Source organism: Chenopodium quinoa, unplaced genomic scaffold (assembly GCF_001683475.1).
Source record: "Chenopodium quinoa cultivar QQ74 unplaced genomic scaffold, ASM168347v1, whole genome shotgun sequence".
NCBI lineage: Eukaryota > Viridiplantae > Streptophyta > Magnoliopsida > Caryophyllales > Amaranthaceae > Chenopodium > Chenopodium quinoa.
The window spans coordinates 12,103,546-12,166,974 of NW_018743292.1; the positions used below are offsets into that span (position 1 = coordinate 12,103,546).

General features: G+C 39.3%; 3 protein-coding genes across 3 annotated transcripts; all 3 read left to right on the forward strand.

The window, feature by feature from the left end:
* The first annotated feature begins 8,111 nt into the window (after positions 1-8,111).
* Positions 8,112-9,248, forward strand: LOC110735968 (zinc finger MYM-type protein 1-like). The gene has a single exon (XM_021916137.1). The coding sequence runs from the start codon at positions 8,112-8,114 to the stop codon at positions 9,246-9,248; it is 1,137 nt and encodes a 378-aa protein (XP_021771829.1).
* Positions 9,249-15,548: 6,300 nt separating this feature from the next.
* LOC110737076 (probable protein phosphatase 2C 15) lies at positions 15,549-16,674 on the forward strand. Its single transcript, XM_021917446.1, has 2 exons — positions 15,549-15,888; positions 16,510-16,674. Exons 1-2 carry the CDS (start codon positions 15,763-15,765, stop codon positions 16,657-16,659), a joined length of 276 nt encoding a protein of 91 aa, XP_021773138.1. The 5' UTR covers positions 15,549-15,762; the 3' UTR covers positions 16,660-16,674.
* A 6,417-nt stretch (positions 16,675-23,091) lies between these two features.
* Positions 23,092-24,984, forward strand: LOC110735969. The gene has a single exon (XM_021916138.1). It carries the CDS (start codon positions 23,092-23,094, stop codon positions 24,982-24,984), a length of 1,893 nt encoding a protein of 630 aa, XP_021771830.1.
* Positions 24,985-63,429: the final 38,445 nt, after the last annotated feature.

Genomic DNA, 63,429 nt, shown 5'->3' on the forward strand with positions numbered 1-63,429 from the left:
CCCTGATTGAATCCATCCAGGTTGAGCTTCTGTCTAGGATTCCAATAGGGTTTTCCTCGATGCTTCTCTTCTCCATCACTTCCCAAAAAACAGTTCGAGGAGTATCGGAGGAGGCGGATGATGCTAATTTTGACAGTGCATCTGCCTGGTTGTTTTCTGATCTCGGCACTTGGATTAGATGGAAATCCTCAAGGGAGCCGACTGCTTGTCGAACCGCCTGTAAATACTTGATCATGGCCGGATGGGTTGCTTCGTATTCGCCATTGTACTGACTCACTATCAATTGTGAATCAGAACAGGCGTCTATTTTTCTTGCCCCTGCCGCCTTGCACATGCGGATCCCGGCTAGTAAAGCTTCATATTCTGCCTCATTGTTTGAAGCCTGAAAACTGAAGCGTAGAGCATACTCGAACCTGTCGCCCTCTGGAGATTGACATACGACGCCTGCTCCACAACCATTTGAAGTAGAGCTTCCGTCCACATATACCTTCCAGACTTGGTCTGGAACTTGAGAGTCGGGAGGACGAGTCATTTCTACAATAAAGTCAGCAAAGGCTTGCCCCTTCACTGCTTTTCTAGGCTCGAAAGTAACTTCGAGGCTCTGTATTTCTATGGCCCATTTGATCATTCGTCCTGACGACTCCATGATGGTAAGGGGCCGCTTGATTGGTTGGTCGGTATACACGACGACTGCGTGTGCCAAAAAGTAGGGCTTCAATTTTTTAACAGCCATGAAGAGTGCAAGACCAAATTTCTCCACTAGGGGATACCTCAACTCGGCATTTTTCAGTACGTGACTGACAAAGTAGACCGGGAGCTGACAGCCGTCCCTTTCAGCAAGGAGAACAGCGCTTAACGCATGATCAGAGACGGCCAGGTACATGTAGAGATCTTCTTTGGGCAAAGGGCTGACCAGCCTCGGCAAGGAATGCAAGTGAACCTTTAATTTCTGGAAGGCGGCCTCAGCATCCGGCCCCCATTCGAACCTTGCCTTTTTCTTAATTGCCTGGAAAAAGTATAGGCATTTGTCGCCTGATCGGCTTAGGAATCTCCCCAAGGCCGCCAGACAACCTGTTAACTTCTGAACCTCTCGGACGGTACGAGGCGACTGCATGTCAATGACCGCCTGTACCTTCTCAGGGTTCGCCTCTATTCCTCTCTGGTTGATAAGGAATCCGAGAAATTTCCCAGACTCAACTCCAAACACACATTTCTTGGGATTGAGCATGACATGGTGCCGCCTGAGTGTGGCGAAAGTTTCTCGGAGGTCCGTCAGATGATCTTTCTGAAGTTTAGTCTTGACAATCATATCATCAATATATGCCTCGACGTTTCTCCCAATCTGATCAAAGAACACTGTGTTTATCATTCGTTGGAAGGTAGCCGGGGCATTCTTAAGACCAAACGGCATGACCGTGTAACAGTACAATCCCTGATCAGTGACGAAGGCCGTCTTCTCCTGATCTTTCTTCCATAAAGGAATTTGATGGAAACCAGAATAAGCGTCCATAAAACTCATCAAGGCATGGCCGGCTGTTGAGTCGACCAGGTTATCAATTTTAGGCAGAGGGTAACTGTCTTTGGGGCACGCCTTGTTCAAGTCTGTGTAGTCTACACACATTCGCCAGGTGCCATTCGACTTTTTAACAAGCACCACATTTGCAACCCAATCTGGGAAGTAACATTGCCGAATGAACCCTGCATCAAGTAATTTTTTGACTTCGGCGGCTGCCGCCTGACCTCTTTCTTCACCATGGTTCCGCTTCTTTTGCCGTACCGGCTTCTTTTTCGGATCCACAGCGAGTTTATGTACTGCCAGATCAGGACTAATGCCTGGCATTTCATGGACTTCAAATGCAAAGATGTCCTTGTATTCTTTCAACAGATTGTGAAAGTCGTCACCAAGGTTTCTCAGAGCAGTCATCCCAACTTTGACTGTTCGGTCAGGACGTGAGTCGTCTAATATCAGGTCCGCATGCTCACCAGCCGGCTGAGGGCGGAACTCATCCGGCCGCTCCTCTGCCAATGATTGCTATTTTCTTGCTTTTCTTGCGGACTCTGTCTGGGATGCCTTTCTCTTTTTGTCGCCTGTTTCTTGAACAGGCGCACTCTCCTTGACATTGTCAAGGTCTGTTTTTTCTCCACTTGACCCAGTGGCTATAACAGTGGGCTTGACATCCGAGAGATAGCACTCTCGGGCCATCCTCTGATCTCCCCTTAGGGAGCCGACTGTTCCATTATCCCTTTCAAACTTAAGCAGCATAAGTGACGGGATTATAACAGCCTTGGAATTATTCAGGGTTGGTCGACCCAGAATCATGTTGTAGGCCGAGAGTTCCTCTACTACTAGGAACCGGACTACCATGTGTCGTCCTTCCCCTTTTTCGCCCAGGCGAATGGGTAGATCTACTCGTCCCAGTGGGTGGACGACTCCTCCTCCAAACCCTATTAAAGGGTGGGAGGCCGGATGTATGCAGTCCGTCTGATATTTCAGTTTTGACAGACATTTGCTGCTGATGAGATCTGAGGAGCTCCCGGTATCTATGAGGATTCGGCCAACTCTCTGGTTGGCCACTTTACATTCAATAACGAGAGGGTCGTCATGCGGCCCCCTTATTCCTCCTAGATCCTCTTCAGTGATGACAATCTCAGGAAATGTATATTTGGACGGCCGTTCTTGGTGAACGGAATTTACATCTAACCGCCTTATATTATCTTTGTTGCCCCTAATAGTGGGGCCGCCTCCTGAGAAGCCGCCTGCAATGGTGTAGACGACTGCATCATCTGTATCGGAACTGTCGGCCTGTTGATTCTTTTTGGCCGACTGCTTTTTTGAGGAAGTGTTCCCCGTAGATTTCTTGACATAAGTGTCAAGATCACCTTGATCAGCCAAGCGGTCTAGGTACCGCATGAGACTGATGCAGTCATTGGTGTGATGACCAACGTCATCATGATAAGCACAGATTTTGTCTTGGTTCCGGTTGCTCGCAGAACCCTTCATGGGGAGCGACTTCTCAATTGAGAACCGTCCCTTTATTTCTTTTAGGATAAACTGGTTATCCTTGTTAAACACATACTTTGGGGAGTATGGTTTGAATTCTTTTTTCTTTTTCTGGGCCGGCTGTTTAGAGGAGTCAGCCGCCCAGACCTCTTTTCTTTTCTCATCTTTGTTGGACGATTGTTTCTGTCGTCCCTCTCTTTTGTCGAACCTCTTCCCGTCCGACTGTTTTATCGTACACAGATCAGTCGCCTGTATATAGGCTTCTGCTTCAATCAAGGCCTCTTGAAGAGTCGCCACCCTTTTTCGAACTAAATCAAATTTGAAGGTAGACCCGTCTTTGAGACCTCTAAAAAAGTCAGTATAAGCTACCTCATCCGGTAACCCTTGAATCTGTATTCTCATCAGGTTGAACCGCCTGATGTAAGAACGAAGCCCCTCCTTCTCGCCCTGCTGAATTGTTCCCAAATCAAGGGTCGTTTTCTTCGCAGGGATGTTCATAGCGAAGTTGGAGGCAAATAAGTAAGCAAGCGTCCTGAAGCTGTTTACACAACCAGTCGGCAGGTTGCCGAACCATTGCTGTGCAATTCCCTTGAGAGTCGCTGGGAAACACTTGCACCAAGTGGGATCATCCAACCCTTGAAGGTACATCAGGTTGGTGAATGCCATCAGATGGCCGGCTGAGCGGCTTCAGTAATTTCCTTGGAGAAGGCCGACGGCTGTTCACCAAGTCTAAGCAGCCGTAGCTGCCAGTCCATAGGTTGGACGTTTTTTGCTGCGGGTCCACCAAATGGAGGTGGCTGCATAAAATACTGTTGTTGCGGCACAAATGGTAAGTTTGGTACCGCCTGGGCACTATGAAAGCCGGACTGACGGGAGGTGCCGCCTGACTGACTCTCATGGTACGACTGAGTATGCCTCATCGAGGCATTTCGCAAACTCTCTTGAAAAATTGAAGTAGAAGCCGACTCTGATAATCGGTCACTCTTCTTCTGCTCTAGCAGGAGCCGAGCATCTGTGAACGTTTGCTTTGACCCGTCCGCCTGAATATGACGAACCGGTTTCCTATTTCCCGTAGGATAACGGAGTTTTGTGAAATCAAGAGCAGGTGGCTCCCGCTTCTTGGATTTAGGATGGGGAGTCGCCTCTCGCCCTTGAACTGGCTTCCTCTTCAGTGAAGTGGAAGGTTTCTTGGCCGACTGCTCTTTGACTGAAGCAGGCGGTTTTTTGTTGATCAACTCTTGGATCTCTCCCTTGAAGTCCCTCATGAAGGTCATGAGTTCGTTCCTTGTGATGGGAGCAGACCCATCAGTCGGCTGTTGCCGAGCAAGCGGTGCGCCTGCTGGCTCGCTTCCTGTTTGAAGATGCTCCCGTTCCCTCCTTTCGGTATGACGGGTACGTCGGGCCCTTAGGGTCCCGTCTGGAGCTGTATGAGTTTCAACTTCAAATTCACTTTCGGTATCATGGTCCGACTGAACTTGAGGGTCGTCTAGGGGACGCCTCTCTTCTGGAGTCGGTACAGACTTGGATGCCATCTCTGAAGTACTCTCCCCACAGACGGCGCCAAATGTTTCGGGGTTTTCTGATGTCCTGCGGGAGAGTTACAATTCCGAGACTGGAACCGGACGCCTGTACCTGCAAAATAACGGAGACTCCTGAGAGCTCCGCCTCCAACGGTCAAGTTAGTACCTGATTAAGGAGTAATTAATACAGAAATTAAAGTAATGAGATCTCTCTAGGTGAGAGTGCTTAGTGTTGGTAATCTGCGTCGTTAGCGAGATTAGCCGGTTGTTGATGTTCCGTAATAACTCTTCTCTTCTCTGCTTGATTACTTGATTCTTCGATTACCTAACTAATGAGGATTAATTAAGTATTTATAGCCTCGAGAAGCGTGCCACTCTCTAGGTTTAAGGTAAACCTAGGGCTGATCGGGCCTCTAGACTGGATTGGGCCTTGATGGCCGGTTTTCCCATTTGGCATGGGTGGACACGTGGCGTGTCTTAATTGGTCCGTAGAGGACGTATCTGTGATTGACACGTGGCAGGCTCCTGTTGGCCTTCGTGAAGGACACGTGGCGGAACCTGGTTGGTCCACTTGTCAGACGGTGATTGGTGGATAAAAATCCCCTAATCACGTACTATTCTCAGTTTAGCTTTGGCAAAAAAGTGGTCGATTCATCAATTAGATGTCAAAAATGCCTTTTTACATGGTGAATTGCAAAAAACTGTTTGTATGCATCAACCTCAATCGGAGAACACCCTCTTATGTTTGCTGTCTTCGTAAGACTCTCCATGGTTTGAAACAAGCTCCTCGAGCTTGGTACCAGTGCTTTGCGAATTTCTTAGTCAGATTGGGCTTTGTCATTGCTAAAATTGACAACTCTCTTTTTACTTTTCGGCAGGGTGATGATATGACATATTTGCTTCTATATGTTGATGATATTATATTAGCTATCTCATCTGACTGGTTGCGTGTAGGGATCATATCTTGGGGTGTTAAAAAAAACCCGACCCGAAAACCCGAAGACCCGCAAACTACCCGACGATAATTTTTTAATTTTTCCCATTTTTGCGGGTCGGGTACCTAACCCGTGAAAAATTCTAAATTTCAGGTCGGGCAATGGGCCGCACTTTGAACACCCGGGTACCTGTTAACTACCCGTTTTTTTTTTTTTTTTTTTTTTTTTTTTTTTTTTTTTTGGTTTTTCTGGAAACATGTTAGGGTAGAGGGTAGTGGGTTACTTTTTGCTTTAATCGCTCTTTACTCTCCTCTCTCTCTCTCTGCTCTCTCCATTCCTTGAGCAGTTGAGAGAACTTGAACTCACAAATACTTACCACTCCACCCGCAACCACGACTACATTACCACACCACTCCACCCGCAACCACGAGCACGACCACTCCACGTCTCCACCGCAGACCACACCGTGAGCTGGTGCTCCATGTGCGCGACCACAAGCTCGATCTCGACCACTCCACCGCAGATCTCACCGCCTGCCTCTATTTCACGGCCTACAAACTTGATCTCTATTGTACACACTTCTCTCCTACGATGATACGAATATTATCTCTTTGGTAAAGGTGAAAATGAGGCTTGCTTGGGTTTTTTGTTTTTGTTTTTTTTAAATTTTTTTTTTTTTATAATTATTAATTAGTTTAGTACTGTAATTACTTATGTGTTTTTCATTCCACTCAAATTAGGTTTTGACTTTAGTTTTTGAAATTAGTTTGATAGGGGTAAGAATCGTAAGATAAAAGTGAGAAATTAGTTTTGTTGTAATTTTGCTGGTCCCCCTTTGGAATTTGTAACTATGACTCTCTCTCTATCAAACATTTTTAGCTTAGACATCAATTCAATATGTGTAGTGTAATTCTATTGGATGATGTAATTATTTCTTGTAATGTTATTTGTTAAAAAAAAATCACATGGAATAATTCTAATGATACCATGTAATTATTTCTTGTAATGTTATTGTTTAAAAATAAATCACATGGAATAATTCTAATTGATACCATGTAAAGAGTGTCGTATAGTCAAGCCCTTTTTTTTTACCCTTATACCACAGTTGTTGAAGATCCTGACCGCGAGGAAATCTATGATTTATATGGGCTTGTACGACACTGTAACAGCTGTGTATATGCGCGACGCAGATGGCTTAACCCCAATCCTAAGAGCGGCAAACTCTGGACAAATTTGGCTAGTTACTATGATTGCTGAGCAGCATCCTAAATCAATAAGCATCATAGATATTAAAGGCAGAACAATATTGCACCACCTGTGTACTTCAGTCTTGGATGATATGAATGAGTTATATTGCAATTATTCAAAGAAGGTTTTGAAGGAAACACACCATTACATCTTGCAATAATCAATCAAAATTTCAAGGCAGCACACTATTTCATTAGACATTATATCAAGGTTGATATAAGCTCAAGGCTGCAGGAGTTGTTAGGGATCAAGAATAATGATGGACAGTGGCGGACCTGGGCTTGTGCCTGGTGGGTCAAGTGACTCACCAGGGCCCAATTTTTTTTTTTTTTTTTTAAGTTATTTAAAAAAAAAAAAAAAAAAAAACTAACATTAGCTTCTTCTCGAGTTACTGTCTTCCTCAAAGTTCAAACCCTAGTCTTCTTCTCTAGTTCTCTTCGCCTCTTCGCTTCATCTCCAGTTCTCCTGCCACCGTTCTCTGCCGACTGCCGATCTGGTTCACTGGTTGCTACGTCTCCGTCTAGTCGGCACTCGGCAGTCGCCTGCTCCGTCTCCGTGGACGGTGGACTCCGTCCTCTTCACCTCAGCGCCTCTAGTCTTCGCATTTCGAAATCACTAGTAAGTTGATTTCTAATTTTTATTTTTAATTTCTAATCTTCAATTTAATTCAGTCTAATTAGTTAATTTTATTAAACTTTGGTTTAAACTTTGGTTGATTTGTAGTTAACGCAATTTAACTCATGCCTCGTTGCCTACTCGCCTCAAGTGCTGCTGACTGCTGTGCCGCTTGTGCGGGCTGTGCTGCTAACTTGCTGAGTGCTGGCCGTGGCCCTGCTGTAGTGCTACTCCGCCTGATCCGCTGCTCGCCTCAATCAGCGCATGCCGCCTCCGCCTAGCAAGGTAGGTAATCATCAATTGATTCTTTTTTTTTTTTTTTTGTGAATTTTTGATCAAATTTGCATTACTTGTCTGTTGTCTCTTAAAATTAGTATATACGGTGAATGTTCATTGAATTTGCATTATTTGTGTAAATTGTGTTTTGACTGTTAAATTGAACTTATTAGTTTATCTGTTTATGTCATTATGTGAAATTGTGAATATGTGATGCCGGACATTGTATAAGACATCAATTAGATATTAGTGTAAGGAGGATTATAAATATATAATTAGAATACAGTGTGGACTAGTTAGTGCTTAGTGGTGCTAGTTGCATATTCGGCTGGAAGTTCCGTATATAGACTAGTGGAGATTTTAGTTTGTTGATTTTAGTCTTGTCAATTTTAAGCTTAGCTTGTTAATTATCAGTTAGTATTGTAATCTTGTCAATTTTTTATTTGGATGATCTTTGTAAATAATTTTTCTGGGGAATATTTCTTGATTTAGTTGAATATTTATTCAAATTTTAGAATGAAGAGAAAACGCACTCCAAATGAAATGCAAAACATTACTAGCTTCTTTGCTAAAAAGAATCCTACTCCAACTTCTCTTCCACATCCAACACAAAATGAACAAACTATATCTCCACCTCAAGAAAGTGAACAACTTTCATCTCCATCTCATTATTCAACTCAAAATTCCCCTCAAAATGAACAAGGCCAATGTTCTCCTAATGCCCCAATCTTTGGTGAAAGATTAAGTGAACATGAATTTGCTAATCTTCTACAAGATCCAGGAAAGAGGAGAAAAATGAGTCAATTTCATAAAGATGACAGAGATTTAGTGAGAAGAATTTACATTCAAAGAAAGCCTTGTCAGCCCAAAGACTTTACATTTCCTCAAACTTCTATTTTTGGCAAAAACCGTCGCTTTTGTGCTAAGTGGTTTGATACTTGGACTTGGCTTGAGTATAGTGTGGAAAAGGATGCTGCCTATTGTTTCCCTTGTTATCTATTCAAGGATGAAAATGCCTTTGGAGGTGATGCTTTTGTTAGTGATGGTTTCAAATCATGGAATCGATCGGATTTAATAAGAAAACATGTCGGTAAACACTTGAGTGCACATAATAATGCTGTGTTAGCTATGGATTTGTTCAAGAAACAAAATTCAAGCATCACACAAGCCTTGACAAAACAAACCGCTGAGAGTACAAATGCATATAGGAAGCGACTTGAAGCTTCAATTGAATCAATCCAATGGCTTTTACTCCAAGGGTTGCCTTTCCGTGGTCATGATGAAAAAGAAAGTTCCTTAAGAAGAGGTAACTTTCTTTCACTTTTATCCCTTATTTCCAAAGGTAATCCTGAATATTCTAAAGTTGTTTTGAAAAATGCTCCTAGTAATTGTCAACTTACTTCTCCTAAAGTCCAAAAAGATATCATTAATGCATGTGCAAAAGAGACCACTAAAGCAATGCTTGAAGATATTGATGGTGGTTTGTTTTCTATCCTTGCTGATGAGTCCGCTGATGTTTCTGACAAGGAACAATTGGCTCTTTGTTTGAGATATGTTAATAGAAAGGGAGAAGTGTGTGAGCGTTTACTTGGTATTGTGCATGTTGTAAACACTGCTTCTTTGACTCTCAAAACTGCTATTGAATCCTTATAAATGGAGCATTCTTTGTCTTTCTCTCAAGTACGGGGTCAGGGTTATGATGGGGCAAGTAATATGCAAGGTTCTATTAATGGCCTTAGGACTCTTATAGAGAATGAGTGTAAAGAAGCTTATTTTGTCCACTGCTTTGCTCACCAACTTCAATTGACTCAAGTTGCACTTGCTAAAAAGAATTCAGATTGTGCTTGGTTATTTGTTGATGTACTTGCACCTCTCTTGAATTTTGTGGGGGGTTCACCAAAAAGGAAAGAGTTTCTTCGTGAAAATCAAGCTCAAAGAGTGGTGGATGCTTTGTCTCTAGGTGAACTTGAAACGGGTTCAGGTTTAAATCAAGAACATGGATTAGGTAGACCTTGTGATACTCGTTGGGGATCTCACCTCAAGACAATCTTGAATGTACTTGATTTATTCCCTGTAATCCTTGGTTCTCTTGAGGATATTGCAAAAGTATCTGATACAATAGATTCTAATAGAGCTCAAACACTTACAAATCTTCTGATTTCCTTTGATTTTGTGTTCGTGGCACACTTGATGGTTAGTATATTTGCGATAACAAATGCTTTGAAAGTGGCCTTACAAAAGCACGATCAAGACATTATGAATGCAATGGCCATGGTTAATGTAACCAAGACTAATTTGAAAAAAATGAGAGATGAAGGATGGGATTCTCATATGGAACAGGTAATTTATTTTATTAGTGACTATGACATTGCAGTTCCAGATATGGAGGCTAAATATGTTGTTCCCGGGAGGAGGTTGTTTAGAGGTAAATGCCCACAAGTGTCTAATCTACATCATTTTCGAGTTGAAGTTTTGTTTGGTGTCATTGATCTTCAATTGTAAGAACTTGAAAATCGATTTCCCGAAATAACTAAAGAACTACTTGTGTGTATGTCTTGTTTGAGTCATGTGGATCGTTTTTCTAAGTTTGATAAGGAAAAATTGATTAAGCTTGCGAAATTCTATCCTAATGAATTTCCAAGTTCGGAATTGATAGTCTTTGGTCATACACTTGAGAGTTACATTTGTTCTGTTAGAGGATATGAACGGTTTTGGAATTTGAAGGGTCTTAGTGAAATTTCAACCAAATTGGTTGAAACGGGATTGTCTGAAACTCATGATAGGGTCTATTTACTTTTGAAGTTGGTGTTGCTTCTTCCTGTCGCAACGGCAAGTGTGGAAAGGGTATTTTCTAGCATGAAGCAAGTGAAAGACAAACTACGAAATAGCATGGGAGATCAAATGTTGAATGATTGTTTAATTACTTATTTGCAGAATGATTTGTTTTTGAATGTTAGCATGGAAGATATCATAAATCGATATCAAAACATGAAAACTCGTCGAGAACTATTGTAATAAGTTTGCATTACTATTTAATTGTCTTTTGTAGTATTATATGAACATTTGGTTGTATTTTGTTCTGTTTGAATATTTAGATGTATTTTTTAGTACTATTATTTGGTTGTTTGGTAAATTTTTTTTTTTTTACATATTTGATTATCGATTGTGACTCACCAGTCGGAAATTCCTGGGTCCGCCACTGCTCTCCACCGTTTCCCCACCAAAATCGAGCAAGAATAGAGTGTATCTCATCTAGGGATGACAGTGGATCTAGACCCGACCTGGATCCGTGGATCCATATCCGTTTTTCACGGATATGAGTCTTCAAATTTTGGATCCGTTGGATCCGGGTCGGATCTAGGGTCTTGTTGAAAATTCGGATATGGATCCGGGTCTGACCCCGGACCTGAATCCGTTTACCGTTTATAATTTCCAAAAAAAAGAAAACTAAAATGTCTAATACTAACACAATTCGGCCCAGCCAAAGAAAAAACAAAATACACCTCTTTTCTCTTTCACTCTGGTACAAACCCTAACTTTATCTCTTTGCCCCTACCCTTCTGTCAAGTCGGGGATACGACGACTGTACCTGCTTCAAATCGGTGATCGAACCAGCACCGAGGAGCTTCTTCAATCGCGAGCCAAGTAGCCAACCTACGTTCAATACATCAATAACTCACTTCTCTTTCTTCCGTACTTCAGTAAACACGTTTAATGAGCCTAGTAATTTAATTTCGCTTTTGATTTTTTTATACAAGTTTTGTTTGATTTGAAGAATGTCTGACATGTTTATATGTTCAACGAGCTGTGATTTTTTTCATTTATTTATTTTTAAATAATTTGCATTTTTACATTTGTAGCAAAAAAGAGGGACGTAATCGGTTTATCCAATTTTTCCCGAGGTTTAAATGATTTCAGTTTAAAATGTGTTGGGTTATTATCGAGTTTGGACGTAATCGGTTTGGGTTGTTCTCAGCTTTGGGTTATAACGATTTGGCTTGATAACGGGTTGGGTAACTAATAGTTTGTACAAATTCGTTTGGTTCAATTTTTGAGTTGGAAGGATTTGGGTCGGGTTAGTTTTCTTATTTCAAATATGGGATTTTAACGGTTCAATTCTCTTTTGGACCGTATAAATAAGTCGGGATTAACAGTTCGGGTTAGAAATTGACAGTTCTAATCATACATCTTTCGTACTAAATTAAGTAACATACTCGCTTTCCTTTTCTTATATTTACACTTTGATGACACATATTTTTAGGCAATGTTAAATTTTTTTGGCCAAGCTGGAAAAGCCAGGTTTGCGTGCCAAGTCTAATTTTGCGAGTTTTGGGCAAGCATTTTTGGTCCAAACCTGCCTTGCCCTAGTAATCACCTTTTTAATACCTAAATCTTGTAATTAAATTTTTGGTGTTAAAATTATTTTGTTAAAGTCGCTCGTTTAGCTACTCTAATCAACTTCTAAAATAATGTCCTTGAAGAATGTATGAGTTGCAAATAAAAGAATACAGCTGTCCGCTGGGCAATATATACTCACTTATTTTCTCACTTGTTCCCCACCTTAGCCTTATACACTCTTTTACTCGGCTTCTTAATTCTTACTCGTATTTATAGTGCTAATGCATAAGGATGACATATATTAAGTGTATTATTATAGATAATCGATAATAAACAGTTGGTTTATCTTTGCAGAAGAAACTGATCGAACAAGTTAGTGTACTTCCTACAAGTATTATGGATGACAGAATTTACAAAGCAGCTACAGATGGAAATATGAATATATTTTCGGAGGGTGAAACTCTTACTGCTTATAAGAAAAAGTTTAGCCAAGCATGTGATGGAAGTAATATCTTGCACATAGCCCTTCGCATGGTCATATATCCTTCATTAAAACGATTATTTTCATCTTATATATTGGAAGGACTCCAAAGGAGATACACCTTTACATCTTGCTGTTGGACTTCAAACTTCTTGGAATAAAAGTTGACTTAAAACCGGCCCCCTACCTTGGACTTTGAGAAATTCAAAAGGAAATACGTTCCTTTATGAAGCAGCAAGGTTTTGTTACTATGAAGTGATATCTCTACTATCAAAAGATAACAATAATATTAAGGATGTGAATGACCATGGTGAGACTGTTCTTCATGTGATAGCAGGATATGCAACTTCTGCTGGTTAGTTTTTATCCCTTTGTTAAATACTTCCTCTTTATGAAATCAAGTCGGATAGATTGATTTGGGTTTTGTGTTTGATTAGTGCAGTGTGGAAGATAGACAATATTTTTATTTATTTATTTATTTATTTTTGAAGGGATGGAAGATAGACCATATAATGTTATATAATACAGTAAAATATATAAAAATGAGAAATAAAAGTATCAGTCAACATTTCCTACTCCACGGGAGCACTCTTTTTTTCAAAAACTACCTTTTAAACTTTGACTTTTGCAAATAACTAACTATATGATTTGTTTGGCTTAGTGTAAAGAATTCAACACATTTCAATGAATATTACTAATCATTTAAGATTTAAATTTTTTAAACTAAAATATAATCGTGCAAAATGCACGAAATATATATATATATACAGAAAGATACGAAAAAATATAATTAAAAAAATATATTTGAAAAATGGGAAATGATTTTGATATTAGTAACAAACTTATATATGACTCGCTATACCGCGTGATAAGCTATTATGGGAGTTAATTTGCCAATTTTATAGAAATTACCCGCATTGCTATAAGGGTTATTTCGTCAGTGTTATAAGGATTAATCGTTCGGTGTTATAGGGGTTATTTCGTCAGTGTTATAAAAATTACTCTAGAGGTGATCAACATTGGCCCAACCCACTAGCTCGGCTCGATCCGGACCGAAAATAGGGTGGGTTTGGGCAAGGCTAAAAACGCAATTTTAGAACCCGAGCCTGGCCCAAAAAACTGACAAGCCCGTTACTTTTTTTTCAGGTTTGGGCATGAGATATATTGTTAAGGCCCGGTCCGGCCTGGTTTTTTGATCACCTCTAGATTACTCGTTTGATGTTAAGGGGTTATTTCGTCATTGTCATGGGGATACTTTAATCATTTGCAAGCAGCCACACTAATGGCTTGTGGCACAGAAAACTTAATGTGCTGCATATATATTTTTTGTGTATTGATGATTAGTGCATTAATAATAATGTAGTTATTGAATGATTTTCAAAAATATCCTTCAATGTTATATATAGGGGGTCAATGTGTTCATTTCCAAATAGCCACATCGTGTGGCTTGTTGCACAAAAACGTGTTGAATATATTTTTTGTTTTGATGATTATTGGATTAATAATAACATAGTTATTGATTTTTTTTTTTTTTTTTTTTTGAGGAAAACGTAGTTATTGAATGATTTTGAAAAATATTAAAAACAATTGTAATTTTTTTCTTAAAAACAAAAATAAAAAGGAACTACACATAATTTATGATTGCAATTATCAAGTATTATATTAAAAGGTAAGGAAAAAATTTGTGCATTTATAATATAGATTTCTTTTAATATTGGGGTTTGTAAAAAAAAAATATTGGATATTATAATAAAGTAGGTAGTTTAGTTTTTTTTTTTTTTTTTTTTTTTTTTTTTTTTTTTAATTATTATTTGTAATATTAATTAAAATGGATCGTATGTGTGTTATTAAGAAAAATAATAAGAATAGTGGAAATGGAAGATATTCGAAGGTATTTTATATAAAAAAAATAGTGAAGTGGAAGTTTATTAAGGATAGTCCTAAAAAAAAGGGAGTGCATATAATTAAAAGATTGAGGTTTTGAAGTGTTGTGATGAAATGTTTGAAATTTATTTTGTTAAATATCCTAGGTTCAAACATAACTAGTATGTAGTTCGTGCGATGCACGAGTTAATTTTTTGGCTATATATATATTTTTAAATATAATAATTGTACTATTATTTATTTAAATTGTTTTTAGATTTTTTTTTTTGAAATTCAAAACATTTGTAAAATATAAATTCTACGAAGTACAAAGTATTTTATTATTATTAGTAAATTAAATACTATGTAAATGTAATGCCATCTACTCTTATAAAAAAAATTATGTCATACCACATGTATCTATTTTCAGGCGTTGACTCCCATGTGCCTTACACGTAACCCTTACTTCTCCTAATTGCACCCCTTTTTCCTAAACCCCGACTTTTTTCAATTAATCCCCAATTTAGAAGGTCTTTAACTTGCTAACATTAATGGGGGGGATGGATTAATGTTTTTTCAGACATTAATGGTGTTGCAAGGGTGAGAGAGAGAATACAGGTCTAATTGAAAAGGGTGGGGTTTTAAATAAAAAAAAATTGGAGGGAAAAGGGGTGCAATTAGGAGAAATAAGGGTCACGTACAAGGCACATGGGAGTCAACGCCGGAAAAGGGTGAGTCAACGCTTGAAAGTGGAGCTTGGTCGTTTCTAAAAAAAAAAAAAATTATTAAGGTTTGACATTGCCAAAAAAAAATTTAAAAGGTTGTGACAAAAAATGTCTTTTACAACAATTTTTTATATACCGATCAATATGATAATAAAGGTTACTATGTTAAAATTATGGTCAATATATATGTTCAACATAATGCCGTAATTCAGGTTTACAATAATATTAAAGGTCACACAAGTCTTAATAAAAGATATTACCTTAAAAATAAATAAGGTTACTATGTTAAAGTTAAGGTCACTATGTTTATTAGGATATATTTTAGGAGATGATAATATTGTGAAAAGTATTTTAGAATATATTGTGATCAGTGGCGGACCCACGTGTAGTCATAGTGGGTCCGCGGACAACCTATTATTTTCTATATAAAAAAAAAAAACTAAGTATCAAGAGTTTTAGCTTGTAGTTTGGTGGTTTGTTCCCCATCCTACCACATATGAGATACGGGTTCAACTCCCATTACTCTCAAACTTTTTTTTTTTTTTTTTTGGGCTTTACAACCTCATTTTCACAATTTCACGATTTAAAATATCCCCAAATCCCCAATTCTCCCAAATTGAAACCCTAAGTCTCAAAGTCACCCAATTACCCAAGCCCCGTCGCCGTTCACCGTATCGCCGCCTCGCCGTTCACCGTATCGCCGCCTCGCCGGCAGCCCCGTCGCCGTGCATTAATTAGTAGAGAATTGAAGAGTGAGAAGATGGAAAAACCATCTGTTAGCTATGGATATGCTGAGAAAGCTAAGAAAGGGGAGGATTTTTACTTGGTTAAAACTGATTGTCAGAGAGTTCCTGGCAATTCTGCTTCAACATTTTCAGTTTTTGCTGTATGTGATCTAACTTTATTTTGATTTACATTTTTGTTTTGGATTTGAGTATAATTGTATAAACAGTTTTTTTTTTAGCAATTGGGTCCTTTGTTTTTTTAATTTTTTTGCTGTTTTTGGGTTTTTGTTGATATACAATTGTAATTTATTGTTGTTTTTGCTTCATTTTAATTGTTCAATATTCATGTATTAATGCTAGTGTTATGGCTGTTATTATTTTTAATTTATTGTTTTGATTCTTTTTGTTTATGGTTATATAATTCTCCGAATAATAATTGCTAATAATAGAGTGATGTAACCAAAAAAGATAATAATAAAAATAAATAAAATAGAATGATTCTGGATGGGCCTTTTAGATAGATGCTTAATTTGTTGGGGATTTTGATGTGTGTTGATCTAGTCTCAAGATTATATGTAATAGGGATTTGTAACAATCTGACTGATTCCAGATCTATATGTTCACTAGTTCCATTCTGAATTTAACTAGTTAGGAATAATTTTTCAATTTTGGCTGCATTTTTTTTAATCACAATCTGAATTTATGCTAGTATAGGGCATGTTCAGTCATTTTCTAAGAATTGTCAAATTTTTAATCTCTTTTTGCTCTTGGCTGATATACAGATTTTTGATGGGCATCATGGAAATGCTGCTGCTATATACGCTAGGGATAACTTACTGAATCATGTGTTAGCTGCGATGCCTCGAGAGCTTGGTCGTGATGAATGGCTTCATGCCTTACCTAGAGCACTAGGAGGGCAATGTTTACTTTAGCCCTGTACGATTACTTGAGACAAAATATCTTAATGTTTATTTTCTGGTTTAATTTAAGATGAACGCTCCAGAAATTTGAAGCTATTAAGAAATAGAGCATTGACAATGTAGTGCCCGCTGAGTTCCTAATTTTGAGAAACTCACTAGCATTGACTCATTTCTAGAGCATCCTTTATTACTTAGATTGGATTTTTTTTCTGAGTTTTTGATTGTAAGTTGACATGAACTATAGCTTGCTGAATTGAGCTTCCTAATTAAATTATGACCAGTCCTAGCATAAGATGTGTGTAAAGGGGTTATTTTTATAGCTTAATGGGTAGTTGATCAAGGATTGGTGACTGTTGATGATTGAATAGGGCCAATAGGGGTGAACTTTGTCTTGGTAGCATTGTTCAATGACTTATGCACAATTCTCCTGTGACTGTATGGGAGTGTCTTATAGAGTTCATTTAAATTACTTTAGTTCAAATGGTAATGCTTGCCATCCATAGAAAATGATGTTTATAGATATGAATGCTTCTGACTTTCTGAGCTTTGAGGTAGAATATATGCTGGTAACTTGGAGTTTTAAAGCACGAGATTTGTTTGAACAAACATTGACTAATTGTCATGAGACCATGTATACCGTACAAGGGAAGTAGATTTGCATTGACATAGACCCCGAAAAAGGTGTATTCAAGTTTGTGTTGATTGTTGAACACTTAGGTTGAGATCTTTCAGGGATTTGGTTTAGAGTTCAGGTTTTGTATAGTACAAGGTCGATGGACGATGATACAAGCTTTGACTATTTTTTGATATTATATGCGGTCGATGGACGATGATGGGACAACCTATTAATCAAATCCTGGATCCGCCACTGATTGTGATATTGTGACTTATCTTAGGTTATTTGGCCTTGCCCTCCAAGTATACCTAATTATAAATATTTTATGAGGCCGATGTTGATTAATGAGAATTACAGTGATAATTATTCAATTATATTTTAGCATGGTATCAAGAGCCTTAGAGAGATCCAATTTTTTTAATTTTTGTGCGTGATATTCATTGTTCACGTACAATTCGTGTGAGGGTGAGAGTTCACTACTTTGCAATTTTTTCCCCCCTTTGTGAGATAATTAATCATGACTGGTGGTGGCGATGGAGGCAAACCAAAGGTGGACTTGACGTTTCATCTTGGTTCCAGCGATGCTTCGGGGAATGTAATTATCCCTATTCAACTCCGTGGTGACAATTATGATGAATGGGCAAGAGCTTTCCGTACTTCCTTGAAGGCGAAGAGAAAATATGGTTTCATTGATGGATCCGTTGCTAAGCCGATGGACATTGAAAAATTGGAGGATTGGGTGGCTGTTCACTCGATGTTGGTGTCTTGGTTGTCAAATACTTTGGACTTGACAATTCGATCTACCCTTGGTGACTATGATGATGCGAAATTGCTTTGGGACAACCTTCAAAACCGCTTTTGTGTGGTGAGCAGGACCCGAGTTTGTCAATTGAAGACTACCTTGGCCGATTGCAAGCAAGGCAAATTTGAATTAATTTCTACTTATTTTGGCAGATGGTCGAAGATTTGGGACGAACTTACCACTTACATTTCGAGTCCCGAATGCAAGTGTGGCAAGTGCACATGTAATATTGTGCAGAAACTTGTTGAGAAATTTGAGGGATCGGAGGATGACTACGTTCATCACTTTTTAATTGGCTTGGAGTCTTCATATGCTGCTCTAAGGGCATAACTCCTTGCTCAAGATCCTTTACCAACGGTAGACAAGGCCTATCAACAGGCCATCCAAGCAGAACGATTGCTGGAGGGGAGGTTCCCACTCCCAATGAAGACCACACCAATGCCGTGGCTTTTAAATTGCATGGAAGCAAATCTCAGATTGAAAATAGCGACAAAATCTGTAATCATTACAACAGGGAAGGCCATTATGAATCTGGGTGTTTTCAAATTCATGGCTTCCCTGAGTGATGGGGGGATCGTCCTCAAGGGGGGCGTGGACCAGGTCGTGGCGGTGCGTCGGCTGGTCGAGGTGCATGTCGCACAGGTGGAAGGGGTAGCGGGAGCTGCCCCTCCTGCTCGCGCTAACAAAACAGGCAGACAGCCCGGTTCTTAGCCATCGCAAGGGGCTGCTGCTACTGCTTCTGACGGAGCAGCTCTTGCGGGGGTCACGAGTGCTCAAATTCAGCAATTACTTGATTATTTAAATTCTATCAAACCCAAGCTTCACGGTAAGAATGATTTGGGTTGGTATATTGACACCGGTGCCTCAAACCATGTGACTTGTGATCTTTCTCTTTTGACGAATGTGAATCATTATCCGGTGGGATTGCCGGATGGGAATTTTGCTAATGCTTCTAAAATTGGATCAGTGATATTGTAAGGAGGCTTAATTATTCATAATGTTATTTATGTGCCTCAATTGAATTGCAATTTGATTTCGACGACTCAATTATGTGACGAATCAAATTTTGTCATGCAGTTTACTAATAAACTTTGTATTATACAAGACCTAACGGACGAGGAAGGTGATTGGAGCGGTTGAACAAGTAGATGGGCATTATTATTTCTGGGGTGTTGCTACGGTGAAGGCTTTGAAGATAGATGGGGATCATTCAACAAAGTTGTGTCATCCTTTGGGAAAAGTTCTACAATAACTTCCGTTTGTGAGTCGTAGTAGTAGTAAATTTTCATTCATGTGATGTAATGCCCTCGGGTAAAATAACATAGGAGCAGTTTTCCTTTGAGTCAAAATAAAGCTAGTCGAATTTTTGAGCTAGTCCATTTAGATTTGTGGGGGTCTTAAAAGACCTCATCGTCTTGTGGTGCTCATTATTTTTTTAACTATCGTATAGTAGATGATTATTCTAGGGGTGTATGGACCTATTTGATAAGAAGTAAAACGGAAGTTGATTTTATGTTTTACAATTTTGTTGCTATTGTTAAGCGTCAATTCTCTCAAGAAATTAAAATAGTACGTAGTGATAATGGTATGGAATTTAATTCCTTAAAGATTATTTTTTTTAAAAATGGAATATATTTTTGAGATCTCGATCGTGTGTGGGCACGCCTCAACAAAATGGGCGTGTTGAAAGAAAGCATCATTATATCTTGAATGTTGCTAGGGCCTTGTGGTTGCAAGCAAATTTGCCTCTCAAATTTTGGGGGGAGTGTGTGGAAGCGACTTGTCATTTGATTAATAGAACTCCGTCTCAATTGCTTGATTATAAAACCCCTTTTGAAGCCTTATTTGAAAAACCATCTTCATATGAGTATATTCTGGTGTTTGGGTGTTTATGCTATGCTTATAATCTACGAAGCAAGGGTGATAAATTTGCGTGTAGGAGTCGCAAATGCGTGTTTTTGGGTTCCCCTTTTGGGAAGAAAGAAGAGTGGAGAGTATATGACTTGGAAACAAATGAGTTCTTTGTATCAAGGGACGTTCAATTCTTTGAGAGTGAGTTTCTGTTTTGGGTTACTCAGAATAAGCCTACTTCGATGGTGCCTCACTTTCCCACCTTGGAGGAGGCATATAGTGGTGATGAGTGGAGTGAAGAAAGGGTAATAGGCGTGGGAAAGCAGCCACAAATAGTAGAGTCCACGACCAGGCTGCGGGAGGAAGTGTTGAGCCGCGACCAGGCCGCGGACAACACTGCTTGTGCTGAGAAGTAGTAGCCAACAACAGGTTCCGCAACCAGGCCGCGGGGGGAAGAGATGGGTCGCGACCAGGCTGCGGACAGCACTGCAAGCCTTGGAGATTTGCGGGCTGGTGGTCTAATTTGAAGCACAACAACAACACATTCGATTGGGGAGTGAGCAGGACGTTACTATGGGTCATGGTGAGCTCACAGTTGACAGTGATGATGCAACAACATCAAGTGAAAATGTGAATGACTTGGGGAAAGGCAAGAGACAAAAGTTTCCTTTGACAAAACTCCGTGACTATGTGACACACACCATCCCAAATAAAAGTCCATCTACAATTCCAACTCAAAGTTCACCCGTGAAGTCACTTCCCTCAGGTACTGTTTACCCCATAACACATTTTGTTGATTCTCACTGTATTTCTGTGAAACATAGGAAATATATTGATGCTATTACAGGAGGAAATGAACCCAAAAGTTTCAAAAAGGCCATGAAACACGAGGGTTGGAGAAAGGCTATGGCAGATGAGAATCATGAGATGCAGGCACTAGAAGAACAGGGCACTTGGGTGCTAGAAAATATACCACCTGGTAAAAAGGCACTCGAGATTAAGTGGGTGTACAAAGAAAAATACGATGAGCATAGGAATTTGTAGATATTAAAAGCGAGACTAGTTATTTTCGGCCATCATCAGGTTGAAGGACTAGACTACAATGAGACGTTTGCTCCGGTAGCAAAAATGGTGACAGTTCCCCTTTCTTGCAGTTGCGGCAGTGAAAAATTGGGATGTCCATCAAATGGATGTTCATAATGCTTTTCTTCATGGAAATTTGGGGGAAGAGGTATACATGAAAATTCCCCCTGGCTTTGAAAATAATAATTCTGACAAAGTTTGCAGGATGAAAAAATCATTGTACAGTCTCAAATAAGCTCCCAGGTGTTGGTTTGCAAAGTTAGCTACAACTTTGAAATCTTATGGCTTTAAACATTACAGTCTTACTATGATTATTCTTTATTTACTCTGACAAAAGGAAAGATGCAGCTAAATGTATTAGTATATGTCGATGATTTAATTATTGCAGGCAACGATAAATCTGCTATGATTGATGATATGTCGTGTTTTGTGTATATTATTTGGCTTATTTTTAGTTAGTTTTGTCAGTTTAGTTGAGTATTTGAGTTCGTTTTGGCATATTTTGCTTTAGTTTGGATAATTCGATGCTTTTATGGGTAGTTGTGTTGTTTTTTATGAATTTCAGGAATAATGGAACTAATTTGGATGAGTTATGGATCCATGAAGTAAGCCGAGGCCCACGAGCCTTCACGAAGCGTGATGATTGAAGAAAGGACTATTTAGGGCTTTTTGGAGCTAGGCACGACCGTGCCTCCGAGTCAGTATACTCATCAAATTGCTTCAACATTAGGCACGTCCGTGCCTATAGCCGTATTCAAAGACCAGCGCAGGCACGTCCGTGCCCAGCACCAGGCACGTCCGTGCCTGGAAGTCAAAAGCTACCCAAGTTATGCACGCAGGTAGGCACGTCCGTGCCTATGAGGAGGCACGTACGTGCCTCCTGGGATTCTTGTGCGCCAAGCCTTTTGTCGATTTTCTTATCTTTTCTAGGCTTGTATTTATACTAAGTGGTGTTTTATTATTTGATTAAGTTTTTATTAGTCTAGTTTTACATTGTTAAAAACCTAGTTCTCTCCATTATTATTTTCCAAGTTTTTGTAATTCAAGATTCAAGATTCAAGCTTTCTACTTTCAATTTTATTCAAGATTTGGTATTTATTTTTCATCCTTTGTTATTTAATTATGTTTTCATTATTTATTATTGTTTTTGTTTCTTTAATCATGTGTGAGTAGATTCTTTAATTCAAGGTCTAGTGTAGCCCTATTATTATTGATGCATGAATTAAATCTTTAAATTCTTTAATAACTTTAACAATTGAATTGCTAAATGTATTGTGATTATGCCAATGCTAGATTAGACGTAACTATAGTATTGCGATTATTCCATTGTTTTTATCACAGCGGGAGTTGGGTATAAACGGATTTAAGTAAATTAATTTAGGGTTTGATTCATATCACGAGTAGTTATGTTTGATAATCGGGAAGTTAGAGTAATGTGTTTAATGTCTTTAATATGCATGATACCATGAGAATAGGATTGATTGTATGTTAGGGAAGCCATTGATACTCGAGATAGATCCCTGGTATTTATTAGGGTTTACTTTTCCCCGTTCGATTGAAATCGTTTGTTAAGGGTAAAATGACAATTGCATCGATAATAATTGTGGTGAAACTAGATCTTGGATGTTTTAAGTACTTGATTTAATCATCTCATTTAGTTTATTTTCGAATTCTTCTCATACTTAGTTCCTTAGATAACTGATTATAGTTGATTCTTGCTTAATAGAAATTCGAGTCTATTTAATTATTTCTGAACCTTAGTCTCTTGGGATCCGACCCTTACTTGCCAGTCTACATTAGTATTGGTCTGTTAGGTTATTTTTGATATGTACGCGACACGCCTACCAAATTTTGGCGCCGTTGCCGGGGACTAACGGTTTCATTAGATTATTTGTGATTCATTTTTGCTAGGCTTATTTCGTTGCTTCGACTATTTTCTCTTGTGTTTTTGATACTGTTTCTCTAGTTTTCTTGTTGCATGCCCACACGAAGCTCAGGTTCGGAAGATCTAGTACATTTTGATTCTGAAATCGAAGCAACCGCAAGAAGACGGGCAGGTAGAAGAAGAAGGAGAAATCAAACCAATAGAAACATGGTAGACCAACCAACGAAATCCCTCTTGGAGTACGGTATTCCTGATACGACTACCGGAGTCCTTTCAAGCATCATAAGACCACCAGTCACGGCTCAGCACTTCGAGCTCAAGCCACAGTTCATACAGTTCATCTCCAATGATTCATTCGCAGGGCTACCACATAATTGCCCCGTAAGTCATATAGATAGCTTTTTGGAGAAATGTGATACTATGAAGTTGAATGGTGTTATAGATGATGCAATCAGACTACGCTTTTTCCCCTTCTCACTTCGAGACAGGGCAAAGGAGTGGTTAAGAGATGAAGGCACTGGCTCGTTCGATACATGGGACAAGTTAGTGAAGGCCTTCCTAGTGAAGTTTTTAGGGAATGAGAAGACTGCAAGATTGAGGAATGACCTACAAACTTTTAGGCAGTCAGATGATGAGTCTCTCTATGAGGCTTGGAGGAGATTTAAAAGATTGCAGAGACAATGCCCTCACCATGGCATTCCAGATTGGATTTTGATGCAGACCTTTTACAATGGCATGACTCATGAGTTCTGTATTTACATAGATGCTGCGTCAGGAGGTTCTCTCTTGACAAAGAACCCCACTGAAGCTAGGGAGCTCATAGAGAAGATGGCGGCCAATGATAACTATCATCTTGGAGGCCGAAACACTGTGAAAAAGGGAGGTAAACTTGATGTTGATGCTTTAACTATGCTAACTAGTTCTGTGCAGGCACTAACAAGCAGGTTTGATAAGTTCCAAGCAGGAACTTCTAACACCCCACAGGAGTTGTGTCAGTTATGTAATGTGCAGGGTCATGTTGCTCCAGATTGCCCACATATTTCGCAGAATACGGAAGAGATGTCAATCAAGCAAGCCAATTCTTTCTACTCCTCTAACCCAAAGAGGCCTTATGACCCTTATTCCAACACCTACAATGAAGGATGGAAACACCATCCTAACTTCTCATACAAAAATTCCCAAGCACAACAAAACCCTCCACCACCACCTCCACCCAACACCTACAACCAACCACCACCTGGTTTCCAACAGAAAACACCCAATGCCCACCAACCAATGCAACAACAACCTCAGAAATCAAGCCTAGAGGTGACATTAGAGAGCTTTATGACCGCAACAAACAGTGCCATCCAACATCAAAATAGCTCTATCCAACAGTTGCAGGCTCAGGGTAAACTTATGGAGAATCAGATAAGCCAATTGGCCAACCAATTTAGCCAAGCCCTAAAGACTCCAGGAACCTTCTCGGGCCAGACTGAACAATCTCAAAAAGGCCAAATGAATGTCGTCACCCTGAGGAGTGGAAAGCAGTTGGAAGATCCTCCTACCAAGGAGCCATCAAGAGAGGTCATTGAAGAAGTGGGTGCAAGTGAGAAGGAAGTAGAGGATGCTAGGGTCGAGGAAGCATCAAAGGAAGCACCACCAAAGCCACTTGCTCCATATATGCCTAAGGTTCCTTTTCCTCAAAGATTAGCACAAGCTAAACTTGAGAAAAAGTTTAGTAAGTTCCTCGATGTTCTTAAAAAGTTTCATATTAATATTCCATTCCTAGATGCCATATTTGAGATGCCTTCTTATGCAAAATTTTTAAAAGATATGCTATCTAACAAGAGGAAATTAGAAGAGAATACTACAGTTGCTTTGAATGCAGAGTGCAGTGCTATTTTGCAGAACACTCTCCCTAAGAAATTAGGAGATCTAGGTAGATATTTAATTCCAGTGAAGCTTGGAGATATTGAGATCAACAGGGCACAATGTGATCTAGGTGCAAGTGTGAGCCTCATGCCACTGTCTATATGCAAGAAGCTGCAGATGGGTGAACTCAAACATATCTCTGCAACTTGCAGACAGGTCAGTGAAGTTTCCTTTGGGTGTACTTGAGGATGTACCCCTCCGAGTAGGTAAGTTTTTCATCCCATGTGATTTTGTTGTGATGGAGATGGATGTGGATGTGAATGTTCCTATCATACTAGGTAGACCTTTCTTAGCTATTGCAGGTGCAATTATAGACATTAAGAAAGGTAAGATTACTTTTGAAGTAGGTGATGAGAAATTGGAATACTCACTTTTGAATGTTATGGGTGCTCCTTCTATGGGAGACACTGTTTGTCAGGTTGATGTGCTCGATGAGCTGCAGAATGAGAAATTTCCCTTGAATCAGAATGATGATGCTCTTGAACAAGTGCTATTAGGGAAGGAAGATGATAATGGAGATTGGCAGTCTAAGGAGTATACCAGGTTACTTGATGAAGCAAAGGCCGATCCAAATCAGAACCCGATCAGAGAGACATTGGAAGTAATGAGTATTGGGCAGAGTTCTAAGCCTCCCGAGGTAGAGTTGAAACCCCTCCCCTCTAACTTAAAATATGCATATCTTGTTCCAAATAATTCATATCCTGTTATTGTCAATGCTGAACTCAAGGACACAGAATTGGAGCAATTGCTCAACGTTTTGAAAACATATAAAAGTGTCATTGGGTACACCATTGATGATATCAAGGGCATTAATCCTTCTTTCTGTATGCATAAGATCATTCTTTAAAACGATCATGCCTCTTCTGTAGAACCTCAGAGAAGACTTAATCCTAATATGACGGAGGTAGTTAAAAAAGAGGTTCTGAAATTGCTTGCTGCAGGTATAATCTACCCTATCTCTGATAGTAAGTGGGTTAGCCCTGTACAAGTAGTACCAAAGAATGGAGGTATGACTGTTGTCAAGAATGACAAGGGTGAGCCAGTCGCCACTAGAACTGTCACAGGATGGCGAATGTGTATAAATTATAGAAAGTTGAATAAGGCCACCCTGAAGGATCATTTCCCCTTACCTTTTATTGATCAGATGCTTGAAAGGTTGGCAAAGAATTCCTTTTTCTGTTACTTGGATGGATATTCAGGTTTTTTTCAAATTCTCATCCGTCCTTGTGACCAGGAAAAGACTACTTTCACATGTCCATATGGCACCTTTGCATATCGCAGGATGCCATTTGGATTATGTAATGCTCCTGCTGTTTTGGGGTTTTCTGATATCCTGCGGGAGAGTTACAATTCGGAGACTGGAACCGGACGCCTGTACCTGCAAAACAAACGGATGCTCCGGACGATTGGAGATCCGCCTCCGACGGTTAAGTTAGTACTTGATTAAGGAGTAATTAATGCGGAAATAAAAGTAATTGGGTCTCTCTAGGTGAGAGTGTTAAATGTGCGTACTCTCTCTTAATGAGGATTAATGGGCATATTTATATGCCTTGGGATGCGTGCCAGTACTGGGTTTAGGTTAAACCTAAGGCTGACTGGGCCTCCCACAATGATTGGGCCTTGTTGGTCGGTTTTCCCATTTGGCATGGGTGGACACGTGTCACATTGCAATTGGTCCAAGGAGGACGAATCTCTTGATGACACGTGGCAGGCTCCTAGTGGCCTACATGAAGGACACGTGGCGAAACCTGATTGGCCCACGTGTCGGATGCTGATTGGTGGATAAAAATCCCCTAATCATTTGCCCCTCACAGGTGGCACGTGACTGGTCACGTGTTACCTGTGACAGGTGTCGCACCGTGATAGGCGACGGCCTGCTACAGGTGTCACTCGGTGAAAGGCCGAGAGATTCTCCCGCCCAAATTTTGAATTTTGGAAGTGACCCTTCGCCTTCTCACTTTGCCTATATAAGGGTGTGTTGACTTCAGTCATTTTCACACTTGAGAACTTTTTAGAGAGAACATTCGGACCCCTGAACTTGCTCTGACATTCCTGACTCTTTCTGCCTACCGCCTGCTCTGACAAGCCGGCTACTCAGGATTTTCAAAACTCCGTCAACTTCACTCGTTCAGGTAACCGTTGGTTCTCTTACTCTTAATTTTCTCTTTATTTTATTCTTTTTGAAATGGCACCACGTAAGCACACGACACGACCTAGGTTAGTGATCAGCCGGTCACCGGGGACGGCCGAATCTAGGACTAGGAGTGCCGCCTGCCCTTTTCCGGACCCATCTTTGCCCTTTATACAAAGTCCGACTGTCTCTGTGTCTATGCAGAATATGATGGCCAGAACAAAAAGAACTGTTAGGATCTCGAACTCAGACGGCTCCTCCCACAGGGTGCCGATTAGTGAAACATCTGACCAGGCGCCAGATGTGGAAGTGAACCAAGGCGGCTTGACAACTGACAGTTCTGAGGGAGGGGTCAAGGTGACCCCTTCCCATTTTACAGTTATGTCTACATTCTCTCCTACTCCTTTTGAAGAAGAGAAGGCGGGCCCCTCTGGGAGAGGGGAGGAGTCGTCCTCTTCGGACTCGTCAGAGGACGAATCCGAGTCTAGTTCTTCTGGTCATGCTTCTCTGGACACGGAAGAGAAAAACAACCGCCTACAAGAGGCGAGGCTTTCTCACGCAGTTGAGAAGGGGGACAATTGGGCGGAGCCATCCGCCTCTTACCGAGAGCAAAATACCCCTTACTACTGCACTGTCCCACGGGGCCGGATCACGGCCATGCAAGAGAGAGTGGGGAGCTTTATTGCGAACCACACAATGGGCCCCGGCTTTTTAGTTTTCGTGTCGAATCCAGAAGACACAGTCGTCTGGCCGGCTGGTACTAGTTATGATAGCGCCTGCTTTGGCTGCTACGAGGCGGCCATCAGGGCTGGGCTGCGCTTCCCACTACATCCGGCTGTTCAGCGGATCTTGGATGGGTATGAGTTGGGGTTATGGCAGTTAGCCCCGAACTCCTGGGTCAACGTACTCGGCTATGTGGCCGGGTGCGAACTGCACGGGGTGGAGCCAAACTTCGAGGCTTTCGCCCACATGAACTACCTCAGCCGGACCCCTAAGGCAGGCGGTACCGGCTGGTATCAATTGACGAGCCACAGAGGCTACCTCATGACAAGAGGTAAAGCAAACAAGTGGAAGGATTGGCGAAGCACCTTCCTTGTCATTGAAAGTTCAGACACAGAGCTGAACAAGCGCTTCAACAGGTGGAATAGGAATCCGCCTCTTCTTGCAGGCGGCCGCAGCATGCCGCCTGTTCCCCCCAAAGCCATGAAAGAGATCCTGGATAAAGGAATCTTTAAATTAGAGTCGAGGGTCGACTCTACTACAGGGGTACGAGAGCAAGTACCCCTGCACTGCGTCCCGAGCTTCAAATGGCTCTATGACGAATACTTTCTGGCCGCCTTTGGCTTTAGCAGTCGGTGTTCAAGAGGTAGCCGGCTTGTCGAATACTCTTTTTATCCATGAGTTACTGTTTATCTTTTTATTAACTTGGTATCTTGTCTTTGTAGCGGATGCCATGAGCAAGATCACCGCTTCCAAGACTGCGGCGGACATGTTGCGAGCCTCTATTATGCAACAATCCTCAACCGACTCCCCCAACAGGGGGGCACCCTTGGTGAGCTCCTAACCTTTCACTCTCTTTTTGGAGTTGGGTTTATGCATATACTGACCGAGTGTGTTTTTTTTTTTTTTTTTTTTTTTTTTTTTTTTTTTTTTTTTTTTTTTTTTTCAGACGGGCACTCCAAGAACCTCTTCTTCCCAACAGCCGGACTCCAAGACCCGGAGGACGACTATTGCGAGCTCTCCTGGTACTGCCAGGAAACATGCGGCGGCTGAGAAACAGCCGTCCACTCCTTCTCAAACTCCAATCAGGCCGCCTAGAAGTATGAAGCTGTCCTTGTGAATTTAGACTTGCTCCCTTCTTTACTAGCTCTAACCCGTTTTGTTTATGCTTGATGCAGCCGGCCCTCAGGAGCCAGACTTGGTCGAGGTGGCCAAGTCTATGATCAAAGCCGTCCCCCCGGCTGAGAGGGAGGCAGTCAGGGGTGTCGGCACCCTTGACCTAGACGGGATTGCAGGGGTCCTTGCTGAGGTATACTTAGCATATTTTTGGTTATTTAAATTCCAGGACGCCTGTTTTTTGTTTGAAAACTGACGCCTGTTTCCTTTTACTTAGGCCCTGCTCCGAGTGAACGACCTTCGCAAGCCGCTTGACAGGAAGAACAAAGAGGTAAAGGCTGCAAAAGCTATGGCCGCCTCTGACTGTGATAAGGCAATGTTTCAAATTGCCCAAAATGAGATTTTGACAATTGATATTCTTTATTATCAAGCGCAGGCTACTGCTGCTATCCGGGCTCAGTTGGAGGCGGCCCAGAAGAAAAATAATGAGCTGGAGGCGACCATCAACAATCTCAAGGCCGAGCTGAGACCTCTTCGCCAAAAAATGTCCTCATACGACACCTTGGAGAAATCCTTGGCATACGTTAAGGAACGCCTGGTGACCCAGGAGAAGAGTCTTACTCAGGAGCTCTCGGCAAAGGCCGAGCAAGAAAAGAAGGAGCTGGTCCGAGAGATGATGGAAGACTCTGCTCAGATCCAGCGCCTGACCTGGGGCCGCCTATTCCCCAATGCCGACTTTTCCTCATGGGAAAAAACGTACCGCCAGTGTTCTGATAGATATAATCAAGAGATCCTGGCGGCTGCTGAGGACGAGGCGTTGGAGGAGGAGGAGCCGGTAGTGGCGCTTGGGCCGCTTGGGGTGGATGCATTGAAGAAGGATGCAGCTGAAGCCGAGTCCAACAAAAAGAGTGCTGACCAGGCGGCAACTGCTATTATTGAAGATCTGCCCCCTTCTTAAGCTTTATGTCTTCTTTTTACGGCCTGCGTGCCGTTTGTTTCTGTTTACCCGGCTAGGGGGCCGGGGTTTGAATATTTTGTCGGTCTTAATGACCGGCTTCTTTTTGTATCTTTTACCCGGCCAAAGGGTCGGGGGTATGAATATTTATGCCGGTCCTTCTTGCCGGCTGTTAATATAACTCAGGCGAACATTATTTTAGGTCGCCTTTTTGCCAAAATGTTTCGAATTTGTTTTGACTTTGCTAAGTATCGAAACTCTGATATCCAATTGCATACTATACCGACTGTTTTGCATGGCCGATAGTTGCGGACAGGTACGAGGTAGTTAGTCACGCCACCTATGCCCCTGGACGACTGGTTGTCTGTTTCCAGGCTAAGCGATCAGTCGGCCACTTTAAAGACTGGATCCCCTTCAACCAAGTAGGAAGGTGGTTTCCTACCTGCCTTGTTTGTTTTTTTGGGCTAGAGACTCTAGTCGGTCCAGGCCGACTGTTCCCCGCCACATTTAATCTAGTTTCATACTAAATTTTTAAGGAGTGACCAAGTAAACATGATTGTTACCTAGTTGCCGAGTGACTGAGTAGTAGAGGTTTCAAGCGGTGGGTACCGGTTGTTCCCCTTTATTCGCCAATGTTTGTTGGCTATTAACTCATAAGATACCGACTGTTCTTCCCCAAGTAGTTCAGTCGGTTGGTTGACACGGATGGTTACTGCGACCACTTGTTTGACCTGATTAGTCAGTTAAGTGAGAGGTATCCTTGTCCGGGAAACGGCTACGTGGTTGTCTTGGTTAGACAGTCGTATAGGTGCCGTGTAATGATTTTATAGAACAATGTTTCACCCAAAAGGGAGCTGCTCTCTGCGACGAATTTCATCCGGATGGATGCCGTCGGACGCCTGCTATAATGTTGGGACAGGTCGAATTAAACTTATATTTGGATGAGTTGGCTTGGCGCCTGGTCTGATCATTTCAGCCATGAGCCTTTGATAGTTCTTGGTGAACTGTGTTATGGGAGAGTAGCCGGTTGTGTGGAACAAGCGGCGTGCCCCTCTTAAGTAAGAATGAAAATTAAACATGGAGAGTAGCCGACTGTTTGTCAGTAGGCATGCCCCTCTTAGTACAAAATTGAATGAAACAACAAACTTTTATTAAGTAGCCCTCGACTATTTACATCATTCAAAAGAAATATTTCTTAAGATTATCTACATTCCAGGTTCGAGGCAACGGTTGACCGTCTGGTGTTTCCAGACGGTAGGTACCGTCCCTGACCTCTTCATAGATTCGGTAGGGTCCTTCCCAGTTGGGAGTTATTTTGCCAGACTCATTAGCCCTACCAACTGCTTCCATTTTTCTAAGTACAAAGTCCCCCACTTTGAGTGGACGCCTGTGTACTTTTTTGTTGTATGATCTGGTCATTCTCAGGCGGTAAATTTCATGGCGCAAGACAGCATTGCCCCTCTTTTCTGGGAGTGAGTCTAATGTCAGGCGCATGGCTTCCCAGTTTGCCTCTTCGTCATATAGCATTACTCGAAGAGTCGGCTCGTAGTGTTCAATTGGAAGAACAGCTTCCGCACCATAGGTTAGGAGGAATGGAGTTTCTCCAGTCGCCCCTTTTTCAGTCGTCTTAATGGCCCAGAGAACATGTGGTAATTCATCCGCCCATAGGCCGCCTGCTCGTTCAATCTTTTTCTTGAGACCGTATGAGATGATTTTATTTAAGGCTTCTACCTGGTCGTTTGCTTGTGGACGACCGACTGATGCAAAGTGGTGTGCAATTCCTTGGTCACCCAACCAGCTTTTGAGAACAGGCGTCTCAAATTGGGGACCATTATCAAAAACCATAGACATGGGAACCCCGAACCGAGTGATGACATTTTTCCAAATGAATGAAATTACATCTTTCGTCTTGATTCCCTTTACAGCCTCCGCCTCCACCCATTTAGTGAAGTAGTCGACTGCAACAAGTATGTACCTCCTTCCGCCTGTAGCAGGCGTATAGGGACCCAGAATATCCATGCCCCACTTAGCAAACGGTAGTGGGCTATGAATGGTAGTGAGGTCAGTAGCCGGACGGTGAATTAGTTTGCCAAACCTTTGGCACTTGTCACATTTTTTCACCATCTCCATTGCATCTGCTTCTAAAGTAGGCCAAAAGTAGCCCTGCCGCCTTGTCCGTTGAGCAAGCGACCTACCGCCTATATGGGAAGCGCAGTAACCAGAGTGAAGATCGTCTAGTATCTCTCGTCCCTTTTCTGGAGTAACACACTTTAAGTAGGGTTGAAGGTACCCTCTTTTGTGAAGTTCTCCCCTTATCATTTCAACACTGGCTGCCCGTTTTTTCAGCGCAGCCGCCTGGTGATGATCATCCGGCAGGGTACCGTCTGTCAGATATGCCCTGATTGGATCCATCCAGGTTGAGCTTCTGTCTAGGATTCCAATAGGGTCTTCCTCGATGCTTCTCTTCTCCATTACTTCCCAAAAAACAGTTCGAGGAGTATCACAAGAGGCGGATGATGCTAATTTTGAAAGTGCATCCGCCTGGTTGTTTTCTGATCTCGGCACTTGAGTCAGATGAAAATCTTCAAGGGATCCGACTGCTTGTCGTACCGCCTGTAAATACTTGATCATGGCCGGATGGGTTGCTTCGTATTCGCCATTATACTGACTCACTATCAATTGTGAATCGGAACAGGCGTCTATCTTTCGTGCCCCTGCCGCCTTGCACATGCGGATTCCGGCTAGTAAAGCTTCATATCCTGCCTCATTGTTTGAGGCCTGAAAACTGAAGCGTAGAGCATACTCGTATCTGTCGCCCTCTGGCGATTGACATATGACGCCTGCTCCACAACCATTTGAAGTAGAGCTTCCGTCCACATATACCTTCCAGACTTGGTCTGGATCTCGAGAATCAGGGGGACGAGTCATCTCAACAATAAAGTCAGCAAAGGCTTGCCCCTTCACTGCTTTTCTAGGCTCGAAAGTAACTTCGAGGCTCTGTATTTCTATGGCCCATTTGATCATCCGGCCTGACGACTCCATGGTGGTCAGTGGCCGCTTGATAGGTTGATCTGTATACACGACGACTGCATGTGCCAAAAAGTAGGGCTTCAATTTTTTAACAGCCATGAAGAGTGCAAGACCAAATTTCTCCACTAAGGGATACCTCAACTCGGCATTTTTCAGTACATGACTGACAAAGTAGACCGGAAGCTGACATCTGTCTCTTTCAGCAAGAAGAACATCGCTTAACGCATGATCAGAGACGGACAGGTACATGTAGAGTACTTCTTTGGGAAAAGGGCTGACCAGCCTCGGCAAGGAATGCAAGTGAACTTTCAATTTCTGGAAGGCCGCCTCAGCATCCGGCCCCCATTCAAACCTTGCCTTCTTCTTAATGGCCTGGAAGAAGTATAAGCATTTGTCGCCTGATCGGCTTAGAAATCTTCCCAAGGCCGCCAGACAACCTGTTAACTTCTGAACCTCTCGGACGGTACGAGGCGACTGCATGTCGATGACCGCCTGCACCTTCTTAGGGTTCGCCTCTATTCCTCTCTGATTGATAAGGAATCCGAGAAATTTCCCAGACTCAACTCCAAATACACATTTCTTGGGATTGAGCATGACATGGTGTCGCCTGAGTGTGGCGAAAGTTTCTCGGAGGTCCGACAGATGATCTATCAGAAGCTTAGACTTGACAATCATATCGTCAATGTATGCCTCGACGTTTCTCCCAATCTGATCAAAGAACACAGTGTTTATCATTCGCTGGAAGGTGGCCGGGGCATTCTTAAGACCAAACGGCATGACCGTGTAACAGTATAACCCTTGATCAGTAACGAAGGCCGTCTTCTCCTGATCTTTCTTCCATAAAGGAATTTAATGGAAACCAGAGTAGGCGTCCATAAAGCTCATCAAAGCATGGCCGGCTGTTGAGTCGACCAGGTTATCAATTTTAGGCAGAGGGTAACTGTCTTTGAGGCACGCCTTGTTTAAGTCTGTGTAGTCTACACACATTCGCCAGGTGCCATTCGGCTTTTTAACAAGCACCACATTTGCAACCCAATCTGGGAAGTAACATTGCCGAATGAACCCTGCATCAAGTAATTTTTTAACTTCGGCGGCTGCCGCCTGACTTCTTTCTTCGCCATGGTTCTGCTTCTTCTGCCTTACCGGCTTCTTTTTTGGATCCACAACCAGTTTATGTACCGCCAGGTCAGGACTAATGCCTGGCATTTCGTGGACTTCGAATGCAAAGATGTCCTTGTATTCTTTCAATAGTTTGTGAAATTCGTCACCCAGGACTCTCAGAGCAGTCGTCCCAACTTTGACTATTCGGTCAGGACGCGAGTCGTCTAAGATCAGGTCCGTATGCTCACCAGCCGGCTGAGGGCGGAATTTATCCAACCGCTCCTCTGCCAATGATTGCTATTTTTTGTCTTTTCTTGCGGCCCCCGTCTGGGCTGCCTTTCTCTTCTTGCCGCCTGCTTCTTGAACAGGCGCACTCTCCTTGACATTGTCAAGGTCTGTTTTTCCACCACTTGACCCAGCGGCCATAACAGTGGGCTTGATATCCGAGAGATAGCACTCTCGGGCCATCCTCTGATCTCCCCTTAGGGACCCGACTGTTCCATCATCCCTCTCAAACTTGAGCAACATAAGGGATGGGATTATAACAGCCTTGGAATTATTCAGGGTTGGTCGTCCCAGAATCATGTTGTAGGCCGAGAGTTCTTCTACTACCAGGAACCGGACTACCATGTGTCGTCCTTCCCCTTTTTCACCCAGGCGGATGGGTAAATCCACTCGTCCCACTGGGTGGACGACTCCTCCTCTAAACCCTACTAAAGGGTGGGATGCCGGATGTATGCAATCAGTCTGATATTTGAGCTTTGACAGACATTTGCTACTGATAAGATCTGAGGAGCTTCCGGTATCTATAAGGATTCGGCCAACTCTCTGGTTGGCCACTTTACATTCAATAACGATAGGGTCGTCATGCGACCCCCTTACCCCTCCTAGATCTTCTTCAGTGATGACAATCTCAGGAAATGAATATTTGGAGGGCTGTTCTTGGTGAACGGAATTTACGTCTAGCCGCCTGATATTGTCTTTGTTGCCCCTAATAGTGGGGCCGCCTCCTGAGAAGCCGCCTGCAATGGTGTAGACGACTACATCATCTGTATCAGAGCTGTCGGCCTGTTGACTCTTTTTGGCCGACTGCTTTTTCGAGGAAGTGTTCCCCGTAGATTTCTTGACATAAGAGTCAAGATCGCCTTGCTCAGCCAGGCGGTCCAGATACCGCATGAGACTGATGCATTCATTAGTGTGATGACCAACATCTTCATGATAATCACAAAATTTTTCTTGGTTCTGGTTGCTCGCAGAACCCTTCATGGGGGCCGGCTTCTCAATTGAGATCCGTCCCTTGATTTCCTTTAGGATAGCTTGGCTATCCTTGTTAAACGCATACTTTAGGGAGTATGGTTTGAATTCTTTCCTCTTCTTCTCGGCCGGCTGTTTAGAGGAATCAGCCGCCCATACCTCTTTTCTCTTCTTCTCATCTTTGTTCGACGACTGTTTCTGTCGTCCTTCTCTTTTGTCGAACCTTTTCCCGTCCGACTGTTTTCCCGTGCTACAAAGATCAGTCGCCTGTATATAGGCTTTCGCTTCAATCAAGGCCTCTTGAAGAGTCTCCACCCTCTTTCGAACCAAATCAAATTTGAATGTCGACCCGTCTTTGAGGCCTCTGAAAAAGTCAGTATAGGCTACCTCATCCGGTAACCCTTGAATCTGTATTCTCATCAGGTTAAACCACCTGATATAAGAACGAAGCCCCTCCTTCTCGCCCTGCTGAATCGTTCCTAAATCAAGGGTCGTCTTCTTCGCAGGTATGTTCATGGCAAAGTTGGAGGTAAATAAGTAAGCAAGCGTCCTGAAGTTATTCACACAACCAGTCGGCAGGTTGCCGAACCATTGTTGTGCGATTCCTTTGAGAGTCGCTGGAAAACACTTGCACCAAGTGGGATCATCCAACCCTTGAAGGTACATCAGGTTGGTGAATGCCATCAAATGGTCTTCTGGGTTAGTAGTGCCTTCATAGGCGCCTACTAATACATTTTTCACTTTGGCCGGCTGAGCGACTTCAGTAATTTCCTTGGAGAAGGCCGACGGCTGTTCCCCAAGTCTAAGCAACCATAGCTGCCAGTCCATAGGTTGGATATTCTTTGCTGCATGCCCTCCAAACAGAGGTGGCTGCAAAAAATATTTTTGTTGCGGTACAAATGGTAAGTTTGGTACCGCCTGGTCACTATGAAAGCCGGACTGACGGGAGGTACCGCCTGACTAACTCTCATGATGCGACTGAGTATACCTCATCGAGGTATTGCGTAGACTGTCTTGGAAGTCTGAAGTAGAGGCCGACTCTGACAATCGGTCATTCTTCTTCTGCTCTAGGAATAACCGAGCATCTGTGTATGTTTTCTTCGACCCGTCCGCCTGAATATGACGAACAGGTTTCCTCTTTCCTGGAGTAGGAAAGCGGTACTTTGTGAAATCAAGGACAGGCGGCTCCCACTTCCTAGAGTTAGGATGAGGGGTCGCCTCTCGCCCTTGAACAGGCTTCCTCTTCCCTGAAGAGGAAGGTTTCTTAGCCGACTGCTCCTTGGCCAGAGCAGGCAGCTTCTTGTTGAGCAACTCTTGAATCTCTCCCTTGAAGCCCCTCATGAAGGTCATGAGTTCGTTTCTTGTAATGGGAGCAGACCCATCAGCCGACTGCTGCTTAACAGGCGGTGCGCCGGCTGGATCACTGAGTCCAGTTTGAAGATCTTCCCGTTCTCTCCTTTCGGTATGACGGGTGCGTCGGGCCCTTAGGGTCCTGTATGAAGCTGTGTGAGCTTCAACTTCAAATTCTTCCTCAGTATCATGGTCCGAATGAACTTGAGGGTCGTACAGGGGACGCCTCTCTTCAGGAGTCGGTACAGACGTGGATGCCATCTCAGAAGTACTCTCCCCACAGACGGCGCCAAAATGTTTCGGGGTTTTTCTGATGTCCTGCGGGAGAGTTACAATTCGGAGACTGGAACCGGACGCTTGTACCTGCAAAACAAACGGATGCTCCGGACGATTGGAGATCCGCCTCCGACGGTCAAGTTAGTACTTGATTAAGGAGTAATTAATGCGGAAATAAAAGTAATTGGGTCTCTCTAGGTGATAGTGTTAAATGTACGTACTCTCTCTTAATGAGGATTAATGGGCATATTTATATGCCTTGGGATGCGTGCTAGTACTGGGTTTAGGTTAAACCTAAGGCTGGCTGGGCCTCCCACAATGATTGGGCCTTGTTGGCCGGTTTTCCCATTTGGCATGGGTGGACACGTGTCACATTGCAATTGGTCCAAAGAGGACGAATCTCTTGATGACACGTGGCAGGCTCCTATTGGCCTACATGAAGGACACGTGGCGAAACCTGATTGGCCCACGTGTCGGATGCTGATTGGTGGATAAAAATCCCCTAATCACCTGCCACCTTTCAGCGATGTATGATGGCAATTTTCTCAGGACTCATAGAAAACTCTATGGAAGTATTTATGGATGATTTCTCTATCTATGGAACATCTTTCGATGTATGTCTTGAAAATTTGAAAAGGTGCTCGAAAGATGTAAAGAAGTTAATCTAATCTTAAACTGGGAGAAATGCCATTTTATGGTACAACAGGGAATTGTCTTAGGTCAAGTCGTGTCTAATAAGGGTATTGAGGTTGATAGAGCTAAAATAGAGGTCATAGAGCGCTTACCACCTCCTAACTCTGTAAAAGGAGTTCGAAGTTTCCTTGGTCACGCAGGTTTTTATCGGCGTTTTATTAAGGATTTTTCGAAAATTGCTAGACCTTTAACTGAGCTATTGGCCAAGGATGTCCCTTTTGTCTTTTCTGATGCTTGTCTTGAAGCTTTTAACAGGTTGAAGGAAGCTTTAATCATGCTCCAGTCATGCAACCCCCAGATTGGAGTCTGCCGTTTGAAATCATGTGCGATGCTAGTGATTATGTGGTAGGAGCCGTGTTGGGGAAAAGGAAGGAGAAGAAGCTCCATGCCATATACTATGCTAGCAAGACTTTGAGCTCTGCTCAAATGAATTATGCCACAACTGAAAAAGAAATGCTAGCAGTTATATATGCTATTGACAAGTTTCATTCTTATTTGGTAGGTTCTAAATTCATCATACATACAGATCATGCAGCATTGAGGTTCTTGATGACCAAAACACATGCCAAGCCTAGGTTGATTCGATGGATTCTACAGCTACAGGATTATGACATCGAAATCAGGGATACCAAAGGGACAGAGAACGTTGTTGCAGACCATCTTTCCCGTCTTCTCCTTGACCCTGAGGATGGAGATGATACTCCTTTTGATGATTCTTTTCCTGCTGAACATTTACTAGCTTTATTACAGACTGAATCCCCTTGGTTTGCCGACTTAGCTAATTTTCTCTCAACAGGTACAATGCCTCATGGCTACTCTTCTCAACAAAGGAAGAAATTCTTTTCTGAGGCAAAGAGATACCACTGGGACGATCCCTTCCTTTACAAAGAATGCGCGGACACCATGATCCGTAGATGCGTTCCGGAAACCGAGGTAAGTAATATTATCTCACATTGTCATGACTTACCCTGTGGTGGACATGCAGGCCCCTCGAAGACAATTGCAAAGATTTTGCAATGTGGGTTTTATTGGCCTACGATGTTCAAGGATACCTATGCCTATGTCAAAGCATGTGATAGATGTCAATGGACGGGCACAATTTCTAAGAAGAATGAGATGCCACTTAACAACATACTCGAGGTCGAGTTGTTTGATGTGTGGGGGATAGATTTCATGGGTCCGTTTCCCTCTTCTCATGGCAACCGTTACATATTGCTAGCTGTTGATTATGTTTCAAAGTGGGTGGAAGCAATAGCCACTCCAACCAATGATGCTCGGGCGGTAAGTAAGTTTTTCAAGAGAGTTATTTTCCCTCGTTTTGGTTTACCACGTGTTTTGATCAGTGACAGGGGAACACATTTCACGGAGCATCGGTTTGAAGCAATGTTGAAAAAATATGGAGTACAACACAGACTTGGCATTGGCTATCACCCACAAACTAGTGGCCAAGTTGAAGTGTCCAACCGAGAAATCAAATCTATCTTGGAGAAAACGGTTGCAAGGATAAGGAAGGATTGGCCAATTAAGATTGATGATGCGCTATGGGCATACCGAACGACCTTCAAAACGCCTATTGGTACAACCCCATATAGACTTGTGTATGGAAAGGCGTGCCACTTACCAGTCGAGCTAGAACACCGAGATTTTTGGGCTATTAAAAGTTTAAATTTCGATGCTCAAGCGGCAGGAGAAAAGAGATTATTACAATTAAATGAGCTAGATGAGCTCCACCTTGAAGCCTATGAAAGTTCAAAGTTGTACAAAGAAAAGACCAAAAGGTGGCATGATAAGGGTCTTGTGAGAAGGGAGTTCAAAGAAGGGGATCAAGTCCTTCTTTTCAACTCTAGGTTGAAATTATTCCCTGGTAAGCTTCGGTCTAGGTGGTCGGGACCGTTCAAGATTAGGAAAGTTTTCCCCTATGGCACTATTGAGTTGGAGAACACAAGAGGGGAACCCTTCAAAGTCAATGGACAAAGAGTGAAGCACTACCGAGTCGGTGATCCCATCGATGAGGGGGTGGATATCACACTCTCGTCCCCATCACCAAGCTCCTGAGAAGCACTACGGTCGAGCTAAAGACCTTATAAACAAGCGCTAAATGGGAGGCAACCCATTCTCGAGTTTTCACTTTTCTTTCTTCATTATTTTCATCATTTATTCTTGATTCTTTGGTTTAGACCTTGTGTTTAATTATTTTGTTTGTTTCGTCTTTTAAACAGGTGAAAAGTGGGTGAAAAGAAGAGAAAATAAGGAGGAAAGTATCAAAAAGAAACAAAAAGAGGAGAATTAACCTGCGCAAGGAGGCACGTCTGTGCCCCTGAAGAGGCACGTCTGTGCCCCTGAAGAGGCACGTCCGTGCCTCTGAGGCAGAATGTTGAGGAAGTTTGAGTTCTGAAGAGGCACGTCCGTGCCTCAGACAAGGAACGTCCGTGCCTAGGGCCTTCGTAAAAAAAAAACCCTGAATAATTAGGCACGTCCGTGCCTACTCAGAGGCACGTCCGTGCCTCCGAGGCAGAAAGTTCAGAGTTCAGACTTTTGAAGAGGCACGTCCGTGCCCCCCCTAGGCACGTCCGTGCCCCCCCTAGGCACGTCCGTGCCTCCCTCGAAAATAAGGAGGACACGGGCATGCCTATTTCCTTCACTCCCAAACTCTCACCTCTCAAAATTCAAGAGCTTCTCTCTCCTCTCTTTCTACCCCAATTTCGGCCACCCCCCTTCAATTTCTCACCTTATTTCACAAAATCTCACAACAATCTTCAAGTTTTCAATCTTTCTACTCCAATCATACACTCCACTACCATCAAAAATCAATCCAAACCCCAATTTCTTGCAAAATTTCGAAGAACCCTAGGTTGAAAATCAATTTGGGGGTTTTTTGATTGAAGGCTTTTTGGAGCAATTGGGAAGCAAGGAAAGGATTATAAGGTGATATTTGCAACTATTGTGGATCAATTGCGGGTATTAAACACCCACCACACCTTGGGTACCCTCTTTTCTTGCACTTTCTCTCTCTAGATTTTTATGCTTAATTTGCTACGAATTGCTCAAGAACCCAACCCCCTCCACAACCACTTGCCCACATTCCCCCTATTGACACTTTTGGGATTAATTTCGGGGCCAATGAGGAATACATGAAAAATTTTCTAAGAATTAGAACCCGATCACTAGTCCCAACAAGATTCTTTGACCAAGAAGCCATGGCCACCCTAGGTATGGGGGATGAAGTCCAACGAATTTTTAGCCGGTTAGGATGGAATGGTTTCCTTGAAAAGCATGCCAACACTTACTCTAACATCACTTATGAGTTCCTATCTACCATAGAGGTCCGCCGTAGACCCGACGGACATACACCTAGGGACGTTTCATTTAATTGCTTTGGTGAACGTCATACCCTCACGGTGAGGGAAGTCAACGTGTTGTTGGGTTTCCCCACCTTTGGACAACTAGGTAGACCGAACTACGATAGGCTAGATGGCTATAGTGACCTTTACATGTGGCGAGACTTAACCGGACTAGACAACTATGACCCTAGTCATTCTAAATCCACATGCATTATCCATCCGGCCATCCGACTTATTTGTAGACTCTTCTCCCGGACTTTGTTTGCTAGATTAAACACGGGGGGAGTCTGTTCGGCCAAGGAACTCTACTTTTTATGGCATCTACTAGCCCACCCTAACCCCGGTGACCATGAGGATGTGATTAACCCCGGGGCTTGGTTTATAGACCACTTATATAATGTGGCCATGGGGATTGGGGATATTGCCATAGGGGGCATGCTTTCTTTACTTGTTAGTGGCTATGTGCATGATTTTGCAGATCTAGAGGAGTACAGGGTTGCAGGTCCCACCACACTGAGCTTTCAGAGTTTCCAGCAGATGAGCTGGGTGAAGAGACGCCTTCGGAACCAAGGCTACGAGTGGCTAGTCGGTCGTCCTACTCTACCATGACCGGTCCCCTATGCTTTCCTCCCAAAGCTCGGGATTCCTCCGGTGGCTGGGAGGGATACTTGGATTATCCCTCCTGATTTCATTTGGCCACCACAGCATATTGAGGGTGTCCCATTGCCTGTGGGGGAGGGAGCCCAGCTGCACGCAGGAGAGGGCCATGCACACATGGAGGAGGATATCCCAGTTCCAGGGCTGCAAGCCCTACCTAGCTTGGAGGAGCAGATTGCCTCCATGAGGGCCGATATGAACCATGTCATGCTTAGCATGGGAGACTTGAGGAGGGATGTCAGTGACACGCAGAGGGCGGTCACGAACTTATCGATGTCCCATGATAGCATGGCGACGACTTTTGGTGACCTGCGAGATCAGCTCGCCACCTTCCAGGCCGAGTTCTATGACATCGGGGGCATGATGCGACAACACTTTCAGGGCGGTCCTAGCACCGACCCGAGGTATGGATTTCCCCCCACCCCTCCTGATCAGTAGGTTGTTTCCCCTTCCCCTTGTTCATGTAACACTGTTATATGCATACATTGAGGACAATGTATGATTTAGCTTGGGGGAGGATTTGCTTTTCACCATGTATATATTAGATTTATTTCAGTTTTTGGGTAGTTTATTTATTTCTAGTGTCGAATAATATGTCATTGCATGACTATGCTTCTATGATTATAATCACATATGTGTGCTTTTTGAAAAAAGAGTTTTTGAAAACCCATTCATTGATGTGCTTGGATTTGAGTTGGTTTGTGGCCAGGATGGTCTCCCCGCTCTACTTATGTGAATAGTTTGTGTATCCGGTGAGAGTTTTGAGCCATATTTGACTGATTTCACTCTACCTCAGTCATGTTTCTTCTTGTGTGATTAGATTGTCCTTCATATAATTGAATTCTTGGTCTTGCTTTTTGACTATTTGAAACTTTATGATGCATGTCGCGAAAAGATGATTGAAATTTCCTTGTAGAAATTAGAGCCTCCACATTTTAGGCCTTCATGTTTTTTCTTTTTGTTTTTATTTATTTTTATTTTACATTCACCCGTAGGTTGAACCAATTTGAGCCATATTAACCCCTTCTTGATACCCTACATTTAAAGCTTTAGAGCTATTTTTCTAGGTTTATTTTGAAGGTGTTTTACATTTGTTAAGCCCTATGAGTGTGAATGATGTTGGTATAAAAAAAAAAGGAAAGAAAACAAAGAGAAAAGAAGGGAAATTATGAGAAAGAAAAGAAAAAAAGGAAGAAAGAAGAAAAAAGAAGAAAAGAAATATGGTCTTAAAGGCCTTTGAAAAATCGAGAAGTCTTCCATTTTATTTTTATTTAATCCCTTCCTTTTTGTGTGAAGAGAAAAAAAAAGGGAAGGAAAGAATAAAGGGCTATGTTTATAATTGTATGGAGTTGGAGGAAATAAGGTTGGATTGAACCCGACATTTGAATGTGTAGTGGGATTAGGATTTGTTTTATTTTGAGCACCACATTCCCAAAATACGTCGTCCAATCCTTATTTACCCAGCTTACCTAATGTGGATTTCATGATTTTCGTGCTCGCATCAATCACTAAAAGTGGAGAAAGTCACATTGCAAGCCTAAGGAGGCCGGTTGTGTGAAGTTGATATGCATGCTATGCTTAGGTTGAGTGGCTTCATATTTCACCCCGAAAACACATGAGCGTTATTGTTTTTATTTTTCACAACTAAAGTGAGAACTATTCATGTTTGTGTGAGTAGGTATGGGGAGATGTGTGGTAAGATTGGTTGTCAAGTCCAAGTATATGAGATGAATGGTGGTTTTTTTGCATGTTGACTCTTGATTTCTTTTTTATCGTGGTTTTGAACTTGATGGCACATTGTGATTGTTTGAGGAGTTGTCATTCTCCTCCCTTGTGATTCATGGTTAAATGCTTGAGGACAAGCATTAGTTTAGCTTGGGGGAGTTTGATATGTCGTGTTTTGTGTATATTATTTGGCTTATTTTTAGTTAGTTTTGTTAGTTTAGTTGATTATTTGAGTCCGTTTTGGCGTATTTTGCTTTAGTTTGGATAATTCGATGCTTTTATGGGTAGTTGTGTTGTTTTTGATGAATTTCAGGAATAATGGAACTAATTTGGATGAGTTATGGATCCATGAAGTAAGCCGAGGCCCACGAGCCTTCACGAAGCGTGATGATTGAAGAAAGGACGATTTAGGGCTTTTTGGAGCTAGGCACGACCGTGCCTAGCTGAGGCACGTCCGTGCCTCCAAGTCAGTATACTCATCAAATTGCTTCGACATTAGGCACGTCCGTGCCTAGCAGGAGGCACGTCCGTGCCTATAGCCGTATTCAAAGACCAGCGCAGGCACGTCCGTGCCCAGCACCAGGCACGACCGTGCCTGGAAGTCAGAAGCTACCCAAGTTATGCACGCAAGTAGGCACGTCCGTGCCTATGAGGAGGCACGTCCGTGCCTCCTGGGATTCTTGTGTGCCAAGCCTTTTGCCGATTTTCTTATCTTTTCTAGGCTTGTATTTATACTAAGTGGTGTTTTATTATTTGATTAAGTTTTTATTAGTCTAGTTTTACATTGTTAAAAACCTAGTTATCTCCATTATTATTTTCCAAGTTTTGGTAATTCAAGATTCAAGATTCAAGCTTTCTACTTTCAATTTTATTCAAGATTTGGTATTTATTTTTCATCCTTTGTTATTTAATTATGTTTTCATTATTTATTATTGTTTTTGTTTCTTTAATCATGTGTGAGTAGATTCTTTAATTCAAGGTCTAGTGTAGCCCTATTATTATTGATGCATGAATTAAATCTTTAAATTCTTTAATAACTTTAACAATTGAATTGCTAAATTGATTGTGATTATGCCAATGCTAGGTTAGACGTAACTATAGTATTGCGATTATTCCATTGTTTTTATCACTGCGAGAGTTGGGTATAAACGGATTTGAGTAAATTAATTTAGGGTTTGATTCATATCACGAGAGTAGTTATGTTTGATAATCGGGAAGTTAGAGTAATGTGTTTAATGTCTTTAATATGCATGATACCATGAGAATAGGATTGATTGTATGTTAGGGAAGCCATTGATACTCGAGAGAGATCCTTGGTATTTATTAGGGTTTACTTTTCCCCGTTCGATTGAAATCTTTTGTTAAGGGTAGAATGACAATTGCATCGATAATAATTGTGGTGAAACTAGATCTTGGATGTTTTAAGTACTTGATTTAATCATCTCATTTAGTTTATTTTCGAATTCTTCTCATACTTAGTTCCTTAGATAATTGATTATAATTGATTCTTGCTTAGTAGAAATTCGAGTCTATTTAATTATTTCTGAACCTTAGTCTCTTGGGATCCGACCCTTACTTGCCAGTAAAATTTATTTATCATTTTTAACAAGTTTTTTTTTTTTTTTTTTTTTTGAAGTAATCATTTTTTACATGTTAAAAAAATATATAATCTACTTATTCTTGTGTTCACATTCCATATTTTGGTGTAGAGATTTAAATACATAAAAAGGGTGTATATAATTGACATTCTATAAGTTAAAAAGAAATAGACAATTGATACTTGTTTATGGAATTGATACATTATCAAACTATTGACTTGCCTTCATGAAAAAACAATAGTTATGCTTTTGCTTGTACAATTAATGATTGAAAAAACTATAAAATAATTAAAATACAGACTACTTTGAGTCACGAAAATATTAAGATTAAATCAAGACAATTCCCAACTCATCCAAAAAAAAAAATGTAAATTAACCAAGAATTGCAGTAGATGGTTTACCTTTCTAAGGATAATGCAAATTATAAAACAAAAACAGAACATCCGTAAATTAGAAATCCTCCAATATAGTAGTGTTAATGATGTTAACGTAGTCAAACAATCTGCAATCCCTACAAATTCAATCAATATTATCATAATCAATTTCATGAAAATAATCAAAGTAAACTCAAAATTAAAGATGAAAACTTGAACGAACAAATAAATATTATATGACTGAAGCCACATTAACGATTTGTAATTAGACAAAATAATAATTTTTTTGAAAGATAGAAGAGGTTAGTGAAATTAATGAACAGTTATAAATATAAATAGTGAAGATAGAAAATACGAAGTAATAATTTAGGTAGAGAATTGTATAAAAAAAAATGAAAAACAAAGGTAGTTATTGTTGAGGAAATAGGCAAATAGTATTGGTTGTTTTCAATAGGGATGAACAACTAATATGTTTTTTTTTTTTTTTTTTTTTTTTTTTTTTTTTTTTGAAAATGTTAATTGGTAACTGTATAGTAACTCTATAACTGTATGTTTAACATGTGTAGTTTAGTTTTGATTTTTAAATTATAGTTTGTTCTTAATTATATCAACATAGTTTTTTTTTTTTTTTAAATAAAATTTATTTATTAATTTTTAATTGTGGATAGGAGAGGTAATTTTGAATATTGAGAAGGGCAATTTAGGGACAGTGAAATTTATCACCCAAAAGGCTCTTTCTCTTTATATATTACTATAGATTAACGTGTCTCGTCTATGATAATTTGTTAACGTAAATAGTTAGGAAAATTTGTTAAAAAGGTCCTTTTAAGCAGGTCTTTTTGTTGTAAAGGTCCTTTTATAAAAAAGGTGGCACAAAAATCCTTATTTTTCCCCTTTTCCCCACTTTTCCCCCTGACCTAGCTCGATTTGTCTTCAATTGCCTTCAATATTAATGTGAGGGATTAAAATCGGAGTTTGATGATTTTTTTTCTCGAAATAGAGTTCGTGTTGAGGTTGATGATAAATAAATTAGGGTATAATAAAAGGGAAAAAAAGAATTTTCATGCCAGGCACATGGCTTTTTTTGGTCGGAAAAAAAAAAGTAAAACTATTGAAATCTGGTTAAAGGACCCTCGCCACAACCTAAGTGTGATAAAAGGACCTTTTGTGCCACCTTTTTTATAAAAGACCTTTACAACAAAAAACCTACTTAAAAGGACTTTTATGATAAATTTTCCAAATAGTTTTTTAAAACCTATAAACAAATACAAACTTAGAGAAATTTATAAATAAAAAAAAAAAAAAAAAAAAAACCTGACATCTATACAATTTGAAAAGGGGATGATGTCAGTGGTTGTTACTTTAGTAATATTTATAGATAGATTATAGATGATTTGTTTTTTTTTTTTTTTTTTTTTTTTTTTTTTTTTTTTTGACAATAGCAAAAAAATTTGTATTTACGAATAGAGGAATTATATACTTGCTTCCTGATTATGCTGTTGCATGTTGAAGATTTTGCAGGATTGCGAATCATCGGTCAAAGCGGCTTTGCTGCATATATGCGCGATGTAGATGGCTTCATCCCAATTTTAAGAGCAGCACACTCTGGCCAAACCTTGGTAGTTTTTCGGATTCACTACGAGTTTCCTACATCAATACGTATGAGTGATTATAGTGGAAGAACAGTGTTGCACCATCTATGCACTTCAGTCTTAAAAGACGGCATTGGTGAGTTAGAATCGACATTAAAAAAACTGGGAGATGATTCCATTGTTATGAGTGACCTGATGTCATCACAAGATTTAGATGGAAACACACCATTACATGTTGGCATATTGAATCGTAATTTTGAGGCTGTACAATGTTTCATCAAACATTTCATCAACGCAAAATCAAAGGAATTGTTCATACACCTGAAGAACAATGACGGAAAGTCAGTATGGGACATGATTTCAAATGGATCAGACATTCCTCCAATCCTTGTATGTAATCCATCTTATCAATCTATTGTCATTAATTACCATAAGTATTAAAGTTTATCAATTCTTAATTTTGATTATCATAATTATAGCATGCATTAATCTTTTTGCAGAAGAAACTCATGAAGCAATTACTTAGCTTAGAAACTACATTGGATGACAAGCTTTATGAGGCAGCTACAAATGGGGATTTTTTTAATTTTACATATGAAGAGCTAAATGCCCAAACCCCAGATGGAAGTAATATCTTTCACATAGCCCTTCGACATCATCAATTTTCCTTCTTTGAGAGAGCTCTCAATCTCAATCTCAACAGAGAAACCTTTGATGGAATTTATAAGGAGGACTCGAAAGGAGATACACCTTTACATATTGCTGCAAAGCTTCAACCCTCTGATCTTGCATTGGAATTCCTTAAGCTGTGTATTCAAGCCTGGAAGAAATTAAGTTATAGTAGGAACCCACCGTGGACGGTGAGAAATCCAAGAGGGGATACATTCCTTCATGAAGCAGCAAGGGCGGGTAATACTAACATTATATCTTTCTTTTGGGCGTTGCCGCATATCGATAACAATGAGATAACGGATCACAATGATATATCTTCATTTTTGGCGTTGAGTACGGCTGATTATGGTGTGAAATCTGCGTTAAAAAAATTTGACATTACGGATGTGAATGATAATGGTGAGACTGTTCTTCATGTGATAGCAAGATACGCCACTTACGCTGGTATGTTTTTTGTACCTCTCCTTTTTTATTCGTAATTAAAATATATCCAACTACGCATATTTATAACAATAACTTTTGTGTATACTCGTCACTCGGTTTATCATAATATACTTAATTATATCGAACTTTTTTAGACTAATTTTTAGTCAATTTGAAATAATTTTAAATTTTTTTTTAGAGTAACTCTATGATTTTTGTATGTAAATATTAAATAACAATGGGGATAAGTTTTGTAAGAATAGCATAGTTACTTTCACTCACTAAAATTTGATATTTACTTATTTAAATTGAGTGATTATCATATAAATATATTTTTGAAAAAATAGACATGATGAGTACCATGTATTATGGTTGGCTAGGTACTTGAGTGAACTTATTCTAAAATTTATACTCCCTCTGTTTTTAAATAGTTACGCCACTTTTCATTTCCGGTCGTTTTTAAATACTTACTTCATTTTCTTATTTGGAAGCTTTTACAATATTTAATTCATTTATCTCAATTATTGGACCCAACATAAATCATATTTTATTAATTTCATATTCTCTCTCCTCCAATTCTCTCAACTACTTTTACTTTTTACAATTTTTTTTATTCTTCCACCTACCCCACTACCTCCATATTTTAATACTTTCTCCATTTTTTCTTAAAACTCCGCGCATGGAGAAATGGAGCAAGTATTTAAAACCGGGGGGAGTATGAATCATACTAATGTTCAAAATATATATTTTTTAATACTATCCCCGCTTCTTAATAGTTGCAACAAAGGGGTATTATTTATGGGATATCAAAAAATTTCATAGTTGTCGCTAATAAAAAAACGGAGTTAGTATTAGTTTTAAAAATTCAAACTTAATTTTTTTTTTGTAAGTGAACCCTACATAAAGCCTTTATTCATGGGAAAAATATATATTTTATTAGGATGTTTATAATTAATTTGACTCTTCCACTAGATTAAAACCCACAATTAGGAAAAACTGGAAATAAATTATAAATAAGAAAAGCGTTAAATTTTATTTTATTTTTGATGGGAACGTAAAATATTATTTACACTAGGTTAGTCTCGTGCGATGCACGATTTTAACAATAAATTTTTTAGGTTATTTGTGTTTAATACGTAGTATTCCGCAATAATTTAAGCAAAATATAATAAATTGATGAATTAATAAAGAGTGGAACCCAAACTCATACGATCTTGTGCATAAAATATACATAGTAGCAGGAAAGATGATTGTGTTTTATAGGAAAATGAAATAATCTAATCACTCCATAAAAATTGTGTAGTCAGTCAATATATATAAATAAAAAATCTTTTAAGAAAATATATAATTACTTTATCATTTTTAAATTTTTATTTATCTTTGATAAATAATGATGTCAATATATATAAATAAAAAACCTTTTAAGAAAGTATGAGAGTTTTACACGTGGATGGTAGTGATGTCAACGGTAATTACTTTAGTTATAATTATAGTTTTTCATTTCTTAATTTATCCATTGAACATTATTATGAGTCTATATTTGTGTGTATATATAACGATGAATGTTTAATTTGTTAATATAAATGAGTCCATTATTAATCATTAAGCAGAATTATAAATTAATATGTTGATTTGTAAACCGTGCATCGCACGGCTCTATACTAGTTAGCCTAATAAAGCATAAATATCTTTTTGTTTACCTTTTATTTAAGTGGGGTAACCTTTATTTATTTTGGGTAAACAACAAATTACACCCAATTTTTTAAATGCTATGTGTATTTATAATTATTTCTAATGATGATGTGGATTCTACTAATGAAGTTGTTAATAGTTTAATTGTATGTTTTGGTTCAATTTGATGAGAAAAATTGATTCTAACTTTAAAAATATTGAAGTTGTCGAATGAATTAATAATGATATTTAACTAAACTATTTCTCTTAGAATTACTATATAATTAATCATCTTATGTATAAATGCACAAATTTCATATGTGGCTAGCTATACCGTGTGATTAGTCATCATAGATTCATAGGAGTTACTTTGTTAGTGTTATAGAGGTTATTTCGTCAGTGTTAATAGGGGTACTAGATTAGTATTACATGTGTTACTCAATTAGGTTATTGGGGTTACTACTTTGTTATTTTACAAGTGGTCATATGTTGTGACCAATTGCACACAAAATAAGCCGATTAAAATATTACAATAAGATAAAATAATTTAACAACGAGAATTATTTTATGCTCTTAAATTTATTTTACAAAATATTTCTGGACTAGTTTGCCTCAATCATATTCATATACAATAAAAATTAACATATAACTTGATAACGAAAGATGAAAAAACAATCAGGTGACATTTATAAATAAGTCCAACTGACAAAAGAATTCAACTTTTATGAAAACACTTCAGAATAATTTTATTTAACCCAACTAAGAAAATAATTCTTATCTCTAACAAAAGAATTCAAATTATTTAAGGATATTACTTACAAAAGTATGTAGTAGGATATGAGGCAAGTGAGTCAATACAAGAAGATAATTATATGATCAAAATTTAATGAAAAACTTGTTAAAAATAATATGATTTTTGGCCGGTATTTTAAAACTAAAATGACCTTTTGATTATTTTAAAATAAAATCATTTTTGAAGGACATTTGCTTTAAATAGAACATGACCGGTTGATAACTTGTAATAGTAGGTTAATTAACACGTATTGTAATGTGATTGGTGAGGATAACACAAGTTTCCAGCATAATATATAACGCAAGTTTTAAGAAAAATAATACTCCCTGGTTTTATTTTGTTTGTTCCTTTTGAAATCTTGAGAAATGTTAATTTAATGCAAATAGAATCTTATACTTTAATGTTTTGTCATGTGAGATTGTAAAGAACCAAAGACGTAAATGTGTCTCCCTAAATAAACCCCAATAATTGAAATACACATCACTGCTATTTGGTCCAAGTTGCTCGTTGGATCAAAATAATTGAAATACACATCCTTAGCCCATCCCATTTTACTTTTATAGTCCATTTACCTTTTTATTTTAAGCTTGATTCTTTTTATTATTAGCCTTTTATTTCTTTTATTTTATTCCACATTCTTATCCAACTCAATTGAAATATTATCAGAGTCAAATATGTTAGGAAATGGGGAGAGACAAGGAAGGAGAGAAAAGTCCACACATAAGCCCAAGTGAGGTTTCATTCTAAAATCATATGACAATAGAAAGAGTAGCTCACTTAGGTTATAAACTAATAGTTCTTTATTTAATTTTTCCATGTGAGACAATAACTCATACTTGCAACTTAACATATCTTTTTTTTATTTGGAATTTTTTATATCATATCCTTTTTTATTTGGAATTTGAGTTAGGGCACGAATACTCTCATCGGACCTACAATTAAAAGGCAATTTACATACCCTAATCCAAAACGGTGAGTGATGCAATTCAACTTTTTCGAGCTGCTCATCTCCTTTCACCTCCTTTAGCACCAAGAGATGATTCTCCCAACACCAAGGTCTGCCATTCAGGATTTTCTCTTTATCCTTCCAATAAAAGAATTGGAAGGCAAAGAGGTTAGGTCCAATTGATCTGATCACTACGCCACTCGTCAGGGTCCAGACTTTCATCATAGTTCGCTTAAAGGCCTCAACATCATACGGCCGCTCAGTCGAAAGTCTCCCTACCAACAATAGTCTTAGGTTTTCCTGCGATTTCTCACTTCCAATGCTACTAAGGTCTACTAGGTCATTATCCTCGTCTTCTATTCGAAGAGAGGATCGGAGTACTTGATTGCTAATTCATCGGCCATTACCGAGAATAATCATTCGCGACGGAGGTCGGCTTCTCTTTCAAAGGAAGGAAACCCTTTCTTTTGAGGGAGTATTTATTGCTCTTATATTAAATTTGAATGAAAGATTGAAATTAAAAAAAAAAGAATGATACCTTGATCTTACTTTGTTGAACAGGCATGTAATTTAAGAAATGGGGAAAGTGAAGAGAGAACAAAGTTGAAATTAATGTCATTTATGTTCCAAGCCTAGCTATCTCCTCATTCTATTCCAAGATTATTTGTCTGTCTTCACATATTTTTTTAAAATAACATTAATAAGTTGAAGTTTGTTTGTCATTATCAAAACCATATGGCTCAACAACTGAATATTATTTATTTTTTATTCTATTGTTGACCGAGATAGAGTATAAAACATATTCCATCAGTTTAAGCTTTTGGTTGAACTGATCCTTTAACATGGGATCGGACCCAACGTGACACAAAGATCACGGGTTCAAATCTTATCCACCCCCTACTATCAAGTAATGAACTCTCATGTGAGGGGGCATGATAAAATATATAACATATTCCTGTGCCTCAACCATCACCTAAAGCTTTTAGTTGAGATGGTCCTTTAACACTATTACTGATTAATGTATAATGTTGTAGCAAAGGATTTTCTAGAGAAACATTCTCAACTGATGAAGTCTCTAGTTTACAAGCGTGATTATGAGGGCTTCACTCCTGTTTTAAGAGCTGTACAGTGTGGCCGACTCGGGATGGCTAGGCTTCTTGTTCAACACTCCCCTGCATCCGCTGAGCTAAGAGATTATAAAGGCCGAACAATTCTGCACCACCTAAGAGCTTTGGTAGTAGACCTTGCTGATGATTTGAGAGATATATTACCTGTCTGGAAGGATTTTTTTAAGCATTCTGAGGTTGATAGTCTTAGAATTGTGCAAAATGAAGATGGGAACACACCCTTGCATTTAGCCATAATTGATGCCGATCATACTAAAGCGAAATTTCTCATGGAAGTGTGTCTCCAGTCAACAAACAAACAGGAATTAGACATCGTTAACAATGATGGTCACACAGTTTTCGACTTACTCTCAACACGAGCCCATTTGCCTACCATGGTGCGTAATGCTTTAACTCTCTCCTCATTATGTAATTGTGTTTATGAACTCACTTGAAGCATTTCATTAACTACTTGTGCAGAAGCAACTACTACCATTAGTAAACAGAAGCAATGTGAAAGAGAGGGAAACAATGAATAAAATGATGGATGAAGATCTCTACAAAGCAGCTATAAAAGGAAGTGTTGAAATATTTAAAAAGGGTATGGCTGAAGCTCATACAGAAACCGATGTGGAAAGTGGGCAGCCAAAACTTGATGAGGACTACTTTTGCCGTCAAACACCGGGTGGAAATAATATTGTTCACATAGCTCTCAGACATGGAAGTGCAAATGCAGAGCAATTTGTTGAGATTGCTTTAGAACACTTCCCGATTCTTAGCATGCGATCCGATAATTATGGAGACACGCCCCTTCACGTTGCTGTGAAGTGCAAGGGCGGTGAATCAGGGAAATTACTAGTAAATGCTTCCAAACGTTTTCTAGGTAAGTTAGAAGATAGTCAGAAATCATTTCATGTTGCTCCATGGGCTGTGAAAAATTACAAAGGAAACTTTCCGATTCATGAGGCTTTACAGACGAACAACCTCAAAGATGCGTTCATTCTGCTTGAATGTGACGATGAGGCCGCTTCTCGTGTGAATGACTTAGGCGAGACTCCACTCCATTCCTTTGCCAAAAATGACTTTTCTAAAAGTAAGTCTCTTTTATTTTATATTATGTCACGCCTAGATGAGATTTCACCTTAAACAAAAATCTAAGGAGCCTCATTATTAGTTTTAGATTCTAACGTATAAATTTTATGGGTTAAAACGTATAATCATGCAGATGATAAAGAAGCAGACGAGTTTATGATGAAAAATAAGGCAATCGAGCAAGCTGCGTTTACGCGAGATGATCAAGGCCTCACGCCCTTACTAAGAGCAGCAAGTTCAGGCCGTTTTGCGGTTGCACGAGCTATCCTGAATCATCAACCTCAATCAGCTTATCTACGAGATCCAAGCGGCAGAACATTCTTGCATATGTTGCGTTTTACAGGTGAGGACGTTGATGAGAGTTTTGCTGGAACTTTTAAGAAGACAGGGAAACAATTATTCGAAATCGCAGAAGCAGATGCACAGAGATTGGTGCAAGATTACGAGGGCAACACACCCCTCCATTATGCCATAAAGACTGGGAATTCTATAGCTGCAATTGTGTTGACAAAGCAGAACTTGGATTAGTTGATAAAGAGGGCCAGACAGTTTCAGATTTACTTGCATTCCATGACGTCCCAAACAAGGTAAGTAATTGTATTGATCTATGATTCTATAAAGTTTTTAATTTCATTATATAATGATAGATAATATCAATAATATTGGAGTATTTGGTGTTTCTCATATGATTTTTGAATGCACACAGATAATAGAGCTAATTCAAAAGAAGATGCCAAAGGCAGTGTACTTAGCAAGAAGCTCATATGGTATCCGCAAGGGAGAAATGAAAGACTCGGCCAATGCTCTTTCAGTGGTAGCTGCCCTGTTGGCAACCATAACATTTGCAGCTGCATTTCAAGTGCCAGGTGGATTCGATGGTGATCACGGTTTTCCTGTTCTTCTTATGCAGCCGGCCTTTACAGTTTTCGTGGTAGCCAACACAATTGCGATGTGCTGCTCAATGCTTTGCCTATTCTTACTCCTTTGGGTAATGGGTATTGGCAAAATTCACGGCTCCTTAATTGTATTAGATATCTCCATCATCCTGCTTCGTCTATCGTTTTACCTCACGCTGCTAACATTCACAATGGGTGTGTTTGTGGTTACTGCTAAAAAGAGTTTATGGTTGGCTATCTTGGTTTGTGGACTCTGCTTCCTTACCCTCCTTCTAACGAAGAGGCGATCAATCGAAGTTGTTGCAATTCTTGCTAACAAGTTTAAAAAGTTTATTGTGAAACCAATTCAACAGCAGTTCAACAAGTTGAAAGGTCGATACCATCGTAATCACGGAGTTGAGGAACAGAGAAATTGAAAGAGATTGATGACATCGCAATCACGGTGCTAGCCATGGAACATCCAATAATAGTAACAAGCGTGATAGGACTTAGGAGGGTTAATTTTTTTTTTTTTGTGTTTGGTGTTTCTCTGAGTCATACAATTTGAGCTTTATATATTTCTCATATGTGGGTGATTAGTTTTAATCTTGCAAAGATTGTTGGCTTATTGTACACCCAAATTAAAGATTTTATTTGTTGACCTTTTCTGTTTACATATTGATTATGCACAATTTACATAAATCCTCTGTTTATTAAATGATCTAGTTTAGTTAAACCTTAGTTTTTGTTTTTTAGTTAAGTGGCAAATTTTCTGTAAGATGTCAACAATGAATGTCATCAGTAAGTAATGGCAGTCAACTTAACAACAAATCCCTTGCAGAACCTAGACCGTTTAAGGTTCATGATAAATTAATACGAAGTAAGAAAATTCTTATCTAATTGACATTGACCATACCGATAATAAAGAAGTTATGGGAGAGTGAATTTTGCTGTATTATCGTGTTTCTCTCAAATTTATATTGTACGATGAGAGCTCTACGTTGTTGATAGTTCTCTTAACAATGTATCTCTCTCATCTTTATGCTCATACATTGACTATACATGCACTATTTACATACTTTATTTTGACTAACATCAAGGATTGACAATAAAAAAAAAAAAAAAAAAACATAATCATGTAGATCTTGTTGCATTTATTAGTGGTTAGTTAACTCCTAATGTATAAGAATATGCTCTGTTAAGTATTAGTTTGTGTTAGTGGAGTCATAATAGTAGTGGGTTAGTTTAGTGGGTTAGTGTTAGTGAGATCATGTTCCTTACTAATTATTTTACACTATATATATGTGTTGTTATGTACTATACAACTTTTATTATTCTTTCCTTTCTCTCATCTCTATTTATTATTTTAACAGAAGTTACTATCTAATTGCCATAGAAATTATAAATATGTACGGTATATATTCTCAAACATTTGGCTAGTGTATAACACATCAACCAAAAAATTAGGCAATCTCCAACTCTTGTTTTTCACTACTATGTAATAACATAAAACAATGTATAAAGACAAAAAACAATAGTGTTATACGGTACTACAGAGTATAAAAACATGATACATTTTCGTCTAAAATATAATAAGTGTTGGAATTTTGATAAATTAGAGAGTGATTCATCATATGTAGAGATCAATCATCTTGAGAGTGGAATGGCCTCGAGTGGCACAACTTTTTGCAAAGTAATCCCAAACTTTTCTTCCAAGTCTATATCGTATGCATTTGTTCCATAACAATACTTCCAACTGAATGAATGAAGAAGAGTAGCCAACATTAGATGTGTCATTCTATAGGCAAGTGGCATTCGGGGACATATTCGTCTTCCTGTACCAAAGGGTATTAGCTCAAAGTCTCGACCTTTAAAATCAATTTCTATATCCAAAAACCGTTTAGGAGAAAACAATTCAGGATTTGGCCATACTTTTGGATTGTGACCAATTGACCATACATTAACCCAAATAGTTGAGTTTCTAGACAATATAAAATTGCGTAATTGTATATCCTTCTCAACCTTGTGAGGGACCAAAAATGAGGTAGATGGATGCAATCTGAATGTTTCTTTTAAAATTGCTTGAATATATGATAATTTTGGAATATCTGAGGTTTGATTGTGTATTACTCTATTTTAGTAATCAACTGGTAGAACTTTTCCCTTAACATTTATCCACAAATTAAATGGTTTATCTTTGGTTAATAAACTACGGTGTAGTACAATATGTGACTTATGTTTGATTATTCACATGAGCTTAATTCTTGAATATTCTGTCATGATTAGAAACTAGTATTTGGACTCGTGTAATGCATGGAAACATTGTGTAGAGTGTTCGATAAATTACACTCCTTGAGAAGTTACTATATAAATGCCATAAAAGTTTATGCAAGGTATTTCTAAAAAGAATATGGAACATCTAAGACCGTTGTTTCCCAATTTTAAGGCTACTATGTAATCACGTGAAACAAAAATACAAGGGAAACAACTAACAATGATATTGATAGATAATAATACGATACATTTTCTTTTAAAATGTAAGTAGTGTTGCAACTTGCAATATTATTAAACAAATAGAGTGACTTGTTATACGTAGATATCAATCACCTTGAGAGGGGAATAGCCTCAAGTCGCACAACTTTTTGCAAAGTAATCCCAAACTTTTCTTCCAAGGCTATATTGTATGGATTTATTCCATATTTCCATGACAATACTTCCAATTGAATGAATGAGCTGAGCAGCCAACATTAGACGTGCCATTCTATAGGCAAGCGGCATTTCGGGACATATTCGTCTTCCTGTACCAAAGGGTATGAGATTAAAGTCTTGTTTTTTAAAATCAGTTTTTATATCCAAAATCGTCCAGGAGAAACAATTTAGGATTTGGCCATACTTTTGAATTGAAAGCAATTGACCATATAATTACACAAATAGTTGAGTTAATTTCTAGGCAACATAAAGTTGCCTTTGAACATATTCGTCTTCCTGTACCAAAGGATATGAGCTCAAAATCTTGTTTTTTAAAATCAGTTTCTATATCCAAAAATCGTCCGGGAGAAACAATTTTGGATTTGGCCATAGTTTTGAATTGAAAGCAGTTGACCATATATTTACACAAATAGTTGAGTTAATTTCTAGGCAACATAAAGTTGTGTGATTGTATATCTTTCTTGACCTTGTGAGAGACCACATAAAAATAGGTAGATGGATGCAATCTGAACGTTTTTTATTAATCAAAATTGCTTGAATGTATGGTAATTTTGGGATATTTGATTTTGTTATAGATTCATCCTTACAAAGCACTTTTTCTATCTCAATTTCAGTCTTTTAAAGTTATGCCAAACAGACTAGCTAAAAGTTAATTTGATTTACACTATCTTATTATAAATTGAATGTACTTAAATATTCTTGTTTTTTTATTTAATTTTTTTATTTATTTTTTATGTGGAATCTGGAGAAATTATATGTAAATAAAATCTAATACTAAAATACTACATAGATGCTTCAAAATAAATTATAATTACAATTTTACATTAAAAATTGTGCAAGAAGTAAGTTTGACCCCAAAAAAAGTTTAAAATAAAATTAAAATTTAAAGGAAGTAAGCATTTGCACCCATCATTTATTAAGAGAAAGAGTTTATTTCACAATATCGAATAAGTAGGTTCTATTGTAATTGACTTATTATTATACTTTCCTTTTATTTGTTGTAAACTCAATTTAATTAATGTAATTTTAGCCGTTTTAAAATATAAAAAAAAAAAAACTTACAAACAAGTTATACAAGCGGTGCGTGAAGAATAGTATTTGAGAAATAGAAGTGTTAAAGATAAACTAATACTCCGTACTTTTTAAAATACGTTTACTCTAAAACCTTAAAAGGCCTGTCATGCCCTTTAATTGGACGATCGTATAAACACTTAACCCATTTATTTATTAGACGGATCTAACTCATCAATAACTGTGGCGGGTCATAGGGATCCAAGGCGTCCAACCCATTGAATTGCTCTACTGAAGCGCATTCAACGTTCTCCATTGAAGCGCAGTTGCCGTTCTCGGTTGAATATAGTTCTTGTATCCCACATTGAAGCAGCTTCTGAAGTAAGTTGTTTGAATTTGTTATCATCATATCAAATATCCTTGAGATAATTGAATCAAATTTGGTTGCTAATGTATTGCACAACACTTTAATGTTAGGATTCAACTATGAAAATAGAGATCTTTTCCCTGGGCACAGGGCTGGCGCCCCTGCTGCCCTTCCTCAGGGACGGGCCTGTCTGTTGCAGTGCTCAGATAGTTGGCGTTAGAGTTAAAAAAACCCGGGTTTTTTAATTGTGTTGCAACTCCAGAGACTGGTATGAAGATAAACTATCGTTAATTTTGTATTTTTCATTTTTTCATTTTCTGTAATTTGATTTTATTATTTGAATATCAGCTTACACAAGCAAGGTCTCCCGAAATCCTAATATAGCTAAGCTGCAAGCCGGCTATCTCTTTCCCGAGGTCTTTTTTTTTTTTTTTTTTTTTTTTTTATTTATGATTATACTTGGTATCTATCAATGTCGTTTTCAATTTTAGAGATTGCTCTGAATTGTACTCATAGTATTGTCCACAAGACGACTATTTGATCATGATCATTTAAAAACACAGGTTGCCAGAAGAAGAGCCGCGCACCTGGCCAAATATCCAGATGCTCAAGTGATAAGCCTTGGAATTGGTGACACTACTGAGCCCATTCCTGATGTCATTACATCTGCCATGGCTAAGGTAAACTGTTTCATATGTTTGGTTATTGTACGATTGCAACTCTACATACCTATCAATCTATGATTTCACTCTTTTATTTATATATTTAAAACAAAATCTTCTTTGTTCACATGGTTTTTATGTCTATGAAACTTGTAGCGAGCACATGATCTTTCAACACTAGAAGGCTATAGTGGTTATGGAGCTGAACAAGGTGAAAAGGTATTTGTCAACGTGTGTTTTTTTTTGGTTCCTTCATTACTTTGTTCCCTATGTTAATTTTGCATGCTAATTCATGTTTGAGGTTGTTTAGATGTATGAGTATGTGGGATGTTTACATGGTGTTTGCAATATGTTACTCAACTTTCACTACCCTATTGGCTCTCATTGGACCCGGCCTTGTAAAGGCTAAGGAGTCAACACAACTTTACATTTATAGAACTAATGAGAGTATATAGAAAGAATTTAAATGGCCCCTAGGACAGAGTGTAAAGATGATACCGAAAGGATCTAAATGGCCCTTAGGAGAAAGTGTAAAGATGATACCGAAAATAGGTTATCTACTTTATGTGGGAAGTCTTGCTTTTCCCATTTATTGTGGAGTTTTCACTAGTATTTTTTTGGGGCAAGAAGTTGTTGTGGCATGACGCTCTTATGGAAATTATGTGATGATTATGGTTAGGATAGAATGCGTGCATCTACATTCTACGGGTAACTACTTATTTGGCGATTTAGTGGGCTAAGGTTGTTATAGTTTATAAGTGCTCTTTGATTTTGGGGATTTTGTAATCTCCCCTCCACAAAAAGAAGTGGAGGATTGTGGCTTTTGATAGAAACATGAGTAGATAAATTGTCTTATGGCAAGGCTTAACTCAAAGGTGAACCATTGATGAAAATATTTTGATCTGAAAGGATTGTACATTTGAACCTTCTCATTCCTTTCAACACAACCAATTTTGAATTTATAAGCTTTTTTCTCCCTCGTTTCCTCCCTTCTCTTCATCTCTTGTCTGGATATGTATATCTTATTGTAGAGATGCATCTAACTTGTAAAGTTGTAATTGGAGGATCTGAAATTTGTTGACTTGTTTTTTTTGACCAATTTTACTGTATCCAACTAACATAGGTCTTCTCTCAGGTGTAGACTAGGAGAGCAGGAGGGAGAACAATGAAGTGAGGGAGTTTGAGAGATAGCATGTAGTGTAACTTTCAGCTAAATAGCTGGTGTTGTAGGTGTGCTTAGGTGGATTGCTAGGAGTCTGAATTTAGCATGGCTTCAACTCTTCCATATATCTTAAGCAGACATGCTAGAAACATGCCATCTCAACAGTTCGATCCACTTGTTGAAGTAAAGCTATAGGAAAGTGAAGGGAATATTATGTGATATATGGTAAAAATGTGTGCATATGTATGACTTAACGTAAGCAAACATGCAAAATTATGTATAAATTCAAGAGTGTGTTTCATGAATGTCATGTCCTTGAATCTGTGACCAATTCTAAGACAGTCTGTGAGAATTTTTAACCTCGACATGTGTGACATTTGGTATACTTGGGAATGGATCAATATAAGTCCAGATAAACCAAAGCATTAATTGCTTGCATTGATGAGCCTGTGGTTTAGGCCACCTATCAGATATGCTTCATCGCTTGCTGGGATGCTTCCCTTGTGCCAGTTCTTCAGGGCAGCGTATCATCGGCTTCTTGGTGAGGAGCTGAGTTGCCGACTAGCCCTGGTTGCTTAAGATGTCGGTAGGACTAAAGAAATGGTACAAATGCAACTGCCGCAAGGGAGACCAGGGATGGATCAATGTTCTCTCTACCTGGAGGTCACTTTGGTGTTTTTGACTTTGCTCTTACTTTGCACCCAATTAATTTTCATATCCCTAAAGATTCAAGGTTCTGACACTTTCATGATTTTTGATGATAGTATTGCAAATTAATAGGCTTTAAAAGCTGTAATTGCAAATGGAGTTGATAAGTTTTGTCTGGTGAAGTGTAACATGCATAACTGTTCAAATACTTTCTCTGTTTTTTTATTAGATGCATCACTTTTTATATATGAATGTTTCAATTTAGATGCATCACTTTCCTTTTTAGTTAATAAATTCTCTCTCTCATGTTCAAAAATTGCCTAGGAGTCTGTAGTTTCAAAAGTGATGCATTTAAAAAGACGGAGGAAGTAAATTATGAGTTTTATGACTGTCGTGTTTAATTGGGTTTCTTTATGTAGAAGTTCAAAGTGAAGCATTACATATTTACATGTATTGTGCATCTTTTTTTTTATAGTACATTATTGGCCGATTATTTCAATGTTGCACAATTTTCTCATTACCTTTGTTATATATTTATTGTATGTGTAAGGATGACTAACAATGCTTATGTTTTTAGAAAGTAAGAGCTGCGATTGCTTCAACATTATATGGTAACCTTGGTATTGAAGAAGGTGATATATTTGTCTCAGATGGAGCTAAGTGTGATATAGCGCGCCTACAGGTATACTCTATGTAATCATGAGACTGGTTTTTGATGAGTTATCAGATGTGTCTCTCTATTGTACTTATAAGTGTATCAGTACACCCTTTGTCCAAAATTAATTCACATTGTTTCAATCCTTATAATAAGGATTTACCACTATTTTACTCCCTTTATATTAGCTGTTTCCACCTCTTTGTTCCGTTTTAGTGAGGATTTGTTTGCAAATCCAATCATAATTTATTACTTATTGTAGGAAATGTGATTTTTTTTTTAATACTTTGGGAAATGTATATGCTTTGGAAACAAAAACGATTAAATGGGAAAACCACTCATACACAACCAATTAACATGGCAACAAATCTATAAAACCCCTTCTATTTTTTTGGGGGTAATTTAAAGGCTGTCTCAACTTTATTGGTTGTTATGAAGCTGAAAAAAAAAGAAGGTTTTGTCTTTTTACATGTAGGTGACATTTTATTTTGTGGATTAGTTTTTTCATTTCTCAACCCCATTGGTGCTCAAATGTTCTTTGCTTGTGCCTTTTGGTAGTGTGGGTTCCTTAGCAACCTGTGGGGAGATTTTGAAGATGATTGTGCTAGTAACCCAAGTTCTCTCCTACTCTTATATAACTATTAAATGACTTATGTACCATTACCTTTTATTCAATGGCAGATGCTTTTTGGATCAGATGTCACAATGGCTGTGCAAGACCCATCGTACCCGGTATGTTATGGTTTGGTTAATTATTTTAAGTTACATCTCTTTTCATGTTGTTGATGAGAATGGCTTGTAAGTGGCTTTTTACTACAGTCATTTGTACTCGTTATCCATAAGGGTCTATCATATCCCTCCATTTCAAAAAATGTCGTTCATACCAATTGAATCGTTTGAGAAGTGTTTGGATTGCAAAGTCGTGAGAAGTTCATTGAATCTTACAATTTAGGGGAAGGGGTTATTGTCTCATCAAGTTTCATTATTAATGACATGATTTGCAGATGTTACTTTTAGGTTAATTTTTTGAGGTTCCGGGGGAATTATTGTCATAATACGGAAGGGCATCACCTATCCACTCAACATGGGGAAACCTGAACTTGACATAGTAAGGATTGACTAAGAGCTTTTCCTTGATTTTATTTTTGGTGGCGTATGGCCATTCTTAATTGATTTAGCTCCCTTAATGAATGATACATCTTTCTGTTAATAGCTATGTGGAGTTATACTTTCGGAGATAGCTTCTTAGAGGGATTTTGGTCTTTTAAACCATGGAAGTTTGAGGCAATAACTGGTTTGTAATGCCCTTAGATGTGCCGCGCCGCAGGGGTGTTACATTGGTGTATTCATGTCTGCGTAGTCTTTGAAAATTTGCTGTGATGGGGATAGTTCATTGCCGGCCACTCTTATTTTTATTTTTTTTTTTTCTCTTAATTTTAACTGTTATTAGTTTCTTAAATAAATAATTTGTAATCTTTCCATTCTTAAAAGTATAGGCAATTCCCCTATTCTATAGTGAGTCTCCTTCCAAAGATGATTCAATTAGTAAATGGGTGACCTTATTTCAACTATAAATCTCACATATGATTATTTTACATCAGTACATATTTTCTGCAAATTTGTGGTCAGTTCTAAGCTCAAATTTGGCATATATATATATATATATATATATATATTTTTTTTTTTTTTATTTATTTTTTTATTTTTTTTTCTTTTTTTTCTTTTTGTTGAAATGGAGGTAATTCATTACTACATCAATGTCTCTTAGTTGAATTATCTATGATTTATGGGCTCTTCAGTCACGACTAGGGGTGGTTATTGGGTAGGGTTACCCAATGTCAAAAGGATTTTGACCCTTTAACTTTTTAATGGACAGGGCTTTTATAGGATCTTATTTTATAGGGCTTTTGTAGGGTCTTATTTTTA

Bases quoted from the DNA above. Each gene is read 5' to 3' on its own strand.
- LOC110737076 (XM_021917446.1), top strand. From the start codon at position 15,763: ATGGAAAAACCATCTGTTAGCTATGGATATGCTGAGAAAGCTAAGAAA. The intron at 15,889-16,509 runs GTATGTGATCTA...GCTGATATACAG, and splicing joins CAACATTTTCAGTTTTTGCT to ATTTTTGATGGGCATCATGG.
- LOC110735969 (XM_021916138.1), top strand. From the start codon at position 23,092: ATGGTAGACCAACCAACGAAATCCCTCTTGGAGTACGGTATTCCTGAT.
- LOC110735968 (XM_021916137.1), top strand. From the start codon at position 8,112: ATGAAGAGAAAACGCACTCCAAATGAAATGCAAAACATTACTAGCTTC.